The sequence below is a fragment of the Rhinolophus ferrumequinum genome, chromosome 2 (genome assembly GCF_004115265.2).
Source record: "Rhinolophus ferrumequinum isolate MPI-CBG mRhiFer1 chromosome 2, mRhiFer1_v1.p, whole genome shotgun sequence".
Lineage (NCBI taxonomy): Eukaryota > Metazoa > Chordata > Mammalia > Chiroptera > Rhinolophidae > Rhinolophus > Rhinolophus ferrumequinum.
In genome coordinates this window covers 107157314-107220905 of record NC_046285.1, presented here as the reverse complement: position 1 = coordinate 107220905, position 63592 = coordinate 107157314, and the positions used below count along the sequence as shown (strand labels likewise).

Below are 63592 nucleotides of genomic sequence, written 5' to 3'. Positions count from 1 at the left end.
CCAAATCAGCATCATCACTGGCACAGGGTGACAAAAGTGGTGGGGACGGAGCGCAGGGTGTGCAAGCGCTGGGCGGGCCAAGGGGTGGTGGCACGCCGGTCCCTGCCTCGTCCTTCCTGTCCTGGCTTTGACACGAGGCTAATCTCTGCTGCCATTTCATCTCATGCTCTTTGCTCTGGGAGACGGGGCAGGGTGGGGCTTTCGGGCTGTGGCGAGACCCACACCTTCTTCTGCCCCAGGCACATGGACACTGGCCAGGGTTTTGAAATAAAATGCTGACTTCTGCAGACGTTAAGATAGGGCATGGATTACGCAAGGGGCGCTGGGGTTCTCCAAACCCGTCTCCCCACCCAGGATGCGAGTCCCTGGAAACGGGAGCCTGGCACACGGGGGGCCCTCGGCTGAGGCCGGCCAGGGGTGCCCATGGGGCGGGCAGGTTCACACTGCTAGTTGCTCGGCAGGGGCCCTGCACCTGGATCAATAGCCACTGTCGCCAGCAGCTTTAAAGAGGTGTACCCCAGCCTCCTGCCCGCTGACCGTGCAGCAGGCCCTGCCACGGGGCCCCCACGCCGTTCCAGACACGTGGACACAGACTCAGGAACACCACACACCCTGACCGTTCTCATCAAGGTTCCATCCCCGCCCCCATGGCCAGGGACTGATTGAGGGGGGAGGATGTCCCAAAAGACAGGCCCCAGCCCCAAGATGGGCCCAACCCCGTGGCTCGGCTGTGCTCCCGTGGGACCAGGCAGCAGCTGGCGTCCAGCCGGGCCACCCCTCCTCTGGGAGCTGTGGTCGGCCACCTGGATGAGACCCCTCTCAGGCTCTGAGGGTCACCCCCTCGATAGCCCCCCGACCTGCCACACACAAACTGTGGGTCCACATCCCCCTGGGCTGCATCTGCTTAGCCAAAGGTCATGAAGAAAACGGGGCCTGTTCACAGCAACTAGACACCTGGACCACTGGGCTGGCACTGTCCCAGGCGCCCAGCCCCTAACCCCCGGCTCCTGGCTGAGTGCGGGCGGCCCCCTGCCCCCCACCCCCGTGCTTCCTCCTTCCCAGAATGGCTCCAGCCCTGGAGAGCGCCCGCTTCCAGGCAGCTCCTTCGCAGATGGGCGACGGCTGAAACGGGCCTGGACAGCCACGTCTGACCCCAAGGGTCAGGCCGGACCTGGCTCCTAGCTCTCGTCGGGAGAAAACGCATGCCCTGATGAGAACTGGCTAAAAAGGAATTACTTCCCAAGGGACGTGAAAGTTATAAAGTCTCACCAGGCCTTCAGCGGCTTCGAGAAACCATGGAAATGCTCCCCGGTCGGGGGCTGGAAACGAAGGGGCATTTCGGGAGAGCCAGACACGGCCTGCCCACAATCTAGCCGGCAGTTACGCGCCGACTAGTCTGGGAGCCAGCTGCTCCTCAGTGTGACGACGTCCCCACTTTGCCAGTTTTAGTCCAAGAAAAGGTGAAGACGGCTTTCCTGCTTGGAAATCCTCAGGTGGGAGATGGCGCAGATGTCACAGTCCATCCACTGTCACCTGCCCAGCACCTCCATTCACCGTGGCAGCGTATGGCCCATTCCTCTGACCGGCGGGTGGGTCAGGGCAGCGTGGCCGGTCCAGGTGAGCCCCCGTGGGGGTGACCCAGGGCACAGGGGCCCCCGGAACGGCTGCCCAGCTGGGTGAAAAGGACGTGACCGTTGCGGACCTCCCCTGAGGCCAGCACTTCCAGAACTCTCAGGCGGGTGGCGAACGCCAGTGGATTCCACCCTGTTCAGGCCCGTGTGCTGTCTGCTGTTGGCTGAAGCGTTCTGCATCACGACAGCCCCACTGTGGAAATTCAAGCACATCTAGGATGCCTGCCCGGGAAGACGCTATGACAGTAACTATTGTTACGAGGACAAACCGACCACTGTCCAGCTGTGAGAAAACTTCCAGGGCAGCTGACCTGGAAGACCCGTTTCCTGGGAAACCGCAGAGCTGCGAGAAGGGGAGCACGAGGAGCTGACCTGCCTGCTCTCAGGGGTGACTGGGGTGGGCTCCTGGTGTCACCAAATTTGTGTCTGCTCCTCTCCCCAGGAAGGGAGAACGGGGAGCAGACCTTAGGACTGGGAGGAGTGGGGTTTCGGGTAAACGTGAATGAAGCAGCATTTTGACTGGTGTGAAGTGAAGGGGACAGGCCAGGGCCCCGGGGCAACAGGGGCAGGCGAGGGGGGCTGGGGTGCAGAGGCCGGGAGCACAGGCTCAGCCCCTGCACGTGGCCTGTCCCTCCAGCCGGGAAGCTCAGCCCCAGCGGGTGATGGGCAGGGAGCCAGTGCAGGAGTCCACCTAGCACACTCCAGGGAAAGCACAGGGCCGGTCTCAGGCTGTGCCTTCCCAGGGACAGCTGGGTCACATGCTCGCTGTCTCCGGCTGACGTGGGCCCGCACCCAGCAGACAGGGCAGCAAACAGGCCCGGGCACGGTTTGTCCTACACTCGACACGACCTCCCACCTGCTCCTGCTGGCCCAGCCAGGGCTGGACGCCCTGTTTGGTCGGCCCGGCCCCTGGCCTCGGGGCACTGCGGGTGGCAGGCAGGGCAGACCTGGGGTATTGCAGGGGGAGGGCAGGCAGAGAAGTGCTGACCCTCAGGCAGGGGCAGCAGGGTTGCAGGTCAAGGTGAGGAGATGGGGTGACCTTGAACCTCCCTCCCACCCCCCGCCTCACGATCATCCCCGCCCAAACACCCACATGTGGTGCTGTGGGAACAGGCCCGTCCACAGCAGCATCTCAGAGTGGACACATCTGGCTGGTCATCAGCTCAAAGCTCAGAAAGGAAGGGACGGTGCCAAGTGAAATCCCAGTGCCAGGAGACTGGATTTCAGAGGGAGACCACAGGAACTGCCAGGACAGCAGCTGCAGTGACCGACGTCACCGCAGCTCCCATAACCACATCCTGTGTGGGCAATGAAACCGGCCCAGCTTACAGGTAAGTGGCCCCCTTTAGTGCAGTCTCCCCGCCTGCCCGCTGCTGGGTCGGCTGGGAGGGCTGTTCTCTTTGCAGCAGAAAAGTCCACTTGGGGAAACACTCCCATCCGAGATTCACTGGTCCTTCCGGAATGCAGGCCGGGACCTGGAGGGCTCAGGCGGCACCTGGGCCTGCTGCTGAGGTCCTCCCCCGGCAGGCAGGCTGGGGCTGCCGCATGGACCCCCACTGGGCCCTCCCCTCCTCCTGCTGGCACCGGCACAGGATGGGCTCTCCTTTACCCACCCCTCCCCTGCCCCCAGCGGTCCAAGCCTCAACATGGACAGCCTGGAGGTTGGGGCTCCTGTGTCTTGCTGCCCATGTAACCTCCGGGCCAAGGACGAGGGGACAGTCCCTTGCTGCCAGATCCTAAGTGATTAAGAGGCTATTTTTGGAAGGCAGAGTGTGAAAGGGCAGAGCTCCCCGAAACACTGGTCTGAGGGTCCCGACCGGGCTGCTGGCAGGACTGCCCCCAAATCCACCCTCCAAGCCATGACTAGAGGGACAAGTCCAAAGCCCCCTGGCTGGCCACTCCTAGCGAACCATGGTGAGCACACAGCTCCCTCCCCTCCTGCCCCCCCACAAATGAGCCCCTCCCACTCTGCCTGCACAACTCCCCACCCACTACACCTCACTGTGGAATGAACGTAGGCGGCCTGACTCGATGAGCCCAGAGGCAGAGGGGCCGGAGGCCTCTTGCCGTAACAAAAGCACGGGACGCTGGGGGAATGGCAGGCCTCGTTAGGATAACAGGGCCGCCTGAAGTCTCCCATGGGCCCAACGGGTACAAGCTGAGCATTCAAATAAGTGACAGTGATGCACTGTAACCCACAGGATAAAACAGGAAAACTTGGGCCACTGATGTGATGAATCAGTGACTAAATGAAGTGTGAGAAAAACTACCCCCCCCCACTGCAGCAGGACGTGGCCTGAGCAGACATGGGGGCCACATGGCACCTGAGTCTAGGCAGAGGCACCCTCAGAACCCCGAGTGGGGGTGTTCTGTCTGGTCCCGAGTGTCAGGACGGGGGACCTGGTGCAGATAGATGGCCACTAGACATGGGACCCAGGTGTGATTCCGAACGGGGAGAGGGCAGCCCTGAACAGGCCTGTGGGCGAGACGGCAGGTGGGCCTGTGCTGTTCAGACTTGTTTGTGGTTAAGAGAAGGTCTTCCTTGTAGGCAATGCACCCTCCAGTGCCCAGGGTGACGGGCACCCAGGCAGCAGCCTTAAAGGGCGTGGGGGTAACACTCTGCACTTGCGTCTTTTCTGTAAGCCTGAGGTTTTAGAAGGAAAAGCAACAGGGCCCATGTGCCCACTGTACTGGTCGGGAAGTGAAGGCTCGCCTCCTGGGGCCCCCGGGATCCCTGACACCACCAAGGCTTACAGGTTCGACCAGAGAGCAGGCACCTGACGCTGCGCCCACGTGCAGGTCACACCCACAGGGGGCCCCCAGCCCGCGAGGCGGGAATGTGAAGTGGTGCAGCCACGAGGGACAGTGGCAGTTCTTCAAACGACACATGGTCACCTGCTGGCGCCTGGCACAGCACTCCTCCGACACACGGCCGAGAAGGGAAGCGTGCCCAGCGCTGTTCAGTCCCTAGAGCTGGGCAAAGGGGGAAGGGTGATCCCTATGGGCAGACGGACAAAGGACAGTGTGGCCCACCCACACCATGGCGTCACCAGCCATAGACGCACGAGCTACCACGTGCACGAAGGCTGCAAACCTGCTGAGGGCAGGAGCCAGATACAAGAGCCACACACTGTACGACTCCATTTATTCCCAAGTCCCAATCGGGAAGTGTAGAGACAGAAAGTGGATCAGAGGTTGGCGGGGGCTGGGAGGTGACGGCTAAAGATACCAGGGGTCTTTTGGGGGTGAAACGTTCTCACACTGGCAGTGGTGATGGTTCCACAACTCTGCGTGTACTAAGTGTGTGGATGGTATAGCGCGTGAACTACAGCTCAGTAAAGCTCTTTGAAGAGAACATATGGGAGAATAAAATCCATGCCACCTTCTGAACTCCGCTTTCCTGGGGGACGGCGGTTGGGGTCACATTCAATGTCCTCTTACGGTTTTGCCACTTTGCCAGTGAGACCGTTTCCCGATGCGGGAGAAGCACTGCCCACCAGACAGTGGCCTGCAGGCCCCAGCGGCTGAGGGGTGGGAGGCGGGCACCCACAGTCACAGTGGGAGGAAACGCGGTTAAATATGGGGAAGCTGGGATTCTGGAGGACGGATGGTAAGAAAAGCGGGTGGCGCTGATGTGCCCGCGAAGGGCCCTGGGTTAGGAACGGCAGTCAGATATGCCCCGCCCCCCGAAACGTCTACAATACAGCTGCTTCCTTTATGACCAAGGGATGTCAACAGACAACAAAGCCCCCCAACACACACACAGAGAATGGCGCCAACAGAGGCCTGCCTCCTGGGCTCCCTGCCAGGGAAAGCGGGGGCTCTGAGAGTCAGCCAGGTCACTGCACCCCTGCTGAGCTCTGGCCACCAGCAACTGGGGCTAGATGTCCTTGTAAGTAAGCGGCTTTGGGGAAAGGGAACTGTGAACTCCAGCTGACTCTGCCGCTGCGCCCCAGCCAGCCCAACTTGCCCCAGGCCACCACCCGCCACCAGCTGGACCGAAAGAATGTCCACAGAGTGCTGGCTCCCCGTGTGCAGGCTGTGCAGCCGGGCTTTGGGGACTGGGGTTCAGATCAAGCCTCTGGGGGTCCTCTCTAGGTTGGGCCTCCCGCTGGGCTCACCCACACACCTCCGCCCAGCAGCGGCCCAGTAGCGGTGGCTGGGGTGCCCGTGGAACACAGGATGTGGGTTAAACCGAGACTGCCACCATTGTCACCCGTGAAGCCCTCAGCCATGGCTGCAGCACTGCCTGGAAGCCACCGGGCACCCACACAGCGCCGGCAAGGCCCCATTTCCCTTCTCATTGAGATTCTGGGGCCAGGCCCTCCTCACAGCACAACCACCCCAGTGGGTGCCCCTCAGGGCCCAGCCAGGCAAGCACAGCGCTGGAACTTAATTTAAAGGCGGGAGGGGCGTGAAGAGGAGGCGGGAGGGGCACAGCGGGTCTGCCCACGGAACATCGGATCCGGTTCTGCCTCCGTGTCCCAGAAGACACCCTTCCGGCTTCAGGCACTTTAACCCCAAGTAATGGGGGCCAACACCACCCACGGCCGACTCCAAACACCAGTTTATATTGTGGGGAGCAACAAAGGCTGGCCAGACACGCCCTGCCAGCACTTGGCGTCCTTGCAGATTTTGTTTGAGAAACATATAACCACCCTTTTTCCACAAAAAAGGGTACAAAATATAAACACTGCTCGGAAACCGGCACCTGTGTAAGCACACGGGTCAGGACGCCATTGCTAAGAACACGCAGGTTTTACTCCCGGCCACCTGCCTGTGGCCAGGGCGCCGCCAGGGAAGGAGGGCAGGAAAGGGCAGTCCGCGGGAGGTGCAAGTCTGAGGCCCCAGCCTAGCTGAGGACACACTGGTCTGGTGACCTTCTGACCATGTCGGGGTGTGGGGAATGTGGCCCACCTGTCCTGTCCTCTCATTCGCAGGGCGCAGAACAGGAGCCATGGAGATAGCACGTCCCTGCCCGGGCTGGGCCCAGCAAATGTCACTTCTTGCTTTCCTGTATCCGCTTCTTTTTCATCTCTGGCTCCTGGCAGCCAGTCACCTTTGCTCTGGCTCCCGCCCGAGGTCGCCGCTGCCTCCTACGAGCCCCTCTCCTGCCTCGGGCCCGGGTTTGCTCCTGGGGTGCAGTGAGGTCCGTGGCCACGTCCTGCCTCGTCCTCCGGGACCCGGATCTCGGGTCTGCACGCAGGTCCTCCTGTCCATCTCTCCCTGAAACAGCAAGAGCACACGAATGAGGCACCGCGGAGGCCAGGTCACTTCACTTCAGAGCTGGCTAAGGTGCCAGCCACGCACCTGACAGGAGCACTGGCGGCCCCAGGCCAGCGTGGATATGCTGCTTCCGGACACCAGAAGGCAGCCTCAGAGAGAGCAGCACGAGGGCAGGGTCGGGGCAAAGGACGGTGGCAGCGAAGGAGTGATGCATGGCGTGGGCGGGCCTAGGCTCAGGGCGCCTGGGGGCTGGAGGTGACACTGGTGAGAAGGGACCAGCTGGGAGGCAGGGACAGGATCTCTGATTCAACTCGGTGCACAAGTTGGCCCTGTGCCGGCCGCAGGGGCCCAGACGTGATGCGATGAGGATGGCCGTGGCCTGGGCTGGAGCAGGGATGATTCCAGACCCTTCAAGGGGCAGATCCCCAGGACGGGGGGCTTGTTTAGCACGCGTCAGAGAACGGTGACGCCACCCTCTGCCTCCTCTGCATCCCCTTCCAGCTACGGGTGCCCCAGCTCTGCCCTGCCTAGCACTGTGGGCACAGCCCACGTCCACTGCAGCAGGCAACCCGCACCCTGGTGATCTGCAGTGGGTGCAGGGCCCAGGGTGTGACAAGAACACAGCGCAGTCCTTAGCAAGGGCTGTCACACTCTCACCACTTGTGTGGACCAGCTGGGGAGAGGAGGGAGGGAGGAAAGGCTCTGGGAGCAAGGAGAGCACAGCGCGGGGAACGGATCCTGGAAGCACCCTGAGCAGGAACGATGGGTCAAAACCCACCAGACACACAGGTCAAGGATAGAAAGGGGTCAGAGAGCGGCTGCCCAGACCGCAGCTGCAGACGAGAGGCCCCACTGCTAGGGGCGGGGAGGAGGGCTGCGCACGGGAGGCCAGCGTGTCCCCGTTCCACACCACCAGGCCCACCTGTCTTGTTCTGCAGCCGGCATTTGGGCAAACGCTTCGTGGTCTTCCTGCCCCGCCTCCCTTCTTGGAGCTTCCTAGCGGCTTTTTCTGGGATGTCATCCTCAGGGAAGAGGCCTAAGGACCAAGGCAGACGATCAGGGCTGAGGGCAGGCCTGGTTCTGTGTGCGTGTCCCACTTCCCCCGCCCCGAGCTTTGTGCAAGGAGACCCCGTCTAACACCTGCCCCAGCTCAACTGGCTCGAGTCTGTCAGCACGACACATGGAAGAGCCGGCTCCTGGAGCATTTATGACACATCACGGCCCACTTCCTAAAAACACTTATGCTGGGAAAGTACGACACCTTGTGGGACAATGCTAGTGACCCGCATCGTAATGGGGTTCGAGTGACACAGGTCTGCACTGGTCACACCCACCCGAGGCAGTGTTCGTGCATTTCACTGCATGCGAATGTCACCTAAAAAAGACTGGACTTTAGTTCATGATGAGCATGAAGTACTTCGGGTACCATCTCATGGAGGAGCCGGGCCCGATGTGCAGGGAGGTGACACACAAGGTCAAGTGTTGATGGCAGAGTCAAGGTGGTGGGTACAATGGCCCTCACAGTAAAACCTTTCAATTGTGCCACCCGCGTAAAAACTGTGACAAAATGTCGGGGGAAATGCTACATCTGCACTCATTGACCTTCCAGAAAACTGTCTTTCAGAATAAGCCGTCTCAGCTCCATCAGCCCTGCACCGAGATGTCTGCAGTCCAGCAGCCTTAGCAGCCCGGGAACTTTAACTAGAAATGCAGACTCTCAGGCCCCACCTGCCCTGGGCCCAGCGCTGAACCAACATGAGCCACAGAAGCCTCGCCCGCCTGTGTCCCAGGCGCTGCAGCCTCTGCAGCCCACGGCCTCCAGGAACCTTCCACTAGGGCAGTCTCAGCGCGAAGCCCTGGGCTCACCTTCCGCAAGGTCCTGCAACCTGCAAGAGAGAGAGATGGTCACTCACACAGAAGGCGGCTCTGTCCTCCCAGGCCTGCCGCCCTAGGCAGGGCCCCCCGACCTGAGCCCCGAAGCTGTCGGCTGCCCTCCCGCCTGCCTGAACCCACTTAGACAGGGAAGGGGCAAACCAAGAGCAGTGGGAAGGACAGGCCGTTGGAGAAACGTACTTTCGGATGACCTTGTAGAGCCGCTTCCTGTTCAGGGAGGGGGTGTCCTGCTGACCGGCCACTTCAAACAGCCTGTTGGCGACAGCCTCATAGTCGAACTGTGGCACAGAGATGCCGCGGGGGGGGGGGGGGGGGGGCGCTGTCAGTCAGCGGCCAGGCTGCACGGTGTGAGCCCAGTGGAGAAGCACAAGACACGCCCTGACGTCCCCCGACGTCCCCTCAGCTGGGGGGACCGTCTACAGCACGAGGCAGCAGACACATCCCAGGGCAGCGCCGCCCAGCAGACACGTGAGGGGCCACAAGGCGAGGCCCTACAACTTTAAATCCTCTGGCAGCCACGTTAAAACGAGTAAAATTGATTTTCATCAATTTAATTTAACCGATACCTAAAATCCTACTAACTGCACAAGTAATCAATATTTCAAACCTATTGGTAAGTACTGTACACTCCCCAGGAGGCAGCCGGGGCAGACCTGGGCGGCGACAAGTGGTGAGGCCTCTGAGCCCAGTCGCCCGGCCCCCAGCCCTGTTTTTCAAGGCCTCCTGCTCTGTAGACAAGGGGTCCCTCAAGTTTCAGCCGACGGCTGCCGTCCCTGCTCATGGCACCTCCTCCCCCCCAGACCCGCCGGCCCCCCGAGTTGGCAGCACACCAGAAGGCAGAGGCTGAGAATGCAGCCCAGGAGCCCCGGCCACCCACCTGGAGGACAGGGCCAGTGCTGTCCTCGTCACCTCTGGCTTGCTCCTCATCCAGGTCCACTGCAGTCCCACGGGAGGAGCCTAGAACAAGAGAAAACACACACGGCGTGGCAGGCCTCCAACACCACACCTGAGAGCCAACAGCCCTCCTGCCAGGGCCCTCCACCTGGTAGCATGCACAGATGGAGGCTGGGGGAGCCCACAGCACGAGATGGCCTCACACACACGCCTGGATCAAGGGGGACGTCCCAGAGGACGTGGGCCTTATGGAGTGGAAGAGGGAACTACGAGTGGGCATCTTAAGCAGCAAACGCAGCGTCAGAAGTTCCAGAAGGAGGAAGAACTCCTGCAGCCAGAGCGGGACTGAGGGACCTTGGGGACAATGCTCAGATCACTCGGGGCTCTGATGTCACTGCCTATAGGCGTGCGTGGCGGGGAGTGAGGACAGTGGCCATAGGCAGGCCCGCGGCCCGGCAGGGGACTCCTGGGTCTGCCCGTGTGGGGGTGACTCAGGTCCTGGGAGTGGGAGGGGAAGGGAGGGACAGGAGACGCAGGATGGCAGAAAATGGGGGCGGGGGGACTAAGAAGACAGCTGGGAGCAGGCAAGGCGGGTGTTAGGAGCTGGAGGAGGGAGAAATTACCCCAGAATCGATGGTGAGTGACACTCCACTAGACCACTCAGTGGGGAAAGGTCAGGCTCAACAAAGTGCTGGGCAACGGGACACCCACATGCAAAAGAATGAATTTGGACCCCTCCCAAACACCACATATAAAACTTAACTCGAAATGGATCAAGAACCTAAACTTAGGACCTAAAACAATAAAACTCTTAGGAGAAAACAGGACAAAAGCTTCACGACATTGGACTTGGCGATGCTTTCTTGGATGTGACGCCAAAGGCACAGGAAACGCGAGAAAAAACAAACTGGACTTCATGAAAATTGAAAAATGTCTCTCAAGAAGACTCAACAGAGTGAAAATGCAGCTCACAGAAGAGGGGAAGCTATCTGCAAATCATGTATCTGATAAGGGATGTGGATCCTGGATGCACAGAGAACCCCTAAAACTCAACAGCACAACAATCCGACTGGAAAATGGACCAAGGACTCGAATAAGAAAGTGTACCAATGGCCAACAAGCCCGTGAGAAATGCTCCTCGTCCCTCGTCACTAGGGAAGAGCAACCGAAATGCACGAGGTACCACCTCACACGTGTCAGCAGGGCCATCGTCCACAAGACGAGCACCAACAAGTGCGGCGAGGATGTGGAGAGAAGGGAGCCTCGTGCACTGACGGGGGGGAATGTAAAGTGGGGTAGCCGCTGTGGAAAACAGCGAGAAATTCCAACCTCCTGACCCAGCGATCCTGTTTCTGCGCACACACCGGAAACACCTGACGCAGGGTCTCACTGGCATGCATCGCACGCCGTGTTCGCAGCGGCGTGACTCCCGTGACTCACAAGAGCTGAGGTGCGGAGGCAGCCAGGCGGCCATCAAAGGCCCAGCAGCATGTGGTCTGTGCAGTGGGGCACCACTCAGCCTCCAAAAGGAACGGAATCCTGACACCTGCTATGACATCGACGTCCCTGGAGGGCGTTACGCTGAGCAGAGTAAGTCACAGGAGACAAATTCTGCCTGACCCACTGACCTGACGTCCCAGAGCAGGGACAGCAAGGGTCGGGGCTGGGGGAGGGACTGGGCAGCTAGTGTTTGATGGATGACAAGTTTCACTTTGCAGAGATGGAAAGTTCTGGAGATGGGTGGTGGTTACACAACAACGTGAATGTACCTAATGCCACTGAACTGTGCACTTACAAATAGTTAAAACGGTCAACTTTGTTATGTGTATTTACTACAAAAAAAGTCAGAGGCAAACAAGAGTTCTAAAGCTGCCACAGCCACAGGACACTGTACCCAAGGCACTGCACGGGCCACCCAGCAGAATGGGACACCCAAGAGCAGCTGAAGTCCCGCGAGGACCCACGTCCGCACCGAGACGGCGACCACCGGACGTGCCCCCAAAGCCGTTCAGTGGGACATGCACTCCAGGCACGTTCCCTTCGTTTGTTCCTTCATTCATTCACTCATCTAGAAATGCATTCATTCACCCACTTATCTAGACTCTCGGCCGCTGCATCCGCCGCGGCTCTCAGAACTGGGGACGCAGCTGTGCTCAAGAGGTTCCCTGTCCCGTGGAGCCGACCTCCGGGGGGAAGATGGCCCAGGATGATGGACAGGTGATTCATGTCACTGCTGTGCCAGGAAGTGGGGCTGCACTGCAAACAGGGTGGTCAGAGCAGGGCCCCCAGTGACGGCAGAGACGGGCGGGGAGGGCTGAGCGGGCAGCCCGGGGCGGGAGAGGTGGGTCAGAGAGGAGCTGGGGGAGTCAGGACAGGGGCCCCGGAGCAAGAGCTGGACTGAGTGACACATGCTTGTTTTTCAAGGACAGACTGGGGGCGAGGGCAGAAACAAGAGGTCCCAGTGGGAGCGCCGCTGGCTCGGTCCAGGGCAGGTGCCACAGAGGTGGCAGGCACGTCACGCGGGACGCCCAGCGATCCTCACCTCTAGTTGGCTTCTCACGCAGCTTCTCGGACAGCTCGTCCGGCTCCTGCTCGTCACCGTCCGACAGGTCCTCTGCCCCCATTTCATTCATTAGGTCCTCGATGGCAAATGGGGCCTGTTCCACAATCGTTTCAAAGATGCTGCGCGTGATGTTGTGTAAAACCAGGGAGCTGAAGGGACAATGGGCGCGGGGCAGGCCGTCAGGCAGGCTGGCGGCAAGAGAGGCCCAGTGCTGCGCCCCCCACCCAACAGCCCGGCCCCTCATGGGGTCGGGTCATAGGGACACAAGGGAACAGCAGCTTCCCAAACACAGCCCCCCGAAAGCTCAGTGCAGAAGAGGCCAGCGGAGGGTGCCTGGGCCACTTACTCCTTCGTCTGGGCGGCGATTCTGCAGAAGGGCTCGATGAACTTGAGGTTCTGGTCCGCCGTCAGCTACGGGGGAGCAGGAGCTGCGTCAGGCCCAGGTTCCCAGACCCCGGGGAGAAGCTGGGCCACCCCGCCTCTCACCTCGTCGGCGCCCACTTTGGCCAGCTCCTCCAGGAAGATTTCGATGAAGTGGCTCTTCACCCCGTTGGGGGCCTGGCTGTCGGGGTGCAAGATCTCTGTCGTCAGCAGTACCAGCAGCTGTTCCATGTGCCTGAGGAAAGAAGCGGGCAAGTACAGCAGCAGCCACGACAGCACCGCACTCTGCTCCTGTGGAAGGGCGGGCTCTGACAGGAACGCGATGGCAGGCAGGTGCCCCGCCTCCGACACGCCCACTTCCACACCCACGGTCCGTTCCAGCGGAAAGGACCCACACAATTCCAGACTTAGGTGACCGAGCCAGCACCTGAACACACGGCATGACTGAGGCTCGGCTACAAAACACAAGATGTGCAAACATCACACAGGCCTCCCCGTCATCCTCGAGACAAGTGGGGGAAGGCGTGGTGTGACAGGAGGCTGCCTCCGCGTCTCACGTCCCTTCCTGCTGTCCTCGTGGGTGCTGCTCAGGAAGGCAGGACAGAACAAACGCCAAGCCCAAGGACGGAGGCCACAGAGCGGGGACGGGCTGGCCCCCAGGTCCCACTGTACTGAATACACGGCCCGTGAAGGTCACAACAGACCTCTTCCCGCGTGGCATGTTGGTTTCCAGGGTCGCCGAGGCTGGGCTCCCAGGTCAGGGCCCAGCCTGCAGGGGTCTAGACGCATGAACTCCTAGGTGCCTGACGACACACCTCCACCCCCGAGCGGTCACGGTGCACTCTTTAAGAAGCTGCCTGAATGACATGGGTGCACGGCCACTGGAGCAGCCACCGGATAGGCAAAGACAGGAGCCGCTCTGGAGACGGACCTGAGGCCGGTGCAGGCGCCAGAGCCCCCACCCCCTCGGAGGCTGACAGACATTTACCAAAAACAAAGCAGTTCCACTTGCTGCACCAGAGCAGAGAAAGGCTACAAGTGTGATCACACCAGCAGCTCTGGTCACCCCACAAAGGGAGGTTACCGATTTCTCCGCAACGATCACTGTGCTGAATTACTAATAACAGTGAGGGTGAGACGCCTTTCAAACCAACACAAAGTATCTGAAACAAAGCCGTCCCTTGACACTTAGTTCCACTTCAGTCACCAGCTACCCACCAGGTAACCCACAGCCCACGGTCCTGAAACGAGTGAAAATGCCCCCACGCCCACCTCAAGGTCCTCATGGGGATTGAAGGATAAAAACCAGAGGCACTCCTGCCCTAACATGAAGCCACCCTAGGAATTCTAAACTTAGAAAAGCTCAGATAACTCAAAGCCAACTCATTTTCAGACGGGGAGAGTGAGCCAGGAGCAAGAACGACCTAACCTAACTGCTGTCCAAATGATGAGAAGTCCCAGCATGCCCTGGGCCGCAGCTGACCTCACATCTGGGGACTAGTTTTAGTGTCCACCTACTTGGCATAAACCCCTTTAATGTACACTTTGTAATAACAAGTCAATTCAAAAAGCACGTTTCTACGCCCCTGTCCCCTCGCTGCCCTCCCAGTGACGCAGGCGCAGAACAGACACAGGAGGTCTGCAGGCACTGCCAGTGAAACAAAAGCAGCCTGCAAACCCCACGTCTCATCCGATGCCACTTTCGTGCCATCAATGAAACATTTAAAAATTATCTGTTGGGGTTAAAATGGCTTTTTAACGTCTTTTAAGTTTTCTGAGTTCTTCATACTGAGCTTACATCACTCTCACAATTAGAAAGAAATTACACAGGAAATTTTAAATTAATTAACACAACTTTTAGATGTGGACATTCCAAATGCCCCTGGATGCAGCGGCCCTCCCGTCGCTGCGCGGTCCCAGGGGTCTCCAGGAGGGGTGGGGAAGGGCAGCGGGAAGAGCTAAGAGCCTAGGGCTGCTCCGTGCCAGGAGAAACACAGGCTGCTGGCCATTTGGGGGGACAGATTACCCCACTACAAGCATCCAAGTCAAAAGTGAGAAGTTGGGGCAAATAAAGTATTTCTAGAACTGGGAGCAACTACCACCGATACAACTAAACACAGTAACACACAACATACGTCATAATGACTCACATTCTGACTCACAGAACGCACCACTGAGGTTGAAAGCAAACGTTTGCGTGAACACACGCAAACCACAATTTTAAAAATGCCTTCACTTTAAGCACCACCGTCACCCTTTAGCGGAAAGGCTGACATCGCTTTATGACAAATAATTAAGAGAGAAGCACGTGAACCCAACCCCCAGGGACACGAATCCGGACTCGCCCGTGAGCAGACTCAGGACACGCTGTGACACAGACCTTTCTTCCCATCCCTGTGTTTTCAGGGCCTTCAAAGACTCGTTCAGGACCATCCGCATGAGCTGTGGCACAAAAGGAGACCCGTTAGTGGGGGCACAGCCCAGGCGGCCCCAGACATCCCCTCTGCCCGTGGTCACATGTGGCCCAAACACACGCAGGCTCCCAGAGGATGAAAGGTGGACAGGACACCAAGCCCTCAGGACCTGGCCCGGAGGACGCACCGCTGCACGGGGGCTCAGAAGCCCCGACTCCCCAAGCGCACCCGGAAGTCAGGCTCACAGAGAACACAGGTGGCAATGGCAGCACCGTCAACAGCAGCTGAGCCAGACTGGTCCCCATTTCAGGAGGGAGAATGGGATGAGGCAAGCGTCCCCCACAGGAGGCAGAGCCCCCCGAATAGCCAGGTCTGGAAACTGAGAGACCATTCCGAGCTCCCCCAGGAACTTGTCCCCCAGCAAAGAGCGGAAGGTTGGCTTCCTGCAATCCAGGGGTAAAGTCTCCCCCAAGCCTCACTGTTAAACCAAACCTCAACACCTGCCACAGTGCCCCACTTCTTTACAAGGGCTCACAGCATTTGCGGCCCAGTGTCCTGCCCATAAAGGGGTCCAGTGGTGGGCAAAGGCAACAGAGGGCAGTACAGAGCAGACGTGGCGGCCAGGACTCCCGTCTCCAGGACACCAGAGGCTGTTTCCCATCACCCGTGCCTGCAGTGCCGCCAAGAGGGTGGGCCTTTGTGGGAGGCTGTGCGGCTGGACATGCTCCCATGGGGACATGGGAAACGGGGCTCAAAACGCCCCAGAATCCATGCTACTGAAGGGCCCAGGGACTGCACTCAGGGCACCGCGTACTGACGCCTGTAGGAAGCCCTGTGGCTTGTCACCTGTACTCTGGGACCTGCAAAGCCTGGGCCCTGGTGCCACTCGGCCCCACGTGCCTGGCGTCCATCTTCCTTCCACCCTCAGCTCCCTGCCTGGCCCGCCAGCTGACATGCAGTGCCACATAACCCTGGCCACGGCTGAGCAGCTGGCTGGTCTGAGTGGCAGATCACAAGTCACTGCAGCCCTGAGGGGACCCGTCCTCACCCCGTTCCACGTGCCCACTGGGTCACCTGCTCTCTTTATCTGGGACCGTCCTAGGTCTGAGGGGACACACTGTAGTAACAAGCCTGCGGGAGAGGGGACGAGGGCGGGCAGCAAGATACCGAGTGTAAAAGCCAGTTCTTCCTGCGTCTGAGGGCAAGTCTAAGCCAAATTCACAGGCATGCCGCACAGCGAGGACAAAACAGGGACTCTGCACGGCCATCACGTGACTGCCCTCGCCCAGAGGCAGCCGTCTTCAGGGGCGGGCAGCCCACGGGCCTCCATCTCGGGCACAGGCTCACCGGCTCAGCTTCCACAGCTGGAAAGCGATGGCTTCACCACTGAGTCTCCCAGGAGGGCGTCTGTGACCGTCCCCTGAACCGAGAGTCTGTGCGGTGTCTCAGGACTGTTTCTTTGCCTGTCGTCAGCCCTCAGCCTGGACAAACACCGCAGGCCCAGGCACGCCCGACCTAGGCCTCGGCTCTCCTCACGCCCACCGCGCGCAGGATCAGTCACAGGGTGGCCGCACTGCCCAGAGGCCCTCACCTTCGCCCGTCAGGGCGGGGGGCTCAGAGGCCAGCCCACTCCCTCCCTCCCTCCCGACTCCACAGGGCAGCACGCCAGGGTGCCCCCTCGGGAGCCCGCCGGGGCATGAGGCAGCCCCCTCACCATGTAGAACTTGTCCAGGCGCAGTCTGTCAATGCCCGTCCACTCGCGATTCATGGTCTGCCAGAAGGTCTGAAGGAACAGGTGCTCTGGAGAGGAAAAAAGCCAGGAGTCACGGAGGAACGTGGACCGCGTGGGGACGCGAGGTGCGCCAGTGTCAGGAAATGCAGTCAGGACATCGTGGCAGCCCAACTCTGGGGTTCTCGGCCCTGAATATGGCTTAGAAATGGGGCTAGGCGGGACCTCAGGGAGGAAAGCAGAGCTCACCTCCAACCGCGAACGCAGCCACATCCTCTGAAGAACAGGCGCAAAGAGCAAAGCCACCAGCGAGAGCGGCGGCTGCTCGGGCCACTTCTTCCCCAGGCTCTCGGTACCCCTTGACTGGGCTGAGGGCCCTGCCTGCCACCCAGGCCTGACCTCGCTTAGGCCGGAGAGAGGCACTAACACAATCAAGCACAAAACCCTCCCGATAATGACTAGGCCAGATTCGGGGTGCTATGGCTGAGCTGTGTCCCCCCAACTCCTATGTGAAAGCCCTAAGCCCCTACCTCGGAATACAACTTTATTTGCACATAGGGTCTTTAAGGAGGTGATTACTAAGATAAAACGAGGTCACTGGGTGGGTCCTAACCCAATCTGCTGGTGTCCCTCTGAGAAGAGAGCAGGACACAGACACACAGAGGGGCGGCCATGCGAGGACTGGGGAGGACACTTCTGTCTACATGCTCAGGAGAGGCCGCGGGAGGAAGCCACCCTGGGACACCTTGACCTCGGACGCACGTCCACTGTTCCTGGTTAGCCATCAGCCACCAATAGAACTGCCGTGGCTACGCCAGGGGGTGGGTGGGTCGCTTGGCAGAGAAGCGGACGGCAGACTGCGGATCGTGTGGCTCCTGCTTCCTGTGTCTCCAGCCCAGCCGCCAGCGAGACTATAGTGGTGTGACCCCCTACCTAGGGCTCCGTGGGTGTTCCTTTTTGGCCTCACCATACTGTGTCCACCTGCCGAGAGTGGGAGCGGGACCCGAGACCCTGCATGGCAGTGACATCTCCCCCACCGATCACTGCAGGGCAGTTAGAGACCCTCCCAGGTGAGAAAGAAGTTCCTTGCCCACCCGCACACCTCCTAACTGGTTCCTTTACCCACAAGTCTATCTGAACTAAATCTACCCACACAGTGTAAGCATTGCCAGTGTGCGTGCCAGTGATGCTGCCCGGCCTGGGCTGCCCTCAGGGCAGTGCACGGAGGTCAAAATGCTGGTGCCCAGGCCCCACCCTCAGAGCTGGATTTAATGAGACCAGAGTCTGGACGTCAAGATTTCTACAGACTCCCAACTAACTCCAATGGGCAGGCAGCAGGGTTGGTAACTACTGGTCCTGGTCAGGACAAAAACCAGTTAGGAAAACACGCGGGGGGAACCTCACAACTGTCAGGCGAAATTCAGCCAAGCAGCTTGGTAGCACTGTGAGCTTTCCGTTTCACTTTAAATACAAGATGTAGCCCTTTAGACTTCTGAGCTGAGTATATTTAGTTGACCTGTGTCCCACGCATACGCGCCAGCAGACACCGGCTAGAACGGGGGCCTCAGAAGCCAAGCCTTCGGCATGTGGTCGCTGACTGCCTCTCAGCGACCTGGCCGTACAGAGGGACTCCGCCATGGCGAGGATACTCACGGGCTTCAGCAGTCTGAAAAGCGTGGATGAGCTGGGAAATGGTCCTTCCTAGTTCCTCCTGTGCAGGAAACAGTAAAACACTCCCTGAGTCCCTGAAGAAATGTGGTCTTACAACAACCCACAGCAGAAAGGCCAACACACTCAATTGTCCACTCGTCACAAGAACCGGCTCCCACTGGCTTGTTCAGCCCAGTGTGCAAGGTTTGCAAGTTACACCTGTGCTGTGAAAGGGCCCCCCTACAGCCAGGCCAACAGGACCTCCCAACAAGGGCAGTCAGTCCCTCATGACCAAGGCTGAGCCACAAGCAAGAGGCTGACAACCAAAGGAGGGGTGGGATGGGCGGGGTAGGGCAGGACAGAGCGGGGGCTTTGGGACGTGCAGCCACCTGACCGGCAGAGAGGGCCAAGCAGACCCCTGGGAGTCCCTCACTGCCTGCATTCCTTGACTGTCACGGGCCAAGCATTACTAGTGCACTTGCGAAACACAATCCCACAGCCTCCCCCGAGGGACTCCGGTTTAGCAGGCGCGGAAGACAGCACAGGAATCTGCCTTTCAAACACCTCCCCCACCACCCAGGAGAGCCTAAGGAAGAGGAAAGAATTCCCCCGCTGAGAAACCCCCTCGTGCTCTGCTGGGGGCGGTGTGCACGGGAGCCGTCGCTACGGACAACGGCATGCAGCATCTTTGGGAAATTAAGAACAGAACTGTGACCCAGCAATCCCTCTCCTGGGGATCTACCCCAAACTCTGAAAACATTTATCCATAACGATATATGTACCCCTATCTTCACTGCCATAAGAAAAGATGCAATAGTGCCATTTGTGACAACATGGATGGATCTTGAGATTGTCGTGCTAAACGAAATAAATTAGATGGAAAAAAAGTCGAGAACCATCTGACTTTACTCGCATGGGATATAAAACTGAAAGCAACCAATGAACAAGACAAACAAGTGAAAACTCATAGACACAGACAACAGTTTAACGGTTACCAGAGGGTAAGGGGTCGGGGGGTGATAGACGAGGGTAAAGGGGTCACACATATGGTGATGGAAGGAGAACCGACTCTGGGTGAACACACAATGCAATAAATATATAGATGATGTAATGCACAATTGTACACTTGAAACCCCTATGATTTTACTAACCAGTGTCACCCCAATAAATAAAAATTTTTTAAAAAATGAGAAAATAAATAAAAAGGACAGCACTTTAGGGTAGTGAAACTACTCTGTACGATACCGAAATGATGGAGCCATGTCATTAGACATTTGTCCAAACCCATAGAACACACATCGTGATGGAAACTGTGGATTCTGGGTCATGATGACGTGTCAAGGTAGGTTCACCGATTGAACCAAACGCACCACCTGGTGGGGACGGTGACAACAGAGGTGGCTGTGCCTGTATGGGGGCGGGGGTGTATGGCAAATCTCTGTACTTCCCCTCAATTTTGTAGTGAATAAAAACTGCTCTAAAAAATAAAGTCTATTTTTTAAGAAGACAATACAAAATGGCTTCAGGAGAAATCTGTGTCTCACAAGTCTTGGACCCTCTCCCTCGGTTTCCATCATTTCAGGGCTCAGTTTGCAATCTCTCACAAACACAAGACAGATAACCCAGGTGTCACCCACAGGATGACCTGCACTACTGGCAGTCACCTGTGTAGCTATGGTGCTCAATTCAGCACGCGTGAGACGTACCCTAGCCAAAGGCCCTGGTAACTGGCCAAAAAAAACAAAAAGGCACTGAAGCTGTACAACATCTTCAGCTATATTACAATCAGGCCCCAGCACACGCCTATCTGTCCTCCTACCAACACTGCTGCTCTGTTTCTGTGGCTGCTTCCCACACTCACCTGGAGGAGTGGCTTGTCCTGCATCCACATACAATAAAACAGTCCTTTCCACACCTTCAGCAGCTCGTCATGAGTGAAACCACCTGCACCAAAAAACAGCGACACTCAGATTAAGTGACCCCAACTTTTTAGTGCCAGGAAATGTGACTGCCTGAACAAGACCAAGTCCTATTACTGTAAAGGTACACGGCCCTCCCCTCTGAAGCCATCCTAACTCAGAACCCACTGGGCCTGTGGCTGTAGGGACGCCCCCAGGTAACTGACATTTCGTTCATTCAATAAACACTGAGAATCTACAAGTATCAGGCACTGTACTCCATTTTTGGAGATTCAAAATTGAGTGAGTCTCCATTTCCTGAGCTGGATGATGGCTGCACAGGTGAATTTGGTGATAATTCATCCAGTGTTATACCTGGGGTTTGTGCACTTTTCTGTATTATACTTCATTTTAAAAAGTTAACTTGTCATGCTAGTAAAGGAGGAAGACAAAAAAAAAATCACTCGAAATATTTGCTGAGTTCCTAAGTATGTGTCTGGCATCATATTCCCCCAGCAGTGGTCCTCAGCCTGTACCTGTAGTGTGCTAATCACCTGGAGAGCTTCTTAACACACAGACTGACGACCTTACATCCAATTTCTGATTCAGCAGGAATGGGCTGGGACCAAAAATGTGCATTTCTAACAAACGTCCAGGTGATGCTGACGCAGCTGATGGGGGAACCACACTTGGAGGACCACTGGTACAGAGGCCACTTAACAAGAAGCATTTTCTCGGCCCTCGCGAAGCGTACGCTACAGTGAAACTCAAACGACAACCTAATAATTACACAAGGAGAATTACACAGCGACAAATGCCACGGGGGGGAGGGGCGCAGTGGGAAGCACCGCCCCGAGGCCCGCCCGGCCACGTGGAGGCTCCACGCTGTTCCGAGGCCACCCGGCCGGGACCGCTAGCGCTCCCCGGCTGCCCCGTGCCCCCTACCACGCTCGGCCCGCGAGGCGCCGCACGCCAGGCCCGGTCCCCACGGCGCCTCCCGCCCACACCCCGCCAGCCAAGCGCCCACCTGCGGCCTGCTGAGTCCTGGCGACGATGTATTTCCGGAGCTTCCTCACCGCGCGGTCCCGGGTCACCTGCTCGTTCCCCGCCAGGCGCTGCGCCAGCTGGATCTCAGGGGGCAGCTGCACGCGTGGAACCATGGCGACCGCTGCCGAGGCCCCTGTAGCCACAAACCCGCCGCTTCGCTTGGGCGCGCCGTGTGACGTCACACGACCGCGCCGGGCTCGGCCGGGCACGCTGCCCGGCGTAATGCGCATGCGCCGGCCCCGCCAGGCCCGCACGCCTCCGCCGCGTAGTGGCCAGTCCCCGCAATGACAGCGCTGGACGGTTGTTATCCAAGTGAGGCGGTGAAGCTTGTGCCTGCCTTTTAGGGGGGCTGTCGTTCAATCTGGATGACGAGAAAAGGCTCTTGTTTATCACAGAATGCCAGCGAGCACAGGCGGAAGGAATGGCAGAATTGCAGAAAATCCTGTGCAGCCCCCAATGAATCTTTGATTCAGGCGAAGGTCATCAGAAAGCGGCACAAGGGCTGGAAAAAGGTGATCCGGGACGAGTTTTGCACATGTAGCCCAGATGGCCTGCCACCGCTGCCAGCGTATCTCCACTTTCCCCCTCCCGCGCACCTGCATCACCTGTGGGCAGTCTAGCCTGACCCTCCTCCAGCCTTTAGGTCTGCACCCCGCTCTCAGGACATAGAGGCAGACTGGGGCCGGTGCACTAGAAGACAATCACCACCTTGGGGCTGGGACAGTCCACAAGACAGCTGTCCTGATCGCTTCACAAAGTGAATGCCATCTGCGAAGGAGTGAATGAATGAATGCATGTGTGAAGGAGGGGAATGCAATACACAAATCTTGAGTGGATCCTGGTTCAAAGAAAAAGCTGTAAGTCCTTTAGGGGGCAATTGAGAAAGCTCACATTTATAGACCAGCTGTTATATTATAGTGTGATTATATTAGGTGTGATAATGTAGCGTTTATATTTATGCAAAATGGGCTCAGCAGACTTTTTCTGTGAAGGGCCACATGTCAGGGAATGTCAAGACCAAGTTTGTTCATTTGCTAGGAGGACACAGGGCTATGATTTGTTATGGCAAAAGGATACAAAGCAAAATCAGCACAGGGAAAAGGCATGTGGAGTGAGCCCAGGGGAGACCAGGAAGAAGCGTCCAGAATCCTCTCCAGGTAGAGTCACACAGGCTGCGCTCATCTCCCCAGCAAGGAGCTGTGACAACCCAAAGGCGAGATGTCCACTACCAGGGAGCAAAGTGGAGCAACACAGGCTTCTTTTACATGGGTGGGTACGGGATAGTTAATATGGAACATTTACAGTACATAGAGATGGCATGTGGGCAACAAGACAACAGTGAGGGGTTTCGGGTCATCCGCCTGTGCCAAGGTGGTTATGCCTCCAAGGGATGTGGATAAGAAAATTATTCTAACTTTTCAAAGGTGAGTTTTCCTAGATGCGTAAGAACAATGCACAGAGCTTGCTTACAATAACGACTGATCTTTTACTAAGGAAGCTATGAGTCTTCGACGTGACTACCCACCATGACCTGCCCTGCTAGGAATTTATGACCAGATCACCCTGTGAGGTTACTTTCGGTCACTGAGCTTGTCAGGCTCACTCAATTATGAATGAACTGTAGGGATCTTTCCTTCCCCTCCTCCCAGCGCTCAACCACACCTGGCCTCCGACCCTTCCCTGAAGTTACAGAACAGGCTCTGCATTGACAGGTACCTAAAGGGCTTGCCTCCCACACACCTGCTCATGGGCCCCTCCCCGTGGGGCTCTGCACTGGGCCTCCAGGGGATGGCCAAGGCTGGGTGTGCCCCTGCAGTCAGCACCCAGTGATCGGAAAGGCCCAGCACCCAGTGAGGTGCAGCCCTGGCAGGAAGGCTGCAGCTGGAGTGCCATCCCCACCCTAGTGTGAGTCATCTCATCACTGGACTCCTTTGTGACTATCCACCTACGTCAATCCTTCATTGTGCCCCTGGGTCACATGCTGGTGACATCCAGAGTGGCCAGCACAATGGGGGTGGTGCTGGGCCGGGCCTTACAGATGAGGGGTGCAAGGTGGTCGAATGTGCTTGGGAGTGAGGCCAGGCAGGGCTTGATCCTGGACTCCAGGACATGCTGGCAGCCCCCTGTCTCTGTCCCCAGCACCTCCTGGTGCCTGCTGGGCACAGGCTTCTCTCCCCTCTGCCCTCTGCCGCTCTTAGATCCAGCATCCCACTTGTCTCCAGGTCATCCCCCCACGTCCACCCCACATCCTGCCATGCACGGGGCCAGGGCCATCGAAGAGCTCCTCCAGGGCTCAGGCCCCCCTCCACCCGAAGTGACTCCTGCTGTCTTCTGCAGGGCCCAGGCCTACCCCTGCCCCAAGCAGTGACCCCTGATTTACCCTTCAGGGCCACACCCGCCCCAGTGCCCAAGCAGACCTCTACCACATGCAGGGCCATGCCCACCCGTGTAGGGCCTGCCTCCAGTGTCCCCTGCAATGCCCTGTAGGGGAGGAAAAGATTTTCCTTTCTTCCCTTCTAGGTTCTTTGGATGGTCTAATAATTAAATTGACATAGGCCAGATTAACAGAAGAAAAACAAATTTAATTTCATACATAGGGAGCCTCATAAAAATGAGACCCAAAGGCTGAGGTCTATAGCCGTCCATCATTAAGGTCCTGGATGGGGGTCTGCTGCCTCCTGGGGGAGGAAGGTAGCTCACAGGAAGACGGGGAGAGCAAGTGTTTGGTAACCAGATGTCTGCCCTGCCAGCAGGGGTCTTTTTCAGATAAGCGAGTTATCTCTGATAATTTGCTCTTTCTGGACCAGGCTCCCTATCTACATGCTTTTAGGCAATTAAGGGAGAGGTGCAAGTTTTTCCAGAATTTCTGGGTCTTGACTATCTCAGCTCAACATCATCGACATGCCAAAGTGGCACATTCTGGGGTGGCCTGTTCTGAACCCCTCCAGCCCATGCTCACCCCCAGGAGCTCCGACTCCTGACCACCCCCACCGCGCTCACCCCATGCGGAGACGAGAGACGCCCCCCTCCTCCAGGGCTCACGCCGACCCCTCGCTTCCCCAGCTCCTGACTCCCGGGCCAGGAAGACCAACATCAAACCCCGGGTGGGGGGCGACACGCGCTACAACACACCGTCCTTGGTCCCCAGAGGTGCCCCTCGCGGGGGTCTCAGGTGGCGCACCGCACCCGCCCCGCATCCACCCCCCGCAGAGGGGGCAGCCCGCGCCCCGCCCCCAGCCCCGCCCACACGTCCCCAAGGCGCGGTTCCCCCGCCCCCTCCCGCCCTTCCGTCACGTGACCTAGACAAGTAAAGGCGGACGTCCACGGCGCTCGGGAGCCGCAATCGCAGTCCGCTGCTCTGTGCCCGTTGCTCCGCTTCCGCTGCCCCGACACTAGCGCTGCCAAGATGATGTGCGGAGGCTGCTCCAGCTCCAAGCCCGCCACGGCCGAGATCCAGGCCATCGCGGACAAGGTAGGCCCTTCCGGGTCCTCCTGAGCCCAGGGTCGCTCCGGCCCTGTCCGCGGAGTGACGGCGCCCGCCGGGGAGTCGGGCTGAAATGCGCGTGGGGCGCTGGGCTCGGGACGCAGCCTCGGGCGGGTCTGGGGCTCCGCGCGCTGAGGCGCTGGGATGGGAAGCGCCTGGTGTGCTTGCCCTCAGGTCCATCTGGGGGAAACCGAGACCAGGTGATGGAGCAGGTGGGGTAGACGTGAACAGCCATTGGACCTGGGGGAAGGGCATGCGTGGTCCTAAACTTCCATTCTACTCTGGTACTCTGTGTACGTTTGAGATGATCCCCAAAGAAACGTTGTAAAACAGAAAACAACAGAAAACAACAGGCTGCCGTGCAGAGGCCGGGCTTGGTTCAGACCCTGGTCAGCGCTTGACTCCCGGCCTGGGTTTCCTGGTCTGTAAAGTGGGCACCACCTGGGTTCCTGCACAGAAGGTTCTGGGGAAGGTGGAATGGTCCAGCCAGCCCTACCTGTCTTCACGGGTCAGCAAAGGCCACCCTTTACAGGTGGGGGTTCAGGCCACATGGAAGCTGGGGTTCTGGGTGAAAAGAGGAAAAGTAAAACCTTTCTCCCGGTAACTCTCCTCCCTGCTGCTGCTTCTGGACCCGAAGGCATGCAGCCAGCCCTGTGTCCTTGCTCAGGTGGTTTTGACCACCTGACCACAGTAAAGGGTAGTGAATCAGTCCCAGGAGACTTTGAAAATGAGGAATTTGCAAGGAGTACGAGATGAGTCAGCCTGAGTTGTGGTGCCTGGGACCATCCCCACAGCCACTCACAGAGCCCAGCTGTCATTTACTGTTCCTGGTTTTCAGGCCTAAGAAACTCCTCACTTGTCATACTAACATTCAGGAGAGAGAGTGGCTGCCTCGGGCCCCTTCGTGAGTTTGGCGTGGATCACTTGAGATTGATATGGAACAGGGCAGTTGTCATGGCTACTAGGGGGCAGTTATTGAAGCAGGATATTTGCTGGTGGCAGGGACACTGTCTTGTGGCTGTTTGCACTGACTGCTCTGCAAGCACTCTAGGTTGCAGGTGAGGAGAACAGAGGTGAGAGACTGAGCCCCGGCCAGGAGGACGTCATTCATGCCCGTTCTGTAATCCCTGCCGCAGGAGTGCCCACTGGTCCTACCCTCGGCCTTCCCTGGCCTTCTGCCCCGCTCTGGTCTCCTGAGGGCTGGTCCCTGCCAGCTTCCTAACTGACCTGGGCCTCCTGCGCTGCCCTGGGCGCTCGCCCAGCCCGTCTTTCTCCTGGTCAGCAGCAGCACCAGCGCACTGCCACCCGCAGAGGGAGGCGATGCCTTCCCAGAGCCCTGGGTGGGTCTGTAGGTGGCACTCACCCCGCAGGCATTGTCTCTTGTCTGCAGGGTCAGGTCTCTGCAGGCTAAGCATGGTGCTGCAGGTGAGTATTCAGACACAGGTAAGCCTGCAGGGATAGAAGTGCCAGGGCGTGGGGGTGGGAATGGCAGAGGAGCGGCAGAACCCCGCCTGCTCTCTCCCCTCCTGACCCTGCCTCCTATCCTTGGCTGCTCAGGCTCCAGGCTCCTCTCCATTCTTATCCCAGGAAGGGGCCCTTCCTGAAGATGCCAGAGGCCACACAGCCTTTGTTCAGTGGCTGGTGACTCACTTGTGAGTAATCCAGCCTGTTTCCTGCAGGCCGGTTGTGTCAGGTTCTGTCACTCCCACTGTCAGTGGCCCCAGTGCCCACCAGTTATCCTGAGGCCTTGGAATGAGATTAGATTTTAAATTAAGAAAAAAGAAAAAGGCAAACGTGCTCTCCTCTTCCTCCACAAAGATGCTCAGTTTCTCAGAGGCCAAGACCCTGGAAAACAGGATTGAACCACAAGTGCGGTTACTGTTGGACACGCGGTCGGGACCAGCCTCTGTGCAAAGGCCTGGCGTCCTCTGTGCAAAGGACATCGCCTAAAAATGCAGCATAGGGAATAGAGTCAGTGGAGTTGTAACAGCTATGTAGTAGGTTGGAGGAGGGGGTTATCACTTTGTGGGGGGTGTAAATGTCTAACTATTACATTGTTTTGTACACCTGAAACTAATAAGAAAAATAAAAAATGAAATAAATAAAAACCGAAAATGCAGAGAAGCGCTTCTGACCTGCAAAGCACTGTATCTGCTGCCCGCTGTGTTGCAGACCTTAGGTCTCGGGGCCCAGTAGGGAAGTTAAGAGAATGAAGGCATATACCCAAGAAAGAAGAGTAAATCTAAACTTAAACTTAGTTTAACATTTTTAAATGTTTTAGATTTTAATTTTTTTTAAAGTTTATTGGGGTGACAATTGTTAGTAAAGTTACATAGATTTCAGGTGTACAATTCTGTATTACATCATCTATAGATCCCATTGTGTGTTCACCACCCTAGATTTTAATTTTAAAAGAGGCATTTAAAAACTACACACAGTCTTTCAAATGAATTGTTTGCAGGTTAAGTAAAGAGAAAAGCAGGGAGTAACCTTGCACATAGTGTCATAATGAGGAAAATGTGAAAATTTCCCATGCCTAGAAAAGAGGGCAAGTGGTATACTGAAATCGTAGCTTTGGAATCGGGTAGAATTGAGAACTTGTTTGCTGTACTTTACCCTCAGAGCAAACAGTTTAACAGGCTTCCTCGCTCACAAAGAATAGTCGTGGTATAGAAAATGTCTGAAAGGTGGACGTTAGAATTGCTGGTAACACTTACAGTGAGATAGAAGCTCATCTGTCAGTTACTGTGCAGGAAAAAAGCCATTGAGTTTTTCCCTCTGTCCCCTCCCCCAGGTGAAGTCCCAGCTGGAGGAGAAGGCAAACAAGAAGTACTCCGTTTTTAAGGCTGTGGAGTACAAGAGCCAGCTGGTCGCGGGGACGAACTACTTCATCAAGGTGGGATCTCAGCCACGTAGGAGGGTCTGCCCTGAAGTGGGTACTCGTGCAGATGTGGGTGGTGGGGGCTTGTGGGTGCCAAGATGGGTGCTCAAAGTGGAGTCCTGTGGCAGCCCCCAGCTTCAGGGGGTTTGTGGTCCTCCAAAGTGAGTGTGCACATGTGCCGTCCTCCTTGGGGGAAGGACCAAGCCTTTGGGGCAACTGAGGGCTCTGACGGAGCAGATACGGGGTTCCGAGGGTGATGGCAGGAGTCACGGGCATCTGCCACACTGGAAGGAAGGACACGGGAATGTCATCAGCCTGGTTGCTGATGACGTCTGGAGGGACGTGGCGTCCACGCACCAGGACCCCTCACCCTGCCGGACAGGTCCCAGGACGCACCTGCCCCCTCACTCAATGCTCTTTGCAGGTCCAAGTGGAAGACAACAACTTCGTACACATTCGCGTGTTTGAAAGTCTGCCGCACGAGAACAAGCCCCTGACCTTGCACGACTACCAGGCCGATAAGACCAAGGAGGACGAGCTGGCGTATTTCTAGTTGCCGATTTGAACCAGCCCGTCATCCCATGGTTCTCTGTCCCCTGCACTCACGCTTCTGGAATCATACATGAACGTCGTCTCTACGCTGTGCTACCTGCAGCGGAGGGGACATCACGCACCTGTCTTGCATCTCTGTTCCTGACTTTCTATGATGTTGATTTTCCTCCCAATCAATGGTCTTAACTAAATTGCTTTCTAAGGGGGCTTATATTATCTCTAAATACATATATTTTTAAGTCTTTGCAAATTTCCTCCTTTGTTTTGGATTTTTTTTCTTCACCTGAAACAATAATCATAATATAAAGTGTCCAGACGTGTTTATAAACTTCTTTCGTGGCCATGCCCAGGCCAGAGCCGGCTGGAGCCCCTTCCCCCTGAGGCGCAGAGCCCAGCCAGGTTGCCCAAGGTCACAGGAAGTCGGTGGTAGACCCAGGATTCCAGGAGTCTGTCCCAACTACAGGCCGGCACACTGTTGCCTTGACTCTGTGTCCTGCATCCAGGCCCTGGTTCCCCACCACCACCCCGGAAATGGATCCGAGTAAACCCGATCCTAGACCATTTGCTGCGCTCAGGCTCAGTCACATACTTTATGCTCTCGGAGAGACTCCCAGATGCAGTGACATTGCAGGTTTAACAGAGGTGCTCCTCAGACTAGTGTGTGTCTGCCCCGAGTGCCATTGCCTGGAGGGCTCTCGTGAGCTCACCACTGAGCCGCAGTGCTCAAAACCAGGCAAGGGGGCATGTCTGGTTTAAGAATTCTTTTGGTTTCAACACAGGGTGCCTGCCCACCCATGAAGCCAGTCCCTTGGTGGGTCGGTGGGTTGGAAACAGAATAAAAAAGACTGTCTGCGGTGTTGTAAGAGTGACGATCGGTGAGATTTGTGTGTGGCTCAGGGTCCAGGTAGAAAATGTGTCTCTGAGGGTTAACATTGGTCTGACGTTCCTGCACCCCCGGCCTCTGCAGCGTGGGGCACTTTGTGCCAGGATCGGGCCGTCCAGGTCATGAGGTGATGAGTGGAAGGGCCTGACGGGCATGCAGAGCCTTGAAAGTGGCAGGAAGAGAACTGGGCAACGAGCTGTGTGCAGCCTCTGCCTCTCCACGCCTGAAGGAGAAAACACCTCTGTGCCGTGGTCTTGGTCTTGGCAAACAGTCCAGCAATTTTGCACTCAAGTGAAGACCTAATGTAGTCTCCATCTGGGAACTTCCAGTGACTGGTGGGGGGATGGCATTGTGGGTGCCAAGCAGGGCCACTGGCCTGTGCCCTGCAGGCAGGGAGCCCCCTGGAGGCAGCTGTCACCGCCAGTGGAGACAGAGTGACCGCTTCATGGGTGTGGCCTGTCTTCCGGGGGTGACATGAGTGGCGGTTGCACAACATCGTGAAAGCACTCACTGCCGCTGCGCCGTGCACTTGATGATGGTTACATGTGTGCCATGTGAACTTGACCTCAAGAAGAACTCAGCACAGTAAACCAGAGCCAGCTTGGGGGGCCCCTTGGCAGAGGGTTTGAGGACACATGCTGGACTGGAACTCTTCCATCTGCCCCCTGGCCCAGCCTCTCCTCTGCCCGCCCTGGGCTCTCACCCACAGGCACACCCTTGCCCTCTGGCCCCCGCTGCTCACTGCAGGGTCCACCTTGGGGGCCTGGTCAGTGCCTTCCCTGCGACAGCACTGTTTTCTGGGTTCTGGTAACTGGCCTGCCAGTTAGTCCTCACGCCAGGCTGGTCGTGGCTCCCCTTCCCTCCGTGTCCTGATGCGGGTGCTAACCACCCTTCCCTTTACACACGCTTGTCAACAGCCCCTTTACTAAGTGCTCCTCGAGTCACCTGTCAGAGTGACTCGGGCACCAAGAAGACAGTGGCAGAGGGACCCGCCCCACCAGAGTCACAGGCCCTAATTGTCAAGCTCTAGACCGGCTGGTCCCAGACACCTCTGGCCGAGCAGGTGGGCACCTTCCCGAGCCTGGCCTGTCCTCAGCGCCCTCCCTCCACCCAGAAGTCTCCGGAACTCGACTTCTCCCAAAGCCCGAGGCCTGGGATGCTGAGGTCCTGTCCTAATGGTCAGATGTGCGTTAGCTGTAGATGGGAACATATAATGGACACCACCTGTGCACTGGGGCTGGTGTGACGGGGCCATCAGTCCCCCTTCTGTGGATACAGGGGGGCCCTCACTCTGCTGCCTGGAAGTGGCGTTATGGCACACGTCTGTCCTCGCAAACACGGAACACACGTCTGGCATACAAGGGCTAGAAGACAACTAGAATTCTAGAGGAATGGGTGAATTCCTTTATAGCCTGGGTGTGGAAAAAAGCTTTTGGTCTTTGATTCAAAATCCAGTGACAGTAGAAGAGCAATGAGCGCGACTGTAGAGACGGGGGAGAAAGAGCTTCCACGGGGCAGGAGCAGCAGCGCAAAGTCTCAAGTCAAGGGACAAACCGACAAAACACATGCAATTTATACCCCAGATGAGGGGTGAATAGCTCCAACGTACGACAACTTGTAAAAGTGGGAAGAAAGGGATGAAAAATCCTATAGTAAACGGGCAAAGACCAGAACAGACAGTTCACAACAAACAAATCACCACGTGTCCACTGAACACTCACTCACAGCAGTGCAGAGTAGGCCTCGCCGAGATCCCCTTTCTGTCCCGTTTGCGGTGCTAACCACCCTGGGGACCAGCTGTGGGGACATGGCCTCCTGTGTTCGCTTGTGAAATGCAAAACGTCGCCACCCTGTGCGGGGACCGGGGAGACCTCTCGAGACTGCGCATGTGCAGTCCTTCCAGCTGGCCTGTAGCCGGGACTGTTGGGGTTTGTTTTGGTCACTTGCCTCCCCCACTTGACCAGAGTGCAGTGTCCGCAGTGGCTGGCACCTGGTGGGTGTTTGACAAGTGGCCAGATGTAAGGAGGATGGCATCCTCGTCTAATTCAGGGCTCTCCCTTGTAGGCACGTTGTTCCCATCTCAGCTCTGTGTGCCTCCTGAGCCTGCCACCTGGACCTGTCCCCAGGCTTCACACCAATGCCCAACCCAGCGGGACCCACAGCTGCCCTGAGGCCTGGCACACACCTCAGAAGCTCAGGGGTGCCAGCTCCATGGGGTGAACTTTGGCCCATTAGAGGAGCTGGTTCCCACAGCTCCTCCAGAGAGGCCTGTGGGACCCAGCAGCCCAGCGGGTCTCCCGGACAGCCAGCTAGGTCACACACCGCCAAACCCTTCCTTCTCCCTCCCTGCCTCACCCCCTTTCCTGTCCTCATCCCGCACCCCTGGAATGGCACCCTCTACACTGCAGCTGAAAGCTCAGGCCCCGGCTCTTTCCCAGGACCCAGACTGTGAAAACCCTGAGCCAGGGGTCTCAGGATGGGGCTGGACTTGCAGCTGGTCTTCTCGCCTTACAGGAAGCCCGCACGAGTCCTCTCCAGGCCTGAGGTTCAAATGCTGTGCGTGACATTGGCTCCGAGCCTCAGGTGACCGGGGCAACACTCGCTCACCCCACCGTGCCCCACCTAGCATACGGTGGGTTAAAAATGTCCCCCCCCAAATCCCCGTCCAGTGCCTGGAACCTGTGACTGTGACCTCACAGGGCACAGCGGACTTTGCAGATGCGACCAAGTGTCTTGAGAGGGGGATGTGATCCTGGGTGATCTGGGGGCACGATAGCATCACAGGGTCTCTGTAAGAGGGAGGTGGCAGGGTCAGTGGTAGAGACCAAAGGGGCAGCACGAGCCGAGGGATGCAGGTGCCTCGAGCAGTCATTAAAGGCAGGGAACAGATTCTAGCCAGAGCCTCCAGGGGGGACCAACCCTGCCCACCCATGAGTCTTCCAACCTCCAGACTAAACATGACAAACCTGTGTTGTGAAGCTTCAGTTTGTGGAAATGTTACAGCAGCCACAGAAACCCCTCTGCGAGCAGTGGGCTTCCGGGCCAGGACCTTGCCGGCCAGCTACGGGGCATCAGGTGGTCAGAGTGGATTAGAGAACTGGTCACAACGCAGATCCCACATCCTCCCACCCTCTCCGTGCCTCTGTCACGGAGACTGGAGGTGACCTGAGGACTTATCTACAGAGGCGTGGGTGAGAGGACAGTACCTGCTGGGCAAAGAGGACCGGCGCGGGCACCGCCCAAGTGTGAAGGAACTGGCACCCAGAGGGGCAGTGACATGTGATCAGTGACAGAAGCTCAGACGTGCCAGGGAGGGTCTTGCAGGACCCCTGCAGCCCAGTGTAAGGACCAGCCCACAGGACGGAGAGCAGAGCAGCTCAGATGGAGAGGGGACGAGGGCCAGGGAGAGGGAATGACAGGTCCTTTCTTGAGGGGCGTTTAAGGACTCGGTGTCCAGCAGTGAGCACTGCCTGGTTAACGTGGTTTAGGGGCGGCACAGGTCGTTAACAGAAGGGAGTCCTGTGGGGAAAAGCCACCATCACACCTGAACACAATCACCATGAAAATATTTATTTGTGAGAATCAGCAGTCGCCAGGACCGGCAGACAGGCCTCTACAACAGACACTTTACAAACACGTCCACGTGCGGGGGCGGGGCTGGTTGCCACAGGCTGATGGAACTGCCTGAACCTCACAGAGACATCTCCCCTCACAGCCGGGACCCAGGGGCGATGTGCGTTGTCCCGAGGCTGCATCACGCCCCGACATGCCTCCAAAATCCATGCTCGTTTCCAGGAAGGGCAAGGCCAGCATTAGTGGGCCTGAGTCAGCACCTCAGTCTTTCTGTTGGTCCAGTTTTACAGTCATCGGTTGAAATGCCAACTAAAATTCTAAATCGGAATGTACGCAGCTAACATTAAAAGCATTACAACACCACCGTCCTACACGGAGAATTCGTTTCCGGTTCCCCCGATACTAACACCTACCTCTCCCTTCGGTCACCAAGACAAGGGTCCCAGCACGGGCTCCAGGTGGCACTACCAGGAAGGCTGGCCCTTGCTCTCAGGTGTCAGAGCAGATCTGTAGGCCAGCGGTGCCCCAGGCCAGGGACAGTGGCCCATGGCTTCAGGAAGCCATCTCCTACCAGAACGGGCCTCCTGTGGCACAAAGACTGGCACTTGCCCACAGTGGTGTGGGGCGGGGGTGGAGGGCAGGCTGCGGCTGGGGGCTTCGTTCAGTCTGACCACCCTGAAGCTCGGGGACCCCCACCGAGGCTCACCCATGTGGGGGCAGCGATGGATGAGGGGCCCGCTTTAAGCACAAGGTTCTTCTCGGCCTGGACGGTGGGAAAGCTTTGGAAACACCTGTTGACTTTGCCAGTCGTTAAAAAGAAAATTCTAGGGAGAACTTTCCATTAATACAAAGTTTAAAAATATTGTCTAAGTCTGACCTAAAGTTACTCATTCAATGCTTTTTTATAAACAGAATGAATACATTGTGCTGAGTACAAACCTCTAATGAAAGGCAGGAATGCGAAGACGTTTTTTAATCACTTACACAGAAAACGTTTTGTACCAAGAATAAACTGCAGATGTCCACAGGAAGACACACGATGAGAACCCACAATTTTAGGAATTGGAGTTGTGCCTTGTGGCCGCACACCCTGGTGGGGGTTTCCCGGTTGGGGTTTCTCAGTGGGGGTGATGGGTGATGCTGGGAGGGGCCTCCAGAGCTGGGGGAGGGGGTACATACAGGCCCCCCACTCCCACTCAGAGGCACAGACTGCAAGTTTGGTTCCCATCAATGGACAGAAACACTTCCACACTAAAGAAACACCCCCCAGAAGGGGGAACTGATGTTTGCAACCTACCAGGATGGGGGGCCAGAGACCCCTGACTGCCTGCCACTCTCCTGTGCCCTCGCGATGCCGCCTGCAGGCAGAGGCTGGCAGACGCGGCTGGATGCTGAAACCACAGAACTGCCTCTCTAAAAACATGCAGGATCTCATGATGTTTTTCTCACCTGCAGACCTGCCAGCCACCTGATTCCGCACGTCACAAAGTGGCTGTGGCACAGGCATACCAACCGTGCACACAGCTCCAAGGACACACGAGTGGGCTCTCCATCACTGAGGCAAGGCCGCGTGACAGTGCGTGTCGGCAGATCTGCAGACAGTAGGGGTCTCCTGGGGGAACGACGGCCATCCAGACCAACGGGGCGCAAGCTCAAGGCTGCCCTGGCGAGGGGCAGTGGACCTGGCCTCCCAGAGAGGCCCTCCCCAGACGGGGGTCCTTCTGAGCACCCACACAGCACGTACATCTGACCTGCTCCCTCTGGCAGCATGGGAGCCGGCTCTCCGGATATCAATGCAGAGCCGCACAGCGAGATGGGAAGGCGACCCCTGCAGCCTGGTGGTGTGGACTGAGAAGGGCTGGGCTGACCAGCAGTGCCCCGTCTGGGGGCCACACGGCTGCCACCCAGACTCTGAGAGCCAGGGCCACTCACAGCACCCCCACCTGTACATGCCCCACTGTGCTCATTCACAAACTCCCTGCCCCTCCTTCGGGCCCAGGAGGGCACTGGGGGGCGGGAGGCTCCCGCGATGACCCCTGTGCCCCTGTTAGTGTTCATGGAGGCTGGAGAGACCAGGCGGGCGGCAGAGAAGGAAGACAGAGATTGCTGGCTATTCTGGCATTGAACACAGCCCAGTCACATGGTCACGGGCATCTCTGACTCACAGATGGGGACCCCGACACCCCAAGCAGGTGGGCCCATCCAAGGGCAGGAAAAGGCAGGCGTGCATGGAGGTCCACGGGCCAGACGCTCTCACCTCCTCTTTCGTACATTTCAACCGAGGAGTGAACATGAGGTCCAAGCAGGAAATCCACAATCCCAGGCCCGTGTGCCTCATCCCCAGGTGGGCCTGCAGCAGCAGCATTTGGAGTTTCTTTCGTCACCGTGGATGGTGGCAGTGGGGCGGTGACTTTTCCAACAGGACACAGGCATCGTGGTATAGGCCGCACGCTCTGGCGCTCAACACTCAAAACACCCTCCCCTTACTCATCAGTGCAGGTCCATTGGAAAATTAAACGTTTTAAAAACTGGCTTTAACAAGTGGCAGAACGGAACAGCAAAGCATCGTTTTCACCATCACTGACATATACTGCAAAAATAACACAGACTAACACAATTACCGCAGCAGAGCTTGGCAATGACTTAAGAAAAAGGGATATTTTATAATTCATCTTTAACGTCTACAGGAGGTTGGAAAAAACTGGTAAGTACTGACATCTACACTCTGACAAACAGGCGGCTCCAAGCCCATCCACCTCCCATGTTAACATACATTATCATTTTGCATGTTACTAAACGACGGAAAGTGAAAACAAAGATTAATTCTAATTTGGACCCAAACTGTACCAGAAACTACTGCCAACGAGCCGGGGTGACTTCTGGATGGGACATTCTACACAGAGAAAGCCGGGGGCCTCCGCCGTTGTCAGCACAGATGGGATACGTGCAGGTAGAAACCAGCCTAAGACAGCACAGGCACAGCGACAGAGTGGGAACGGGGGACACGCCTCCCAGCTGCTCGTCTCGGGAGCCCTGATTTCCTTTTCTCAGTTCAGAGGGCTCAGCCACCTCATCTCTCCATGGCTTTCCAGTAGTCAAAGAGGACAGAGGAGAAAGGCGGGCCATGTCTACAGAAGCTTTAAGGGTGGACTAATTCTCATCGTTCTATGCTTAACAAAGGGAAGTAAAAGGATTAAATCTAAGGCGGGGCCAAGCCTCTGAAATAAAGCTAAGGAACCAAGAATGGAGCAGCGTTTGCTGAGTGTCTCCGCTCAGGTTCGCTGCGTGCACGGAGCAAGCCTAATGCCCCAAACCGTACTTTCCGGGTGGGTTTTCATCACCTCATGGAAAACAGACACATTTAGGTTCTTTCCCCAGTTCTATACTGGCTTTCAATATTAAAACAAAAAAGAAGGAAAGAAAAGGCTTTGCTCACTGCCGTCTCCCCAGCTCTACTTGGCAGTGTTTTCCATTATAGGTGCAGGGCAGGCGCAGGGCCCTGCCTGGGTGACTCTGGCTGGTCCCCACGAAACCAGGACACATGACAGGGACACAGATGCCCTGAACCTGTGCACACACTGCTGGGAGCACTACTGCGTGAGAATTAAGACATTTAGAAGTGAGCAGAGTGGGAAGAAAGACAGAGGGAGGGTGCAGTGGGTTCGGGGGAGTGGCTTCTCTTCTTTCAGGGCATTTTCTACAGTGAAGAATGCACTAATGGGGAGGTGTGCAGGCTCCGGGAGAGGGCCTGCCTGTGGGCACAGAGCCGTGGAAGGGGGAACAGGGCTGCCCTCACAGTGATTTCCCAGGGGCCACATCTGGGCCCCTATATTCTATAGTCTCCCTGTCCCCTCCAGGCTGTGGGCTTCTGAGAGGCAAACCTCTGCACCCCCAGAGTGGGGGGTGGGTACTGAGATCAAGGCAGGCTGAATCTGTCAGGATGGACACCCCTGTCTGCAGCCATGCCTGGGGGACCTCAAAATTCTGGGTAAGGGGGACCACGGGGGTCACGCTGGCCGTGGACAACTGGACTAGTGCCAGGGCCTCGGGGTGAAATGTGCCCACCGTGGGGGACCAGGCTTCTCTGAGCCCTGCGGCAGAGCCTGGCACTCTGGTCCCCGCAAGAGTAGGTGTGGCCTGCAGCCTGACCCACAGGGTAGGCGTAGGGACCAGCCAGAGTCACCACGGCGCTGGGCCTACACAGCCCACCTCTGCCCTCTGTGCCTGTTTGGACACTAACTCTGTGACATGATGCGTTTGTCACCAGCAGCAAGTGGCAAACACGCAGTGTTTAACCCGTTGTACTATAAACGAGGTGAGTTTTCCAAAAGGAGCCCAACGTGGCATCTTCCCACAGGCGCCCCAGGCCGCACACCAGCCCTCTCTTTACTGGCCTCTGTGCATCGCTCAGCAGGTCCCTAGAGACACTTGTGGGTCACAGAGTGGTCCCGCTGAGATGTGCAGACCGTCTTGAATTTTCAGGGTCCTGGAAAGGTCCCTGCCAAAGTGACTGTGCAGGCCTGTGTGTGTCTGGGCCAGCAGGCATTAACCTGTCCACAGGTGAAACAGAAGCAGAATATCTGAAATGCCCAGGGACCTGCTGAGGAGCAAAGTAAGAAACAAAAGTCCTGAAGCAGAGGGAAGGTCAGAAATGACAATAAAGGTAATTGGCATAATTCATCTGAATGCAAACGGTTAACACCAAGCTTGTTCTCAGAGATGCAGAGACACAGGCTTCCCCCTCCTCCTGGCCCAGCCCACACGGTGGGAGCCAATGTGACTCTCTAGGGGGCAGCAGCCCCTCCCACCACATATCCCAGGATAGGCAGGACACCCCTGAGAGAGTGGCCACAGAGCTGGTTTTCCAGGCAGGTCCAAGAGCCTTCGGGGTGGTGGTGGAGGTGGGGCAGGGGGAGCTGGGTTTCCAAATAACAAATTTGAGATTGATTTGTTATTTTCAAAAAGCATGACCGGCACATTTTCACAATTAAGACCAGTGGAGGCTGGACACTCACTAAAGAAAAAAAAATATCAAGTTTCGGTCACAGCGCTAAGGCAGACGTTACATTTTTCACAGGGATGGAGATGGAGACAGCGCCACTGTGTCAGGAGGCACGTACACACGAGGCCTCACAGCACCGTGGCCTGGACGACAATCTCCGGGTTCTCGATGTCCCTTTTGCTCTGGACCATCCTCAGCTCCAGCTGCGCCGGGCTGGGCTTCCGTCCTCCCCCAGCCTGGGCTGCAGAACGGAGAAAGCAGTAGTGACGGGTGCAGAGCAGGAGAAGGCTGAGCCTGGAGCTCCCAGTCTACACGGGAGCTCCACGCCGCTGCCACTGCCCCATTTCTAAATGCCAAGGGCCAGGGGAGCCACGGGAACCCCACCCACAGCAGAAGGGTTGCTCCCTTGACAGTCGAGCAGGTGCTGTCCCCTCCCTCCCACCGCCCTGCCCGAGCGAAGGCAGCAGGCGCTTGGGGAGGCACAGGCATCCCACGGGCCTCGTGGGCTGTACCTTTTGCACACTTGATGGTCCGCTGTAGAACATGGTGCATGGCTGACACGGTCTTCTCACAGGCCACCTGCAGGGAGGACGAACCACTGTGCCCAGCCACCCCTGCTGCCCGCAGCTGCCTGGAGAGCACGGTCCCCACCCTGAGTCACAGGGCGCTGGCTCTGCCATCACATGCTCCCCAACCAGCTGGACCCACCCCAGCCTGGGACAGCCCATCCCTGGAGAGCTGAGCAGATGCCTGCGTACTAAATTAACTACCCCTCTGGACCACAGGCAACTCTGGGGAGGGGCTGTGACACCGACGGCCAACACTGCCTGGCATGTGTGGGTGCTGAGTCAGAGCTTCTGAAGTGAGGCAGTGATAAAGAACCTGGGAAAGAGCCCCTGCCCAAAGTCAGCCAAAGTCACTGCTCAGTCAGACTCGGGGCTCGGCAGACGCTGGCGGTGCACGTGGCTCCCTCTGACGCCCAGACCCAGGGCCCCCCGAATCCGGGTTTGGCCTTGGGCAGCCCCGCAGCGAGGCCTCCTCTGGTACCAGGTACCACTGCCTGGACCAGACAGAGGTCCTGCTACTGCCAATCAAACGGGCAGGCCCCACACGAGGGAGGCGGGATGGGGGGTCGGGGGAGCCTGCCGGGGACTGCACGTCTCAGCGGCCTGGCAGGTGAGAGGGGAAGGGCCCCAGTGCCAGCTGTGCAATTGCACGAACAGGGGGCCCAACACTCAACCTAGTTGATATGTTGGGGAGGCCCAGGCCCTTGGGGGAAATGGGGCCCCCCCCAAGGTGCCCTGCAGAGACAGCTTTAGGGGAATCCATTTCCAGATCCCGACCTCCAAATTCTTCCTTGAGGGGACCCAACAAGATGGTGAGCAGGGGTGGGGCTGGGACACAACCCAGACGTGGGACGTGGGGCGCGGGAGCCCATGCCTGAGCGCTGTCCACCCTGTTCCCCCCAGCTCATAACCCTCGTCCCTTTCCTGGTCTTTGGATGTGGTAACCAGCTCCCCACAGAGGCACAGGGGACCAGGTGCAGCAGGAGGGGCACGTCCTGCTGACCTTGAGATTGTTGGGGTGCTTATGCGTCCACGCCAGGAGCATGGCGGCGAAGAGGTCGCCCGTGCCCACAAAGACGGCATCCACCTTGCGCATCTCCATGCAGATCCGCTCCGTCACCACGGAGCCGTCGGGGTGCCCTGGGGGGACAGCACAGCTGGCTGGGACCCCAGACCCTCGGCCAGCACAGGGCCAGCCCCAGGCCTGGGCACCTCCTGCCTGCTCCTCCCCTGCTCTGCACCTGGGGGCTCTTGTCACTCATGGGGGTCACTCAGATAGAACTTGGGGCTCAGGTCCTGCCCGGTGCCGCAAGGCCCCACAGCAGGTGCCCTACCCCAGGGGAGAAAGTGGCAGTGAAGGCCCAGAGGACCACAGTCAGGATGGCACTGCTATGCAGCTGACGAGGGCCTGGCACACGTGACGTGATGTGATCTGACGTGGAGGAAGCAGGAGTGATGAGAGCGCCTTGTCCTGCAGGACTGTGAACTTCCTGAAGTGTGTGTGTGTGTGTGTGTGTGTGTGTCTGTTCTTGCACACAGCTGCAGAGGGAGCCTGTGGGGCTGCTCTCTGGGGCAGTGGGTGTGACCCCAGGGTCCTGTCACTTTAATGTGGTGCAGAGCACACCACCCCAGGGGGTATTTGCATGATTAAACAATGGACACAGCAGAGCACGAAGCGCCTTCGCAGTGAGGTCTGCACAGCTGCCAGCTCTATGGGCGGTGAGGCACGTGGACACCTGGAGCCGGGGACCCTGCCTCCAGCCGGCTGTCCCTCATGACCCCCACGTTAGAGGGTGTTATCTTCACACCGCCAGCACCGCCATGGGCATCCAGGCTGCTCGGCGACCATGGGTGAGGTGTCAGCACCCAATTCATGGAAATCCTTCCAGTTTCTGTTTTTAGTCTCATCTTTCATGGTGGGGGAGGGTGATGAGCATTCAGGAAACTGGCCAGCTGCTGAGTAAGGTGTGATTTTCTATTGAACCCAACACCTTCGCGGAAGCCGCAAGGGGCCACAATGGCGTAAAGGCGCGGGAGCCCAGTGCTGGGGCAGGGCGGCCGAAGAGGGGTGTCGGGCGGGGAGGGGCTTACGAATCCTCTGGCTCCCCAGCGCGATCAGGTAGTCACTGCCCCGCGGGGAGGGCAGGTCGGAGCTGGTGATGACCACGGTGTCGGGGCCCATGGAGTGCAGCACGTCCATCACCTGCCGGCGCAGGGAGCACGTCAGCCACGCCTCCTCACCCCTGACCCCTGACCCCGCGAACCCAAACAGCCAGGCTGACTGGCACTCGCGCCTGGGACATGCTCTCACAGGGTTTGGTGATGGGCCCGGAGACAACAGAGCAGAGGTCTTGGGAACCCGCCCTGAGTGGCCCGTGCCCGTCCAGTGCCCGTCCAGAACAGCTTTGCTGGATGACAGGTTTGCCAGCTTAGTGCCGCTGTGCCCATTCTCTCTGGCTTGAAGTCTGAGGGTATGCGCCTGCTGGCTCCCACCTGCAGCCTACTGGTGTCTGCCTATGGGAGGAAGGTGCCAACCAGGCTGGGCCGGCTGTCCTTCCCCATCTGGGTCCACACACGGCAACAACCAAACAACCATGGCTCCCACCTCCCGTCCATTCTGGGAAGCCACTCATTCATTTATTCAACAAACACCTACTGCCATGTCCTCAGCAACACACCAGGGGCTCAGGGGCCCTGGGGGCGCTGTGCCAGTCCGGAGCAAGGCCCTCAGAGCGGGAGGAGGGCCCCACGCCTCATTCCCTGCCATGGAACTCGACTGTGGCCACCCCAGTCAGCCCAGACAAAGCCTGCTATCGTGAGCAGGGCAGACAGTGGGTTAACCCAGACCTGACAAGCACGAAGCTGCAGGTGACCAACCAAGTGCAGAACGAAATTTACAACACATCCCCGGCCCTGCAGGCTGGCTGCCTGGGAGCTGGGATGCTGGCCGCTTGGGGTGCCTGTCTCCCATTCCCACGGAGATGCACCTGTCCCCTCCCCACCGCGGGCAGTGCCGCCTGTCCCATGCCAGGCCCTGAAAGGTCCTCTTACCGCTAATGCTTCTTCCTGGCTGTGGATCTTTCTGCCACTCAGTAACCTGGAAGACAGGCAGGCAGAGATGAGATGTCACATCCTGGGTCCTGCCTATAAAATTCCCAAAGCTACAGCAGTATGGGTACCCCCACCCCAATGCCCGCAGGGAATGATCTCTGAGCCTGCTGGCCATCACGGGCCATCATGGACCAGGTGGCCACCGTGACACGTCTGAGGACCAGTCAAGAGTGAACTTTACTTTTAAACGGGGACTCTCACACATCACGGGTGTGCTGAGGTTCTAGACTGTGGTTAACGTGTACCTGTAACAACAATGAAGGGCAGCAGTACGCTGCGCCCTTTGTGACCCCCCAGCACGGCACAGGTGGCCAGCAAGGGCGAACCAGGTCCATGGGAAGTCAGAGCTGCAAGTGGCTCGCGTACCCCATTCATGAGCCCACCGAAGGTTAGGGTCGTCAGGGAGTCATCGCCCCCGAGAAGGACAGGCCTGGGGCAGGGAACCCTGGGCCCCACGTGCCCCCACCCCGACTTTAAAGAGCGGCCTTGAAAACAGAGGGGCCCCAGCTGATGGTCCAGCAGAGCCAAACAGTGACAGAGATGAACCCACTTGGGCGCTGAGCTGCACACCCCGTGGCATCAGGAAACGCCCCTTCCACCCTGGGCACCTGGTTCTTCCAGCCATCAGGTAGGGTCGTGCAATCCAAGAAAGGCCCTTGGAAACCCGGTACCGGGCAGCAGGGCTGTGGCCCGTGTCAGCCATGTGCCACAGCTCCTCTTCCCCCTTTGTGGCCCCAAGGCCCCTGCTCTTCAGGAAAACAGCTGGGGGTCGCGGTAAAATAATGACCCACTGCTGTTATTGATGGACATAAGCCAGGTGGGTTCAGGGCGCCTTGCCAGCCTGGCTTGCAGGGGTGCAGGCAGCTACCTGACGCAGGAATGGGGCCAGATTTCCCCTCCCCCGAGGGAGGACATTCCAGGGAGGTGAATGCAATCCCCAGAGGGGACGTGGGGACGCTCCCTGCACAGTCTGTGTGGCTCACCTCGCCTCGTGGGGTGGTCTGCAAGTTTTAGCCGGTTTAAATGACTTACTCAGCCTCGAACTGGTTGGGAGTTATGATGTCTGCAACTGGCACAACCTTCTCTTTGTAAACAGGAAGGAGGTCCTCTGGGACGTACTGAAGAAAAGGAGACAGCGACACAGGCTGACGCACACAGAGGAGGAGAAGGAACTGGGGACATTCCCAGCCAGAGCCCCTCGGTAAGACCGGCACCCGAGAGTGCGGGCGGCCCGTGCTGCCCCAAAGGGCTCCCAGGGCTCCTGGGGGAGGGCTGGGCGAGGCCCCTCCTCCTCTAACACCCTCGGCTTCCCTGAAGGCCCCGGGGTGATTTCACCAGCGGTGCTCTGCCTCCCCTGTGTCCCACGGCAGGGTCCCTAAGCTATGGGCTGGGAGCGATTGTAACATTTTGTAACGGTTGAGGGACAAAGTCAAAAGAAGAACACTTTGTGACACATGGAAATGAGAGGGAATTCAAAATGTGTCCATACGTGAAATTTTATCAGCAAACAGTCATGTCCGTTCGTTTGTAAATTTTCTGGCTGCTTTTGGCTACAACCGGGACATGTGGCCCTAAGATATCGACTCTCTGGCCTTTTACGGAAAGCCTCGTCTGCCAGCCATGCTTCTCCCTGGACGGGGGCCCTGCCTCCCCTTGGAGCAGCGTCCGTCCACCCAGGCAGAGCGGCGTGTCCTGCTTTTGCGCTGACAGCATCCGCGGCACTTAAATATGCCCAGAGGACTCACCATAGAGCCTTCGCTGTTCCATTTGTCACCCATCACCGGATCGCACACTGTGGAGGGACAACGGGGATCTTATCAGCAAAAGCTACAGCCAATGAGAAAAGAGCCCTCAACACTATTTTTGCCGGTAAACTTCACCTGCACCCAAAAGCTTGGGAAAATCACACCCTCCCATTCTTATGTCTGTTATCTGGCTTTAGGCATTTTGTCGTCCAGGCCGCCCCGGGGCATTCCCCACCCCCCAGAGTTGGGGGCATCACAGACACCCCAACTGCAGTGCCGAGCAGCCCGACCGTTGCACACTGACACTGATTACAGCACGCTTAGCACGCTTAGCCCTGCTTCTCTCACACGCCCCACGCAGACGCCCGCCCACGCCACAGGTCTGAAGGCTCACATTCCCAGAGGCCCAGCACAGACAGCGCTCACCGGCTGGGGGAGCAGGGGTGCCCAGAGGAAGGAGGCTAAGCGCCCCCCCGCAGCCCCCCGGCCCGGGTTCGACCCCACTCCAGTCGGTGACAGCCCGCGCCTACCGTACACCAGCCGTGAGTTCTGCTGCTTCAGCTCCCGCACAATGTCCACCACGGTGGCCAGGAAGGACTTGTCCCTCGTGTAACCTGTGGGCACGAGATCAGGCCACCCTCATAAAACAAAGGCTTGACCGGCAAAGGAGAAAGAAGCGCCATGAAAACCATCCTGCCCCGTTCCACACAACGGCCGGCGGGTCTCAGGTCCAGCAGCCAGGGTGAGGGTGAAGTGTCCCCAACAACCGGTCAGTGAGGGGAACTGGGCGCTTCCCAAAAGACACGTTAAGTCTTAGATGAAAGGAAGACGCCAGGGGTCACTGCTGCACGGGGGATTGTTTCTTCTGTCCTTTCCACTTCAATAAGAAGCACATAACTTTCAACCACGTGTATAAACACAAACAAGTACTTACAAAAAAAAATTTTCTTAATACCAGGGATGTGTGTAAATGAGACCAACATACCGTGTTTCCCCAAAAATAAGACCTAGCCGGACAATCAGCTCTAATGTGTCTTTTGGAGTAAACATTAATAAAAGATCTGGTCTTAGATCATATAAGACCAGGTCTTATATTAATGTTTGCTCCAAAAGACGCATTAGAGCTGATGGTCTGGCCAGGTCTCATTTTCGGGGTCACACGGTTCCAGGTGGCAGTGTGGCTTACCTGGGTGTTTCCACGCCCGACCCCCCCCCCCGTTTCCACCCTTGGCCCTGGAACCCCAGTGCGGCCCCAGAAGTGTGAGTTGGCGTGGTCACTGGTTCTTGGCGGCACGTGTCACCCCTCCTTGAAGGAGGCAGGAGCCAGAGGCGAGGCCAGGGTGGGGTGCTGTGGGGGGCCTGGGCCCCCCAGCTGGGCCCTCACCTGTGAGCACGTAGTCATACTTATTCACGTCATTCAGCTTCAGACCTTCATACAGCTCGTGGAGCTCGTCGGAGTTCAGCACTTGGCCCTTCCAGTGCGCGTAGCCTGCGTGTTGGGGGGGGCAGAACACTCAGGGCCTGGGTACACGGGCGACAGCTTCACCAAGGGCCGCCGCCGCCCAACGCCCACGCACCCCGAGGACACCGCCGGAAGGTCTTCCCCGTGGGCTGACACAGGGACTAAAGGAGAACACCCAGGCATGGTGCTTTGGTGGGTGCTCCTAACCCCATGTGGGTGACCCCAAAAGCACAGCTGGCCCTAACACGGTCTGGTCACTACTGATATCAGGGGTCCCACCCCCACTGCCAGTTCCTCTGGAATTAACCCAAAGTGCCGAGGGCGTCAGCTCTCCAGGCCGGCCTATGGACACCTGTGGAACCTGTGTCACACTGGCAGCACACAGGAGGGGACACTTGGGAAGGGACAGGCCAGGCCCACGAAGCTGCAGAACCTCTCTCCCTGTTTTTAGGGGGGGCACCTGGGGACATCCCTCCACGTCATAGTCACTTGCTCTGCCAGCTTTTACTGTGCACGTTTCCCCACCCAGGCCGTTGTTTGATCACTGTCACCTGGGCCCGCTGGTAGGAAGGAGCACCTCAAATCCCAGCCCCCACAAGGTTGAGATTAGGGTGTCCCGGCGGGAATTCCCGCCCGTTCTCAGGAAATTTTTTCGCTTTCCCCTTCCCGAATCCCAAGATAGAAACTGTTTTCTGTTCTCCACGATGAATCGTTTCCACAAAGTAACGGCTGATACTACCAACCATCTGGGTTCAAGGAGCTGATTTTCCTGATTTCCCCAAACAACTTTTCTTGGGATTCAGCAACAGGAAAGTGAAGAAAATTCATGAGAACGGGCGGGAATTCCCACCCAGAAACCCTAGTCGAGATGCAGCCAAAGAAAGTCTCGGATCAAATCCTGATGTGAATTAGAAACAGGCCCCAGTGCTCAACCTGCTCCCGGCCCCTGACAGGTACCAGGTGAAGCATTCCCTCCAGGCAGACAGACGCGTGGCATCCTGGGGACCTCCTGCCACGTGGGACCCCTGTCCACAGAGCCTCCGATAGCGGTAGGGCAACGGCGTGGTGTTCACAGGGGCAGGGCCACACCATGGACAGCAAGGTCACCTGTGAGAACGCCTCCTGGCGTCCCGTGTGCCACGGGAAGCCGTCCAGTGGACGCGCTTCCAAGCAGGTACACAAAACTCTCGAGAGAGCATCCTCTCACCTTCCACAGGGACCACGGGGTGGGGGCCGGGGCTGCCTCAGACCCTTGCATGGCGGCCTGTGTGCACGAGGGAGCCGTCCTGAGGAAGCGTGTCTGAACAAAGGTAATTCCACAGGGGCTGGTGTGGCCTCAGGAGTCCCCAGTGTGTTCCATGGGGGGCACCAGTGGGAACTAACGCAGGAGGGTTTGACTGACCCCATTAACTGGGTGCCGTCAGGGTCAGGAGGGCAGGAGGTTGTGTCAGCCTAGCTACCCTCCCCGCTCCCGCGCAGGGCTGCCCACTCCAGCTCGTGTCCTCTAGGAGCTGGGGCTTCTGGCTGTGTCCCGGGCAGGTGTGTGCTCAGGGAAGGCTGGGCTGCCACAAAATCCCATAGACCCAGGGTGAGGACAGTGGTCCTTCCTGCCTCCTTCTGCCCAGGTTGGGCTTATCTCCACTGCACATGCAATATGCTCATGTCCTGGGCCTGCTGTGACAAACTGCCACAGACCAGTCGGCTCCAACAACAGTCCTGGAGGCCGGAGGCCGAGATCACGTGCAGGCAGCTTCTCCTGAGGCCGCTCTCCTTGGGGAGCAGATGGCCTTCTTCTCCCCTCTGTGTGCGACTGTGTCCTAATCTCCTCCTCTTATAGGAACGGCAGCCATGTGGGACCCATCTCAAGGACCTCATTTGACTTGAATCAGTTCTCTAAAGGCCCCAACTCCAAATACAGTCAGTTTCTGAGCTGCTGGGCATTAGGACTTCAACACATACATTTGGGGGGACACAATTCAGGCTAGACAGGCAGTGGCGAAGGTGAGACACAGGGCCCCAAGGCCTGCATCACAGGGAGCAGAGCAGAGCACGGCCCTCCACGAGACAGCCTCCTAACCACCAGGGTGCTCGGTCCCACACCTTTCTGTGCCCCCCTGCCCAGCTGCACCCTCGCCGCTCATCAGGGGCCCTTGCACCCTCTGTCCAACCCATCAACTCATGGATGAGAAAATAAATTCTGCGGAGGCCAAGCCATGGACCCGATGGATGTAGTTCCACAGGAAGCCAGAGCAGGAGCAGTGGTCTTGTCCCACCCCGCCGGCCAGGCGGCCCCTGGCTGCACGTCCTCGGCTGGTGCCTGTCCCAGCTCCGAGGCTCTGTGTGTCCACACCAGCCACCCCTGCCCCAGGGGCATCACCACCAGGCCAGACCGTTGGTCACACCGTAAACTCCAAGTGCCAGGACAGCTAGGCTGCCCTGTCCTCTGACCTCCAGCCCCACCAGATTCTCCAGATGCTCCTTGGGGCTCAAGGAGACCTTGCTGACGAGCAACGTAAGAATGCTGGGCGGGCAGGGGCAGGGGCGGGGGCAGCGGCTGCTTCAAAGCCTGGAGCTGCCTGGAGGGGGTGGCCCTGCCCCCCGGGGGAGAGCCTGGAAGACTGGGGAAGTTGTGCAGAAGCCATCCTGAGTCAGTCTCTTCCTAAAGACCAGCTTGTCTGGGAGCCTGGGGTCCCCATCATTCGCAGAACTGACGAGCGATTCCCAGGTTGCACAATGAGCTATATGCTGACACCTGGTCTTCCTCTGGGAGTCTGGAATTTGGGGGCGTGCCAGGCAGAGGTGTCATGTGACCAGCCCCCAATAAAAACCCTGGGCGCCGAGTCTCCAACAAGCTCTAGGAGGAAGCTGACATCGCCCACGTGTTGTCATAGCTCCTGGCTGGGCAGTGTCCTGTGTGACTCCCGGGACAGGCTCTGCAGACTGTGTCTTGTGTCCCCGACTTCTCCCCATGCGCCTTTTCCCTGAGCTGACATAGTGCTGTGGCTTTCACTGAAATAAATCACAGATGCTGGGCCCTGGGAGTCCTCTCGGTGAATTGCTGGGCCTGGGGCTATCCCGCCCAAGACTGCTCCCACAACGCCTTTCAGTGCCCAAAGCCTCCCTACCCTCAACCCACCCATTTTTCGTGATGTACCTAGACCCTCCCTATCCACAGTGGGGTCTCGGGGGCTGGCACCTGGGCTCTCCCTGGGCGTGGTCTGAAACGCGAATTCTCTGCGGAGTCAGAATCCTGGCGGGGGGTGGGGGTGGGGGCTGGGGTGGGCGGCCACCGCTCAGTTTCTTCAGGCCCCAGGCGACTCTTACACACCCACAGATTTGAGAAGCAGTGATCTAGAGCAGGGGTCAGCAAACTGGCTGGGAGGCTGGGTGTGGCCAGCCCTATGTGGGTGTACAGCCTGCAGGCAAGAGCAAGCATCACATTTTTAAATGGTTGGAAAAGAAACAAAAGCAATGCCTTAAGACTTGTGAAAATTATGTGAAATTCAATTTTCAGTGTCCTTAAATGGAGTATAAGTTTTATTGGAAACCCCACGCCTTTGCACACGGTCTCTGGAAGCTGCGTGCTTCCACAGCACAGAGGTTTATTCCTGTCCCTTCACAGGAAGGAGCCAGCCCTGCTGCAGGACACCTGCTCACCCAGAAAGCCGGGCTCTCTGGCTTCCATCTTAAGAGTGACTTCAGACTCAATGCGATCCCACATGACACCCACTAGACTAGCCAGACGACAAATCACAACAACAAAAAAAGACAAATAGTAACAGGTGTTGGTGAGGATGTGGAGAAACGAACCCTCACACATCGTTGGTGGGGATGCAAAATGATGCAGCCCGTTCGAAAAAAGTCTTAAAACGATTAAACAGCCATTACTACCTGACCCAGCAATTCTGCTCCTATGCACACAGTGGAGGAAATTGAAACACATCCACACAAGCACGTGGGGACCAATGTTCACAGCAACACGAGTCATAAACCCATATGTCATCAATGGATGTGTGGGTACACAAACGTGGCAGACACCTGCGGGGAAATAGTACTTGGCCATAAAAAGGAATGAAGCTCTCTCTGGACGTGTTACAACACGGATGAGCCTTGGAAACATTAGCTCAGCGAAAGAAAACAGTCTTAAGGGCCCAGAGCGCCTGATTCCGCTTATGAAATGTCCAGAACGGGCAAATCCACAGATGGAAGGTAGACTGGTTGTCGCCAGCGGCTGGGGGAAGGGTGTGGGAGGGACAGTGAACGGGCACAGGTACCTTGGTATGGTTTCCACTGGGGCAATGACAGTGTCTGGAAATACAGTGGTGATGGTTGACAACTGTGAATTCATTCTATAGTATGTAAATATCTTAATAAATATATTTTTGGGTCCCCACGCCGGCCCGGCCAGGCCCCCGGAGACAAGCAGGCATGGGCACAAGTGTTCAGAAGCCACCACAGTAACTGGTATTGCTCAGGTGTCCCAGCGCGGGACCATGGGGACATGGGGACACTGGTTAAGCACGATGTGGTTGAACTCTCAAGGCCAGCATGAGCTGAGTACTCAGTGCACAGTAGGACCACACGGTGGAAATAACACACCAGCGAGGCCTTTGCCGGGCAGCCTGAGAAGCCCAGCACTGGACAAGAACACTCGCAAATGGGGACAGCCTTGCTCACAGCGGAGTCACACACAGCTCTTGCCACACAGCTTTCGCGCAGCACAGAGATGCTTGATGGAGGTGAGTGCAGGGGGGACAAAGGGGGGTAAAGCGCCTCTGTTCTTCTTTTAAGAAAAGGAAAAAATATCAAGTACTTTTCGTTTCATGTCCCAAGCCCAGGACAGAACAGACAGGTCACTGTGGGCGTCCTACACTCTCAGCAGGCGATATGGCTTCCCAGGAGTGGGGGGCCGTGTGGCCATGTGGGGGCACCTGAGTCACATGTCCTAACCACCAGCTCCCATGGCTCCCCAGGTGCCAGGTGCCACATGCCACACTGCCATGCGGGCTGGGTTTGAGAGACAGGCCAGCCTCACTTCTGAGCAGCAGAGTGTGGGCAGGAGTGAGCGGGACAGGGACGGGAGAAAGGGGTCCATAGGCTCAGGCGCCCAGTGAGGCCTCACCTGGCTACACCAGGTGGGGTGGGGGTGGGTGGGGGGATGTGGCACCTGAGCCACAGCGGTGGCCTTGGGAGGGCCACCGAATAGTCTGTAGACAGAGGTGCCTGTGGGCCCCCCAGCACCGGCACTCGGTCACTCACTGAGGCAGCTGCCTGAGGATCCCCGTGACAGGCAGCCCCGCTTGGCATCTGGAGGAGGCCGGGTGGGGGCACGAGGTCTTTCCTTCCCGGGGGCCCTCCCAGGGAACCAGAGGAGCCCAGAAGGCCCAGCACCCCGGAAGCCGTGGAAGCCCCTCCCCTCACCCTGGAGTCTGGCAGGAAGGGTGACAGGGGCTTCTGAGCGGGGTCTTTGCTTGTTTCGAGCTAATGCTGATTATGGCACAATATAATATTCACCAGTAAGTTCAATACTGTCATTTAGTGTCCGAGCCAGTTCAGCTCATTTACTTTAAAAAAAGAGAGAGGAAAAAAAGGAGGGTGGTTAAAACAGCCAATAAAAATGTGGGACTCAGGGAACTTCACTGCCCACTGAAACTTTCTGGGACTCCTCCAACTTTCGGGGCACCCAGCCTCCTCGGCAGAGCAAAGACAGGAAAGGCCTTTCAGTGAGAACCGGACCTTTTCATCGAGCACGCACGTGCCTCTTCTCCCCCGCCCCAATGTATGACTTATATCAACCCCGTCCCTTCCAAGAAAAATCACACCCGGAGAATAGGGGCTTCCCGAGGACCGAGGCAGGGGCGCCTTCCGTGGGTCCTGCCGGCACCCTGCCAGGCGGTTCCGGGAAGTTCAGTGCCTGGAAGTTCCACCTGGGTTCAGAGCAATCCCAGAAGAGGTGACATGTGGACAGTTCCGAGAACTGGAGCGGCTTCCTCCTCCTGCCTCAGGCTGTATGGGGAGCTTGGGGCTCGTCTCCCCCAGTGAGGGCCTTCCGAGGGCACTGACCCCCACACACCAGTGAGCCAGCAATCCCGCTTCAAGGCGTCTGTGACCAGAAATCCTCGGGGTCCCGGTGCATTGAGAGATGCCCACACATGCTCCCCCAGGCACTAGTTTCTAATAAAGAAAATCAGGGTCTCCCACACCTCTACCTACAACGTGGGGGGCCTCATGTGGCCATGGCGCCACCTGGTGGACGACAAGGGCATGAGCAGGCGCGTGCAGAGCATGGCAGGGCCCCAGAGTAGGTGCTGGGATCACGGTCCCTGTTTTTCGGAGGAGGAAACTGAGGCACCACCTGCCCTGGGTCAGCCGGTGCAAAGCCGCAGAGCCGAGACTCGGCAGCACAGCCCACACCTGCAGACAGGCGGGCCCCAGCCCTCAGCCTCCCGTACCTGGCGGCCTCTGCAGGGCGACACCTCCAGCTTGGTTTCCCCATCTATCAGATGGGGACTCCCCATGTTTCTAAAGGGCCATTTCTCACACCCACACTCAGCTGAGCCAGTGCCTCACCTGTGTGGTTTGAAAACTGGACAGAATTCACAGCGTCGATCTCAAACCCCAAAACCTGCAATACAGACAGAGAAGGACAGTTGTAAGAGAGTGGACCAGGCTCGTGATGACCCCCAGCAAGTGCCTGACACCAGCCTGGGGGCCAGTGTAGAGGAGGGGAGCCCCCAGGTGCAGGGACCGGAAGGGTGTCCCCGAGTCAGGCTCGGCGTCCGCACTTTTGGTGGTGTGCATGTCTGGCGACGGACTTTGTTCACCCGTTTATGCAGCAAATGTGTTGGGGAGCCACCAGCCCAAAGGATCAAGACTCAGAGGCCACTCCCCACCTGCTGGGACACAAAGCCCTTGTTATCACTTCTGGAAATCCCAGCGAATGGACTGGAAAGATCCAGGAGGTATCCGTCTGTCTGAGCATGAAAGAGGGCTGTGAAGCCTGAAGTCCCCACCCTGTGAGGGGCCAAGGCCACGACTCCTTCCCCACGAGCCGGGCTTACCCTCCATCGTCCTGTGAGCTGCAGAGAAAGTAGGCACCCAGCCCAGAGCCAAAGATCCCCTGAGAACAGTCACTGCCACAAACCCACTCACGGACAAGGGACGTGCAGATGTTTCCAAGAACTGAGGCAGCTCCATCCTCGTGCCACCTGAGCCAACCTTGTTGGCCCTGGGCCAACCAGGGGTCCTCTGGCCACCATGGCTCAGCCCCTCAGCGAGGCCAGAAGGAGCAGTTCTGGAGCGGGGAGGGGGGGAGTTCTGTTGCCAAGGGAACCACAGCACAACTATTGCAAGTTCACTTACAGCAAACAAAACAGATGACTGCAGAGAAGTTCAGCTACCACTGTGTTAAAAGCCAAGCACAGAAACAGTGGGAGCATTTTTTTAATGAAACAGAAGGAAAGGTTATATCGAAGTGGCCAGGACATCTACACAATCCCACGTTGACAGTTTGCTTGAGACACGGCGAGAGCTGGAGTGATCTTTCTTTTTCTTTTCTTTCCCTTTTTTTTTTTTTAATAAGATTTCATTGGGGAAGGGGAGCAGGACTTTATTGGGGAACAGTGTGTACTTCCGGGACTTTTTCCAAGTCAAGCTGTGGTCCTTTCAATCTTAGTTGTGGAGGGCTGCCGGTTCGATGCCCACGTGGGCCAGCGAGCTGCGCCCTCGGCAACTAGAATGAAGTCAGTGAGCTGCCGCTCAGCTCCCGGGTGACCAGATGGCTCAGTTGGCTGGCGTGATCTTTCTTTGTGCAAATGTTTACACTGCACAGAACTTAATGAGGACATGCTGATCTGAGTGACACATACACACACACACACACACACACACACACACACATTTATTCATGTTCTGCTCCCTTGCACCCTGCTCTAGACCCTAGGCCTGGCCTCCAGGCCACCCAAGGGCCACCACACTCCAACGAGCTACACACAAGCAGGGAAGCCCGGAGCCATGAGGGAAGTGCAAGGACAGTGCCCTGCCTGGGGGTGAGAAGTTGAGGACACATGTGGGCTCAAGTCTGATGCAGGAGACGTGGCCGTGGCCGGACAGGGCAGTGAGCGAGGGCGGACGCTAAGGAGCGGGAAGCCCTGGGAAACCAACCCCAGGACTGGAGTTCAACTGGCCCACTGACCTTTAGACCTCTCCCTCCACTCCCCCAGATGAGGACAAAGGACCTTTCTGTAACACTGATCCACAAGACAAAGAAAGGGAGCAGACAGCAGCAAACTGTGAAGTAGCCCAGACAGACACTTCTCACGCAGTCAGAGTAAAATCTCAGCACCTACAAGGGGCAGAGGGAGCGATCAGTGAGCTACCACCCCTGTACAACCTCCCGGAGACACGGCAAGAGAACGGGTGTGAGAGACAGAGTGTGTGTCTGAGAGAGAAGAGAGGGACAGGAGGACAAAACCAAGGGGCACGGCTGGCCCCAGTGGCCACCCTCCATAATCCCCAGGGGCGTCCAGCCCCGGGCCCTTCTGCTGTGGTCACCTGGTCGTCTGAGTACCAAGAACGTCCCACACTCTCTTCCCTCTTCAACTGACAACATCAAACCACTTCCAAGTCTCACCTAACGTTCAAAACAGGCCAAACCGTGGTGCGGGCGACGGGGAGTGCGTCCCCCAGTCGGGGGCCAGGTGCCCCTCCGGGAAGGGGGCGCAGTGATGGGAGGTGGGAGCCTGCTCACGGCTCACGGCCCATTTCTTTGTGTGGGTGGCAGCCACGCACACGTGTTTCACTCTGTGAGGTCACTGAGCTACACACTTAGGATGTGTATTAACAAGGCTTTCTAAACATTTTAAGCCAGTTGTTATCAGGACTTCAAGTAATAAAAAAAATCAAGTCTTATTAATCTAAAATTACAATGGGCACTCTGCCAACTTCCTTGCCTGGTTTCAGGGCCTCCTGGACACAGATAGCTCATAGTGTTTCAGATCCTTTAAAATTCTAATCAACTCTGAAGAAACAGATTTGAAGCAGCAAGAACACCAGTCCCAGATATCCTGCCAAAATATCTGTTCTGTTGCTTCTGGATGTGGGTACTTACTCCTTGAGAGCTGGAGAACTGGAAGTCGTTATGTTCTGCTTTTAAGTGACAGAGAGCCCTAAGCCCCTGGCTGGTGTCTCATTTCAAATACCACCAGCCACGTGGGCTTGTTAATCTGAGGGCACCCATCAAAGCCGTGTGCAGGGCTGAGCGGGACCCAGCAGAAAGAATGAAGAGAGCCCCGCCTCCAAGAGAGAGCCCCTGAGCCCCAGAGAAAGGACCTCTTGTTCAAATTCAGGCTTCAGCTCAAACCCAGCCTTTGTGCTGGGCCCTGTGGCGTCACCCCCGGCTTCGCCAGTGGCTCTCCTGGGCATGGCCAGCAGGGAGAGACCAGGGGAGGGGCAGGGCTTTCTCCCAGCAGCTGTCTCTCCCGGCGGTGACAGGCCTTCCCCGGTGGTGGCAGCAGCAGCCACACCGGCTTTCTGTCATTCGCGGAGGAAAGCCTCCTCACCTACCCCTCCTAGCCCCTTTGCCCAGCTTTAAGTTCCAGGTACCCAACCTCCACTCTGGTCCAGTGTCAGCTGCTAGACGGCGGGCAGGTGCGTCTCCCTCTGCTGTCCTGATACCTGGTTTAACAACTGTGACAATGATTGCTCTGGTTTCTGCTTCTGGACTGGCCCCTGCCTGACACACTGCGTGTCCCTGAGACCCCCGGGGACACACTGATCCTTGCCCAGGTGCAGTGCAGTGTCATCCCCCACCCACCCCACCCCCAATCTGGGTGCCCTCAGATTAACAAGCCCACGTGGCTGGTGGTATTTGAAATGAGACACCAGCCAGGGGCTTAGGGCTCTCTGTCACTTAAAAGCAGAACATAACGACTTCCAGTTCTCCAGCTCTCAAGGAGTAAGTACCCACATCCAGAAGCAACCTGAGCAGCCTGGTTCTCCCGTGTTTGCCTCTGGCCCGGCCTGCGGGGCAGATCTGAGTCCCTGTCCCTTGTTGCCTCCACATAAGTCACATGACACGGGAACGACCAAGACGCCTCGTGGCCCCACCGCCCAACAAGACCACCCCGTCTGCATCAGGCCAATCAATGAGACAGCACGGCTGGTCCCTGTGTTCTCGTGGGTGAGAATCACATTGTTTTACAGTGAACGGGCTCAGAGGGCCTCGGGGTGCCTGTGGGGGGCAGCCCTGCACAAACCCCTCCGAGTGTGGGTGGGACCTGGGATGGCATCACGCCCGCGGCCAGCGGCAGAGTACCCAGGTGAGTCTGATCTCCGCACAGCTCCCGTCGGAGGCAGGGGGTTTTAGGCTGATGGTCACGGGCAACGAGAACAATGTGAAAGGACTCATGCCTGTCACGGGCTGTGAGAATGGGACCACGTGATGACGACGCAACCGTGCACGTCAATGTCACATACAGCCATTGTGACAAGCCGCGTCAGAAGGTGCACGCGGGCACGAAGGCCATTAAAAGCAAAAGCAGTAACAATCCATGCCTCTCCATTCCTCAGTTAGCTCCTACACTGCACCCTCAGCTGGGCTCTGGGGCTTTCGCGTCTGCTGATCTATAGAAGGGACGTCACTCTCCCATCTCAAGCTGGCGCTTCACAGGCAGCCGGGGAAGGACTTAGGCCACAGCCTCCTCACCCCCAGCCAGTCTGTTAACATTTACCAGCACACAGTAAACAGATGTAAACAGACTCATTGTAAGAAAAAATAGGAAGAACTGGACCAGTTCAGCCCGGGTGGCATGGGAAGGAAGGCCTCACAAGAGAAGGGGATACCACTGCTGCCAAGCCTCCTGCAGCGGCTCCTCCTCCCCTAGCACTGCCCGCCTTCTGCCTGGTGCGTCCCCCAGTCGGGGGCCAGGCGTCCCTAGAATTTCCCCCAGGGCCCCACCTCTGCTGTTCAATAGCTCCTACTCCTTGCCTGTGAGACTCCACACCACCATTCCCCATGCCCCTGCGCCGACCCCCAGATCTGCTGAACCCCAACCTTCGAGGGCCTCCCGCTGCCCGTGGGAGGAAGCCAGACCCCGTGTCCCTCCAGCACGCCCAACGCCCCCCCCCCCAGCCTTATCTCACTCCATTCTGTGGATCCCACGCTGCGGCTGCAGGGCCGCTGGCCACTTCCTGTATACCACTTCCTGTATACTGAAAAGCTGTGAAACCTCTGCGAGCTCCTCTCCTTCCCCTGCACTCAGTGGGGTTTTCAGGGCTTTGGGGCTTCCCCACCCACCATGAGCCCCAGAATGAGTCCACCATCCCACGTGCCTCTGCATGAAGGCTGGCAGAGGCCAAAGCCCCAGCCTCAACTCCACTGGCAAATGCATCCCGCTTCAGAGAAACTCGGGGCCACAGCAGAGAAGTCTGCCCCGACTGAGTGCGTCTCACCTCCACGCTGCCTGCTGAGAAAGCCTGGCCACACGATGACCACGTCGGTACAACTCAGCTGAGACAGGGGCCTCAGACCTGGGGGGAGCCACGGACATTCACAGCCAGCCAAAATCGAGGCACTGCTGGCAAGGTCCCCGCATGGGACACTGCCTGTCAATATGAATCTATGCCTGGCACACGGCAGGGGCACTTCCTCCACTTCTGCTGAGGAAGTGGAGACGCTGTGGAGACAGTATGTGTGAAGCACTGGTCCCTGCCCAGAGAGGAGGCAGCTCAGGTGGCCTCGTTCTGGGACCCACAGCGAGCCCGGGCCAGTGAACCATCCTGGAGGTGACTCCAGCCTCCGAGCGCTGCCAGCGAGCCAGGGAACACTGGCAACAGCTGAAACACATGTGTACCAGGGGAGAGCGCTCCCCTCTGCAGTCACGGAGCCACAAGAGCAATGACAGCGGGACACAGGACAGCGTCAGGGTGTCCGGTCCATGCAGGTTCCCATCTTCTGCCCGGATACAGACCTCAGCCCACCTTTCCAGGCACGGCTCTCCCCAGGGACAGCCGCACGTGCTGGGGAGCTAAAGCAGTGCGGGCAGGTGACACAGGCTCCCGGGGCCTCCCGCCCACCTCTCGGCTGCATCATCCATCCTCTGTGCTGACAGGTAGGCAGACAAGGCTCTCCACGAGCCCTCATCACAGCAGGAGAGGGGACATGCTGGAATGTTCTGGCCCTGCTCCACGGCCCACCCGCCCAGACCACCCTGGTTCCTCTAGGGGAAGAGACTTGTGTTGGGCAGCAAGAGGGCGCCCTGGTGTCAAGACTGGTCACTGTGGCTGGTTATGCAAGACCCTTAGCGCTTCCACAGGAAATCAGAATTTGGAAAGAGGGGACAGGAGGGTGTCGTGAACGCTGTCACCCTCGTCAACCTCACGCTAAGTGCTGGCCCTGTGTCCCACCACCACCACCGATTATCAGTCAGCCCTACAATCAGCTCAACACACACCCACCTTCCCCTGATCTCCGCGGGAACTGCTCCTGCAAACGGCCCTGCCCCCACCCCGAAGCAGCCTCCCCGACTTGCTTGCTGTAGGGCCCACATGAGCGCCCTGGACCCCATCACTTCGGACCAGCCCTGCATCCAGCACACGCACAGCAGCGCAGTGCACCCCTCCCCCAGCTTCTGGGCTCACTGTGCTCAGTGCCAGGAGGGCACCCGCCGGGCCTGCACAGGGTCCGCATGCTAACTAACAGTCAGGTTCGGCTGGGTCCTGGGCTGCAGTGCAAAGCCCTGAGAGGGGGTCTCATCCCAATCTCCTAGTGGCCCCCAGGTAAACATGGGGACCAGGGAGGCGGGGCTGCTCTGGGTTGCCCGTGTCCCCAAGCCACCTTCCTTTCTCCGAGGGAAACTCCACTGATTCTGTTCCATAGTGTCCCTCTTCCAGACCACTCTGCGAGTAGAACTGGCTGATTCCAGTTCAAAGGCTCTGTGTGGGCGTCGTGCACCAGGGGACCACCAAGCCCATGAGCCGCAAAGCCCGTCAGCTCTCATGTCACGGAAGCCCCTGCTGGCAGACGTGCCCTCCCCTTCCAGAGAGGGCAGCATTGCCCTGTGAGGGGGGTCACTTAAACACAAGGCCCCACACAGAGCAGAGCAACACTGCACGACAAAATCACACACATGGACGCACCCACCTGTGCACAAATGAACACCCATGCCCATAGGTACCCACACGTGCAGATACATGCTACACATTATGCACATGCACACACACATGCAGATACACACTTATGCCCACACCTGTAGGCACACATGTACCCACACGTGCAGATGCACGCCCACACATGTAGGCACACAAGCACAGATGCACACACATGCCCACACAGGCACAGTGAGAAGGAGATGAGAAAATGGGACCAATTAAGGTCTTGCTTTTTCCCGATGGCAGGCAAAGAGAAACAGAAATCAGTCACAAACAAAGAGATTCAGAAATCAAGATTTAAGCAATTCTAGACTTTCTTGCAGAAAGAGCAAAAACAACATCCACGTCGCAGGACTGCACCCGGCTGGATTGGCTGGATTCCCGAGGGAAACGAGGCCGATCACACCCAGCACAGCGGGAAGCCGCAGATCTGTGTGGCCTGCACAGCACGCAGGAACCTTCCAGAGGACGCTCAGAACTGTTCCAAATGTGGTGCGTCACTCCAAGGGAATGGACAACTGCAGTGTGCGGTGGGAAGGAAGCATGCTTTTCACGGCAGCTCTTGTACTGTTTGCTAATGATGTGTCACCGTGGAAAACGTTAAGACAGAAACAAAGTCTTTTAAAGGGCAAGGTGAAATTCTGCCAGTATCATCTGAATGCAGTTCTGCTGGAAAACACCCTTTCTATCCTAGGAATTCCAAGGAAGAAATGTAAAGATACTCAAAAGCACTATCAAGAGATCCTCTGAAGGTCACCTTGCCATCCAGGGGTTTCTTAAAGGTGAGAGGGTGGACATAGCTCCTTGTGGCCCTGAAGCGACTGCTTGGGACCCAGGGGTGACTCCAGAACTTGGATGGAGCCACCTATAGGAATAACAGGCCCAGGTCCCCACAGCTCTGCAGCGTCTGCTCTGCTCGGGCAGCGGGGGTCCAGCCCTCCTGCGGGGCCCTGAACTCTGCCCCAGCTCCTGTAGCCACGTCCCTTGGCAGGTCCGGGTCTAGAATCTTGGTTTCCAGGCCATGCCCACCAGCCAGCCTCTCCCTGCACAGACAGGCCAGGAGTCAAATGATGAGGCTGACGTCCACAGGTCCCAACGTGAGCAGTCCCCCTGAAGCTCTTCTGGGGCCTCCTGGGGTCATCTTCCTGTCTCGGTGACTCGGCATTTAAATGGGTTTCAAGCTAAGGCTACCGACCTCCTCTGTCACTGGTCACATTAACATGTTTCCCATGGCCACTAACGTGTACTTTGGACTTGAGCCCGGAAACAAATCCAAAAGCAGGGTCAAGGTTCTGCCCCCTTCCCTTTTGTTAAACGTTTTTCTCTGCTCAGGGAAGGTGGCTACCTGCCTGAGATGGTGAACGGTATGCTTTGTGGACCTGGCAAAAAGCAGTTTGGGATCCCTGGCCCTGAAGCCCAGACTCACAAGTGTGTGCCACGCTCACCACGGAGCTGCAGGAGCTCCCAGAATTGGCCCTCGGCGTGCGGGCACCTTGGGCCGAGCTCCGTCCAGGGGGCACCCCGGTGGCCAGGCACCATCTGATTGTCACGAGGACTATTCTCACTGAGAAAGGAAAGGGTGTCTGGCTGCTCCAACTTGGCCAGTAACCGAGGAAACAGTGAATTCCTCACCCAGGCCTTCCGGGGGGCTGGCCACCTCTATTTCCAACAGTTCTGATTAAAAAGGTAAATGATTACCCAAGGCAGGGCCCGACCTTTCTACATCCTGACAAAAGTTAAAAAAGAATTGCTTCTCGCTCCCTCTCCAGGACTCGCGGCTCCAGGTACTCGACGCCCCCCTTATCTGGACATTCTGATATAAAGCTTCATCCTTGAGTGCACACAGTCACGGACACCGCTGGCGCGTAGCTGTCCTTGCCCTCGTCCTCTGCCGTGAGCCTCCCCTCACTTCCTGCCGTCAGACGCCGCCTCACGGCTTCCTGGGGCTCTGCTCCCGGGCACATCCTCACGGGCCCAGATGAAAACTCCTTTCTTAAATCTATAAGGTTCTTTTTGTTGACATCCCTTTGCAGAGGATGCTTACAAAGGCTCAAAAGGCAGGGCCAGATCCCTGAGCTGGAACTCTGAGACCAGGGGACACCAGGTCCGTCCCCACAGGCGGCCTGTCCGGCCCCGCACCACACGCACTTTCATCTCTCTGAGTGGCGTGAAGGCCAACCTGTGAATCCCGCCAGAGCCCATCCTCTCCAGTCATTTCCAAGTTCTCTCCCCACACCCAGCCGAGTGAAGGAGCTGCCTTTGGAGTCTCCAGCTATAGGGTGTTGGTCAAAATTCAGAATGTAGTACTCCCCTCTGAGTGGCTCTGGGTGTAAGGGATGCCTCCCTCCAGTGGTCAGCGGGCCATCCCCACACATCTCCCTTCTTGTCTCTGCTCCAGATGTGGGGATAGGGAGCAAAGTGCCTGCACGGGACCCTGGGGACCATCAGGCAGTACTGCCAGATCATGCTACAGGAAGTCTGGGCCGAAGCAAGCACTAGTAGGCAAGTGGAGAAAGTGTCCAGTGACCTAAGAAATTTCTGGAAACTCTTCTTGTTCTGAGCTGAATCGTGTCCCCCAAATCCATATATTCAAGCCCTGACCTCCAGCCCCTCAGAATGGGACCTCATTGGGAGACAGGGCCTTTACAGAGGTTAAACAAGGTCACTAGCGTGGGCCCTGATCCAACACAACTGGTGTCTGCATAAGAGGAAGCGATCAGGACACAGACACACAGGGACCAGCACGTGAGGACACGGAGCAGACGCCGTCTGCACACCCAGGGGCAGCCTCAGCAGGAACAGCACTGGGACAACTGGATCTCAGCCTCCGGCCTCCAGAGCTAGGAGGGAATAACCGTGTTTGAGCCCCTAGTCTGGCGCCCGAGCTGACTAACACAGTTGTTTGAGGCCCAGTTTTGAGGACCACCATCCCTGGCTTTCTCCCTGACCTCAGCTCTCTCCAACCCCCAAATTATATCTTATTTCTGTCATTAGAAGCAAGAGATAATTAAGGCAAAGGACTGAGGGATGGAAGCGCGGACCCAACCCTCATCCATGGCTGACAAAGGTCCCAGCCTCTGCGGGTGCCCCAGTCATGCCTGGGTGCCACCGTGCCCTGCCCTTCGTTGGTCTTTCTGCCTGAGGAGACAGGAACAAAGCACCCCAGGCACTGCTGGCAGTCCTCAGTTGTGTCTGCCCCCATCTCCCTTGGTTCTCAAAGGAGCCGTGAAGAAGCAACATCATGCCCGTTCCCGAGACAAGGTACCGGAACCAGAGGGCCCGTGTAGAAGGTGGCCTCTTCATGGTCACCACCCTAAAGCAGGGCCCCTGCTTTTTGGGCACCCGCCCTGCCATGCTCCTCAAGGGGAGGAAGTGTGGGGCTGGATTAAGTCAGAGACAGAGGGATCACCCCCCCCCCATGACAGGCAGGAGACGACATGACTCCCACCCCCAGCCTATGTGCCACAGCCCCAGGACATTCACCTACAATAAGGATGCTGGCTCTGGGGAGACCCAGGTAAAAACCGCAGCTCTGTCCTTACGAGCCCCTTCCCTCAAGTAACTAGAAAAGGATGGTGTGGGTGTGGAAGTTGAGGGCACGTGCCTGGGAGTTCAGGAATAAGGGACATCACTGCAGGACCCGGGTGGGCAGAGGAAGGGAACAGCTGCACAGTGGAAAGAGAAAGAAGGGAGTGGCCTCAGGTGGGTGGGGAGAGGGTCGGGGCAGGGGGCACAGGGAGGCCAGCAGGGAGCTACACATCTCTGCCAAGGGCTGCTCCCATGACTCCTTGGCCCAGCTGGACTGGGGCTGCTCCTGCCATTGGGGCAGCTGGCCGATGCTGTTCTCAGAGCCCTTCTGGTCCCACCTTCCTGGGCGGCTCCCGCTTTGCTCCAAGGACCCTGCAGCTCCACACCCCTCAGCAGTCCCATCCAGCTGAGTCTACTTGCCAAGCCTCCTCTCCCCCCACAAGCTGGGTGTGAGCAGGCATGCTGGAGCAGTGGCCAAGAGTGGGGGCTGTGGGGCAGCCGCAGGCATGCACCCTGGCTACCGGCATGGGTCTGCTCTCTGCTGGCTACCATGGGAGGGGCAAGGACCAGACCTGGGTGCAGGTGCTCACACATCCGGGGTAGGAGGTCATTTTGAACTTGAACCCTCCTACTTTTTCTCCCTCAAGTCTCTGCTCCACTATTTCCTCCTCAGTTGTCGCGCAGGGTAGCCTCAGTTCGGCCCTCAAATTCTACTGAGCAACAACTCCAGCCGCACCTGTGGTCCTTCCAGCCAGCCTGCACGCTGCAGGCCGTTTGTTGGGGCTGGTGGCCCTCTGTGTCCAGCATGCTCAGCAGGGGCCCTGGGACCGGCCACACTTGCTCCTTGCTGTAACACTGCGCCCACGCTGGGCAGTCCAGAAGGGTAACCATCTTGCCAGAACAGCCAGCGCTCCTGTAGGGCCCAAGGCAAGGAAGGCCCAGGCCCCCTGGTGTTGCTTCTGGCCCAGGTGACACTGTACCACACCTAGGCCTCCTCCTGCCCCTCCAAGGGCCACCCAGCCAGAACCTTGGGGCAGCAACAGGAAGCAGTGGGTGCCCAGTCAACAAGTCAGGAGGAGATGGGGGTGAGCCCCTCACCCAGGACTTGGGGGAGGAGGTGGGAGGGAAGGCCGCGGGGACCGCCAGCATGGGAAAGCTGACACATTTAAAGAGCGTCTTCTAAAGCAAACGCTGCGCGGCCCTGCACTGGTCTCTGGGCTGTGCTTCAGGGCCAACACCTGCAGATAGGCCTTCTCTGTCCCATCCCCTCCAGCGACCACCTCCCGGAACGGTCAGCCGCAGTGTGGGGCCCACCCTAGCCGGCGGGGCCTCACTGTCCGTGAGCTTCCTCCTCTTCTTCCCTCCCCGCATCCGGACCCACAGCAGCCAGGAACTGAATGGGGCGCCCAGCAGGTGAGCACTGTAAACACCTGCCCATCCAGGCTCCTCCTTCGCTCCGGGGCAGGGTCTCGGCTCGCTCGATTCCCCGACCCCTGCACTTCTCGCCCCCAGGGAGCCCGGACCGCAGGGGCCGAGCGGCAGGGGGCTGCGGGTGGGCACCGCTCGCACCGGGGCTTCATCCTAATTCAGCGCCCCCGCCCCAGCCCACCCGCAGGGGCCCACCACGTGCTCCCGGCCCGCGTCCGGGACCCTGCGCTCCCGACCGCACCTGCGGCTGCCTCGGTGGCCCGGCCAAGGTCACGCGGGCCGGCTGTGGCCACCCAGCTGCGGGCCCGCACGGCCGGGCGCGGGGACACCGCGGGTTATGCAAGCGTACCTGCAGCGGAAACGTGGCCGCCCGGTTGCCCACGTAGCCGCGGACGACGTGGCTCTGGATGGAGAGCACTCGGCACTCCTCCTCCATGCCGGCCAGGCGGGGCGGCGCGGGGCCGGGCGCGTCGGCGTGTCCCCGCTCGCCGGCCTCAGGCTCCGCTCGGGCCCGGCTCCGCGCAGGCGCTCGGCTAGGACGCCAGACCTCGGTGCTGATGGGAACCTGCAGGTCCCGCGCTGCGCGGGGCGGGGCGGGGCGGGGCATCATACAGGCCCCGCCCCGCCCGCCCCCAAACCCTCAGGACCCGGGGAATCGAAACCGCACCCCACACCCGCCATTCCCTACCCCTCTCCCCCTCGGTGACCCACGTCACTCGGCGCTCCTGGCACGTGGGCGGGAGCAGCCATCCCCCACGCACTGGCCTTGCCCTTTTGATGTGACCCAGGAAGGGCGCTGTAGCGTCGCTCATTCATTCCAGTCCGATTCATTCATCGATTAACTCGCGCCTCAGGTCCGCGGACTCTGCGCCCTGTCTCTCCGGGCCACTAGCCCATCCGGC

The 63592-nt window shown here is 57.9% G+C and overlaps 3 protein-coding genes across 4 annotated transcripts; 1 reads left to right on the top strand and 2 right to left on the bottom strand.

Annotated features, from left to right (window-relative positions):
* Window positions 1-4749: 4749 nt before the first annotated feature.
* Window positions 4750-21516, bottom strand: RRP1 (ribosomal RNA processing 1). Its single transcript, XM_033128349.1, has 13 exons — window positions 21307-21516; window positions 20243-20325; window positions 18385-18442; window positions 16717-16802; window positions 14969-15030; window positions 12694-12823; window positions 12554-12618; window positions 12187-12356; window positions 9628-9707; window positions 8931-9028; window positions 8724-8743; window positions 7780-7893; window positions 4750-6857 (listed from the first exon to the last, which is right to left on the bottom strand). The coding sequence occupies exons 1-13, from the start codon at window positions 21437-21439 to the stop codon at window positions 6631-6633; spliced, it is 1326 nt and encodes a 441-aa protein (XP_032984240.1). The 5' UTR covers window positions 21440-21516; the 3' UTR covers window positions 4750-6630.
* Window positions 21517-24602: 3086 nt separating this feature from the next.
* On the top strand, window positions 24603-28497 carry CSTB (cystatin B). Its single transcript, XM_033128360.1, has 3 exons — window positions 24603-24798; window positions 27605-27706; window positions 28116-28497. Exons 1-3 carry the CDS (start codon window positions 24733-24735, stop codon window positions 28242-28244), a joined length of 297 nt encoding a protein of 98 aa, XP_032984251.1. The 5' UTR covers window positions 24603-24732; the 3' UTR covers window positions 28245-28497.
* Window positions 28498-32675: 4178 nt separating this feature from the next.
* Window positions 32676-63268, bottom strand: PDXK (pyridoxal kinase). 2 transcript variants are annotated; one of them, XR_004424617.1, is made up of 12 exons: window positions 63040-63267; window positions 51156-51210; window positions 44508-44612; window positions 43654-43737; window positions 43124-43170; window positions 42411-42496; window positions 41319-41364; window positions 40359-40470; window positions 39271-39407; window positions 38214-38280; window positions 33113-37942; window positions 32676-33016 (listed from the first exon to the last, which is right to left on the bottom strand). XR_004424617.1 is itself a non-coding variant. In XM_033122567.1 (11 exons), exons 1-11 carry the CDS (start codon window positions 63124-63126, stop codon window positions 37830-37832), a joined length of 939 nt encoding a protein of 312 aa, XP_032978458.1. In that variant the 5' UTR covers window positions 63127-63268; the 3' UTR covers window positions 32676-37829. The 2 variants fall into 2 exon arrangements, 1 of the variants encoding a protein (XP_032978458.1); XM_033122567.1 differs by having other exon boundaries at window positions 32676-37942; window positions 63040-63268.
* Window positions 63269-63592: the final 324 nt, after the last annotated feature.

Coding starts and splice junctions, on each gene's coding strand:
- CSTB (XM_033128360.1), top strand. CDS start 24,733: ATGATGTGCGGAGGCTGCTCCAGCTCCAAGCCCGCCACGGCCGAGATC. Junction 24,799..27,604: donor TCCAGGCCATCGCGGACAAG/GTAGGCCCTTCC, acceptor CCCCTCCCCCAG/GTGAAGTCCCAGCTGGAGGA. Junction 27,707..28,115: donor GGACGAACTACTTCATCAAG/GTGGGATCTCAG, acceptor TGCTCTTTGCAG/GTCCAAGTGGAAGACAACAA.
- PDXK (XM_033122567.1), bottom strand. CDS start 63,126: ATGGAGGAGGAGTGCCGAGTGCTCTCCATCCAGAGCCACGTCGTCCGC. Junction 42,497..43,123: donor GGAACAGCGAAGGCTCTATG/GTGAGTCCTCTG, acceptor CCTTTTCTTCAG/TACGTCCCAGAGGACCTCCT. Junction 40,471..41,318: donor GCCAGGAAGAAGCATTAGCG/GTAAGAGGACCT, acceptor CTGCGCCGGCAG/GTGATGGACGTGCTGCACTC.
- RRP1 (XM_033128349.1), bottom strand. CDS start 21,439: ATGGTTCCACGCGTGCAGCTGCCCCCTGAGATCCAGCTGGCGCAGCGC. Junction 7,894..8,723: donor GTTGCAGGACCTTGCGGAAG/GTGAGCCCAGGG, acceptor CTTGGTCCTTAG/GCCTCTTCCCTGAGGATGAC. Junction 6,858..7,779: donor CCGGCTGCAGAACAAGACAG/GTGGGCCTGGTG, acceptor TTGCTGTTTCAG/GGAGAGATGGACAGGAGGAC.